The 72,089-nt window shown below is 38.0% G+C and overlaps 1 protein-coding gene and 1 pseudogene across 1 annotated transcript; one reads left to right on the top strand and one right to left on the bottom strand.

Moving 5' to 3' along the window:
• Window positions 1-13,413: 13,413 nt before the first annotated feature.
• On the bottom strand, window positions 13,414-14,271 carry LOC147509991 (uncharacterized). Its single transcript, XM_086597975.1, has one exon. The coding sequence runs from the start codon at window positions 14,269-14,271 to the stop codon at window positions 13,414-13,416; it is 858 nt and encodes a 285-aa protein (XP_086454101.1).
• A 33,907-nt stretch (window positions 14,272-48,178) lies between these two features.
• LOC147509990 (small nucleolar RNA R71) lies at window positions 48,179-48,273 on the top strand (annotated as a pseudogene).
• Window positions 48,274-72,089: the final 23,816 nt, after the last annotated feature.

Raw genomic sequence — 72,089 nt, 5'->3', positions numbered from 1 at the left:
CCCAAAAATAATATTTTACAGTGGATAAGAACTTTTTATGATTAGGACTTGACCAAGAGGAAGGAACTTCCTCAGTAACTTGGTAGTTAACGATATCCGCGTACCATGGAGATGAGAAAATAGAGTACAAATATTCGTCTGGGAAGGAATCACAGATGGCTTCAGAATCACTATCAATGTCACCAACCAGCCTTGATAAATGGTCGGCCACGACATTTTCGGTTCCTTTCTTGTCCTTGATTTCCAGGGTGAATTCTTGCAAGAGAAGGATCCAGCGGAACAATCGTTGTTTTGCGTCCTTTTTCGCGAGGAAGTATCGAAGTGCGGCATGGTCAGTATATACGATGGTGGGTGTTCCAACTAGGTAAGGGCGAAACTTATCCATAGCATAGACAACAGCTAGGAACTCTTTCTCAGTTGTTGTGTAATTACGTTGAGCGTCATTAAGAGTTTTACTAGCATAGTAAATGACAACGGGTTTGTCATCACGTCGCTATGGCCTAAATCACGGCGCCAATAGCAAAGTCGCTAAGCGTCACACATTAGTTTGAATGGTTGAGACCAATCAGGGGGTTGAATGATAGGAGCGGTAGTCAGAGCGGTTTTTAGAGTATCAAAAGCTTGTTTACAATTGAAATTAAAGTCGAATACTGCATCCTTAAGCAGGAGATTGGTTAAAGATTGAGCAACTTTAGAAAAATCTTGAATGAATCTTCTCAGAAAAACCAGCGTGGCCTAAAAAGGCACGGATATCACTGAACTCAGCATGCGGGGAAAGGTAGCGAAGAAATTTTAACAATTTTAGCTTTATCAACCTCTATCCCGTCTTTCAAAACAATATGACCTAGAACAAGTCCTTTGGTAACCATGAAATGACACTTCTCCCCAATTGAGTACCAGATTTTTCTTTCGCAACGCGTTAATACTTTAGAAAGGTTGGATAGGCAGTCGTCAAAGGAATTTCCGTAGATGGAAAAATCGTCCATAAAGACTTCCATATAACGTTCCACTATATCACTGAAAATGTGAAAGCATGCAGCGTTGGAAGGTGCCTGGGGCATTACAAAGACCAAAAGGCATTCGTCTGTATGGAAAGGTTCCAAAGGGACATGTGAAAGTTGTCTTTTCTTGATCGGCGGGATCGATGACAATTTGGAAGTATCCGGAATAGCCATCAAGAAAACAGTAGTAAGCATGACCGGCTAAACGTTCTAGCATCTAGTCAATGAATGGGAGAGGGAAGTGATCTTTACGTGTTCTGGCATTAAGTTTACAATAGTCAATACAAATTCTCCATTTTAATGGAATGCGAGTGGAGATGCACTCACCATTTTCATTTTGTACAACTTGAATGCCAGACTTTTTGGGAATAATGTGAACAGGACTAACCCAATCACTATCAGAAATAGGGTATATGATACCCGCATCAAGTAAACGTAAAACTTCCTCTCTCACCACTTCCTTCATAGCGGGATTAAGGCGGCATTGTGGTTCTTGCGATGTCTTTGTGCCATCATTGAGATGTATGCTATGTGTGCATATGCTAGGGTCTATTCCCTTGATATCATCCAAGGACCATCCGATAGCGGAGCGGTGTTCACGAATGACATGAATCAAACGTGCCTCTTTGTCGGTAGTCAAGTGAGCAGAAATTATTATAGGGTGACTACCATCAAGATCGAGATGCACGTATTTCAAATCAGAGGGTAGAGGTTTTAAATCCGGAGTTGGAGGATTGGGGATCAAGGATTCGTGAGGGATCATCTCTTCAATAGAAAAGAGCGAATCTGGTTCTTCTGAATCAGTCTGCAACTCAGCAATAGGATTGAATAGTGGTACCGACTCTAATAATGTGTGGACATCCTTTATGTACGAGTCATCATCAAACTCAGGATTATCAAAAGAAAGAAATTGGTATATCTCGTCTAGGGGAAAAGAGTTTGTGAAATAATCATGTTCCGTTATCAACCAAACTAATCTAAGCCCTCCATTATAGGATCGGAAATTGTTTCATTAATTTGAATACGTTGAGTTCGACAGAAAGGTTCCCGAAAGACAATGTCATTGAACCATCCCGACAATTGATGAGAGCATTAGCAGTTGCAAGAAATGGACGTCCCAAGATGATAGGAATGGAGTCACAGGCCACTTCAGTATCTAAAATTACAAAATTAAGCGGGTAGTAAAAATCTTGGACCTTGACTATGACATTCTCTACTATGCCCTTTGGGTACTTGATGGAAGCGATCTGCGAGTTCGCGAGTCATATTGGTAGGTTTTAATTCATGAAGACCTAACTTCTTAAATAAGTAGTAGGGAAGTAGGTTAACACCGCACCTAGGTCTAAAAGTCGTAGTAATTGATATACTTGTCGCCCAATGTGCATGGTATAGTTGGTCGACCTGGGTCCTTATACTTTACCACACCATTGGTAGTGGTAATCGAGGGAAACTGCTCAGTGAGGAATGCTTGTTGAGGAACATTTGTACGTTGTTTGGTGGTGCACATGTCCTTTAAAAACTTGGCATGCTTGGGTAAATGCTTAAGCGCATCTAGGAAAGGTAAGTTTATGGTCAAATTTTTGAAGGTTTCACGGATCTCATCGAAATGTTTGTCACGTTTGTTCTTTACCAAACGGGCATGGAACAGAGCTTTTGGGTGGAATCACACATAAGGATCAGTGGCGTCTTTCCCTAGGCACGTGGGTGTAGAATTGGGAGGTACAACTTTGTCTGTTATAGGTTGCGAAGTAGGAGTTGGAAGGACGTCAGCCGTGGTTTCCGTCGATTCCTCGTCTGGCATACGTATTTTATTGTCGATGGTTTGGCCAGAACGAATAGTGGTAATGGCATTTACCTCACCCTGGCTTGGATTACTAGATCCTGGTGCATTGTTGAGTTCAAAGGCAGTGTTTGTAGGCTTAGGGTTTGGAACTGCTTGCCGAGGGAACACGCCCTTTTGACTTTTATCCCGAGCTAATAGTGAATAGATCATTGGATAGAAGCTACGATTTGATTCTCGCTTGATTCATATGCGTCAAAAAGTTTCAAATTTGTTTTATCACCGGTATTGATTAATAAAGAAAAGCGGCCAGGAACTAGTTCCACGGTTATTATTTACGGGTTGATTTTGGTAGCCATATCCTTGATTAGCAGGAACAAGGTTGCGGTTGTTTTGGTACCTTATATTTGCATTGTTGGGAAAATTACTTTGCCCTTGCTGGAATTGCGGAGGATTTCCTTGACGATAGGAATTGTAGTTCGCGGGTGGTCGTAGAGGAATGTTGTTGACACCCGAAGGAGCTTGTTGTTGCGCAGGGGGTGCCCAAGCTAAATTCGGATGTTGTCGCCAAGGTGCATTAGGGATGTTGAAAGCACAAGCCTCTTTAGAAGGTTGGGGAGGGCACTCGTATACCAAAGGACAATAAGAATCGGCGTGCTCAGGACTTAAGCAAAGTGGACATTGGGAAGCATTAGCAGCCATGACCTGTTTGGGTTTTTGATCATTTACTTGTACCGAAAGTGCATCGACCTTTTTGTTTAGGGACTCAATTAGAGTTTTTAATTCCGGATTGGGTTTGACCTCGAACATAGACGTAACTTTGGTAGGAGTGTCTTTAGAATATCTAGAAGAATCAGTGTTTCCCCAATGGGTGCTTCGTGAAGCCTGTTTCTCAAGAAACGTGTATGCTTCAGTAGCGCCCTTGTCCATGAAACAACGGCGATTCATGATATCTAAGGTTTCCTTTTGATGGTCAGAGAGACCATTAAAGAATGAACGGACTAATACAGCGGTGTCGAGTTGATGATGGGGACATTCGAAAGCAGTCGATAAAATCGCTCCATGCTTACGAAAAGGATTCTTGGGGGTGCTGGCGAAAGAATTGAATCTTTTGAAGCATTTCTGTAGTTTTCTTCTGACATTATAGAACTTTATCATGAATGCTTGTACGAGTTTGGCCAATGTGTCAATGGATTAAGGGCGCTTACGTGAGCCAAAACCGAAGCTTTATCGCCTAAGGTGAAGGGAAACAACCTAAGCAAGACTAGTTCATTGGTAACGGTCGGATGGCGGAAAGTGGTGACTACTTGTTGCATCCGGCGAAGGTGATTATCGGTTTTTCATGGTCTAGACCATGGTAAACAGTAACAAACCGAAAATGTTAGGCTTAAATTCGAAAATCACTTACAATAGCATCGAGTTTAATGCAAGAAGGTGTCCTTGTAAAGGCGCAGATAGAAATCGAAGGGGTTTCGACCGTGGGATTTTCCCCGGGCCATAATTACGGAAGATGACGACAACGAAGATGTTTGACGAGGTTGGTTTACGGAGGAGGAACTATGTCTAGGAGATAGCATAAGCAGTTGTTTATTATATTTCCGACGCCGATATATAAGTTCTAATTCCTTATGTTTACCAGACCGTAGTCTCATACAAATATAAATTTTAATTTAAGGTTCATAAGGAACGAGTTATGACTGGAGGTTTTAGAATTAAGAAAATAGGGGTGGTGAAGCACGCCATCCCTGAAATATTTGCTAACTTGGAGCGGGTAAGCTAGGATAGCGTGTGAATATTCCAGCAGCCAGGTCACCTGAGAGAATTGAGGGAGGTTGTTCGTGCTAGCACGTTCCTTAATTAGGCAACCTCAATTTTTTTCAAGTTTCCTAGGCACTGATGGAATAAGATGATGATTTATGTATTATGTAGGGTGTTATTAAGATGATTTAGATGAAATTTTTAATTACTATGATATTTTTTTAATTTTTTAATTTTTTAATTTTTATTTTATTATTATTTTATTTTTATTTTTTTAATTTACGTAATTAATGTATTATGGAGACGTGATTACGAAATATGCAATTAAAAACGATAGATGCCCAAATAGAAACTAACTAACATATACTAGTTTACGCAGAAACTCTATACATGCATTCTATATTACTTATACATGCAACTATATGTAAGTTATATGTGAGCTAGGGGAATGTCGAGAATGAACTCATATAAATGAATACCGCGTACGTGAATTGATATAACATACACATACAAAAATATTCTAAGTAGGTGGTTTGAAACTACACATACATCCAAATATATTCGAATCATATTGATCATGTTAACGTCAATATGTAATGACGAACCACATTTCTATGCAAAGAGTTCTTATGCCACACACAGCATGCAAGGTAAAACAGGTTATAGTAACAACCAAATAATATCCTCGACAAATTTTGAGGAGTTTAAGGATTTGAAACCTGGTGTCCCGTGATTCCTCGTACACGATCGAACTAACTCCTGAGCTCATGAACTTACTGGAAAAACTAGACAAGAGAGTCCAAAAGAGTACTGAAAAGGAAAGTGGCCTGTACCTGAAAACCGGAGTGTTGATACTCTAGGTTAGTCTCTCGCGCTACTAATTTGGTCTCGTCCGAGACTCTTTTGTCAGTTTAGTACTTCAAGTTCCTACGGAATACTTAAACTGTGCTAATAAAAATAAATAAAACTTGGTTCACAGATATTTGTTAGTAGAAAAAGTTAAGGCAAACAGTTACGTAACACGTTAGTATCGTAAAATAAATGGAAATTTAAAAAATGAAGAGGTAGGGGAGGGGGTTTATGTTTGATGCATTCCAGTTATTACGTTAAGTCCAGAGTCCTTCGGTGTGCAGCGGCGCCATTTGATTAAACACATGCTTTTATTCGATCGTTTATTATTTTCAGTTACTTATTTTCTTAAGTCCGAGGTCCACAGTCCAAAGTCCGAAGTCCAAAGACCCAAGTCCAAAGTCCAACGTCCGTATAGTCGTACGTTTTAGTCAAGTTACCTTACTCACGTGGGTTTGGTAGGATAGGTCGAGTAAGGGATCGTCCAAACCTTAGGGCTCGAAAAAGGTTCACAACTGGAATTACAACTTTTAGTGAGTAGGATTTTAGGTTTTTTAGTTAGTTTTAATTAAATTAACGGTAATGCAAATAATGTAAATTACTACGGTGATTATATGTGGGTAAACAAAGATAGAGAAACAGGGAGAGAGTTAATCATACTCATGCAAGAATCATTTTTTAACAGTTTATATTACCACATCACTACATCTCTAATTCGTCTCGTGTTCGGAGACGACGTCGAGTATTGATCCCTAGCGCATGGCCACATCTCTGAGCCGCATCACACTAGCATAAGGAGTTGAACTAATATTTCATCTCTGGAATATCATTTTAGCTCCTGGCTCGATTCCACATCAGCTGGACAAATTGGAGAGTCATGTCGACACTATATAGAGTCGCCGCGCGAGACATTTTAGGTCGCGCCGAGACTGCTACGAGCATCGGACTCCAAATTTATGCGTATCCTCATCATTTTGGGACCGGATGTCTAATCTATGCCTAATTCCTAAGTAGTGATTCTAGAATATTAACGAGTCAATCCGGATTCTCACACGAGTAGTATAACCCTCCCCCTGAAGGGGGGGGGGATTAGCTCATGGTCATTGAAGGAATAATAAAACTTGCTGTATACATTAAATAAATAAATGGACAGGAATTACACTAGAAAAGAAATGACTGTTATTAAGGGTAAAATGACTTACAGTATTTAAGCTGCTGGAATGTAAATGACGGAATGTAAGTGCTGAATTAAAACTAACTACTGCTAAGCGGAAGCTAGAGCATAAAATGCTGAAGGAAAATATATGATGGCTACCCCCTCATATATATAGGCTGATGTCCCGTGAAGGATTTAATTGAGTTTTGGCCTTATGCTAATTGAAACGTTCAAAACTTTGAGAATCAAAGTTTTGTTTTTATCCGTTTTAATTTTGTCTTTTACCTTATTAAGGTTTTGTCCTTTAGCTAATTTCGATTCAAACCACCTGGTTTGAATTGGTATGTGTCTTCTATATTGCAAGGTGACACCAAATTAAAACCATCACTTGCCACCTGCCTATGCTGACTCGTCATGCCTTCTGGGCCCGCAGAGTAGGTCCACTTAGTATGTCCAGTGGCGGCGCCGATTTTGGCGTTTTTACAACTTTCTGTCTTTGCGTAGAGTTTGTCACCCTGGTCGCTCTGGCAGTTCACTAGCTAACGTCGGCACCCAGATTTATCCGATTTGAGCTTTGGAAGTTTGTTGCTTCTTTATATGTGGACCCATTCTGCATTGGTTTTGTTTTTTGGAAACTTCGGCTCTAGTTAGGCTCTGTTGGGCTTCACTGGGGTTGAGTGGGAAACTTCAAATATTCAAGTATTCCCGTACTTTGATGCACGTTTCATCATTATATTTATTTTAAATGCAGAAACCTACAAAAGTACGAAAATATAATTATTACATGATTATTAAACACATAATCGACCAAAATGCTATGTCTCTCGGGGTTTAATATTACAGTTTTGGGTGCTTATCAGGCGTCTTTAGGAATCTTTGTCTTACACCTAGTAGTGCACAACTCTTTGAGAAACTTTGCATGGTGAGGTAACTTTTTAATTGCTTCAAGAAAAGGTAAGTTTATAGTTTGATTTTTAAAAACTTCCCTAATCTCGTCAAAATTTGTATCCTCATTTAACATAGCTAATTTCTGAGGAAATGGTGGTTTCTCTTTATATTTAGCATATGGATCAACAGGATGTTTAACCTTGGCTTTCTGTTTCTTAGGTTGTGGTTTAACTGGTACCTCTACAGGGGTAGGATCTTCAGTTTTTGTTTCTGTATCTAGTGTAATATCTGGTGTAGGGACTACTGGTGGGGTAACTATAGACATAGTTACATTTTTATCAAACACTCTGCCTAAACGGAGAGTGGTGATGGAATTTATCTCACCTGCATTTGTATTTTTGTTACTAGTATTATCGTTTCTCTCAAAACTTGTGTTTGGTGTTTTAAGATTAGGTCGCTTGTCCTGGAAACACACCTTTGGGTTGTACTTTCTCTTGTGCTAACTACTGTAAGGAAAGTTCGATGGCTTGTAAAATATGTTGTTAGATTTGCATAAAGGCATCAAAACGATCCGGTTATGGAGGAGTGTTAGCTATAGGTTGTGTGACAAGAACTATGTCACGTTGATTATTAATGGGTGGATTTTGATAGTTATTATTTACCAGAATGATACCTCTATTAGTATTATAATTATTATAATTACCCTGACCTTGTCCTTGACGTGGTGGAGCTTGGTTGTTATAATTGTTTGCTGCCCTAACATTTTGATTATTAAACCCTGGAGGTGTTACTTGTTGATTATTTCTCCAACTGAAGTTGGGGTGTTATCTCCAAGGGGCGTTAGGAATAGGATAACTATTAATTGAACAAACGTTATCTTGTTGTTATGTTTGTTGTTTGTAAGCGAGAGGACAATAGGAGTCGGGATGCTCTGGACTCAAACAGAAATTACATGGATTGGAGTTGACATTCATGACGGGAATAAACTTTTGTTGAACAGAAATAGGCTCTACCTTTTTAGTGAGAGATTCGATTAAATTTTGAAGTTCAAGATCGGGTTTCATCTCAAACATACCGGTGGCCTTAACTGTTATAGAAGAACTAGCGGAACGGGAGAAATCGTCACTACCCCCCCAGTTATTATTACGCTTAGTTTGATCTTCTAAAAATTTATAAGCCTCTAAGGCTTTTTTTACTTAGGAAACTACCCCCATTCATTATGTCAAGGACTTCTTTATGGTGGTGTAGAAGTCCTTTGAAAAAGGCATGAACTAACGTGTCTTTCGTGAGGTTATGGTGTGGACACTCTATAAGAAGATCAGTGAAATGATTCTAAGCCTCTGAAAATGATTCATGAGGATTCTAGCGAAAGAAATGAATCTTGGAAAGCATTTCATCGGTCTTCAGTGGTGGGTAAAAATGTTCCATAAATAGTTGAACAAGTTTAGCCCACGAGTCCACAAAATTAGGCACTTGGGCAGTTAACCAAAACGCCGCCTTGTCGGCTAGGGTGAAAGGAAACACCCTCAATTTAATTTGTTCAGCACCAACCGTAGGATGGTGGAATGTAGTGAGGACTTGGTCAATCCAACGCATGTGTTGATATGGCTTTACATGGACTAACCCATGAAAAACGGGTAACAAATTAAATATATTTGGGGGAATTCATAAACCCCCCACTGGGTCTGATAGAATGATGCAAGATTTAGGGCTCTCGTTCAAGGCTTTATAAAAGTCAAAGAGAGGAGACTCTCTTTCTTCATCCATTATTTCAGGTGGTGTGTGCGGTATGCTAGCTAGAGGTGTAGTGAGTGGTATACTAGAAAGACGTGTTTGTTGACATTGCTGATTGATTACGTTAGGCATTTTTCTTCCGCCTGACCTTAATCTCAAGGAAGGCTAAGACCAATCTTAACGAAACACAACAACACTCCAAACAATCTGGATATGCTAGTATAAACCTTTAATAGGAGATGCGCGGTGTGCAAGAAAAGAGTACCTGAATACTTCCTTGCTTCGCTTATGAATAACGTCTTGTATATACGTGCACAGTGTATATAACAAATTAGAACACTGAAAACCTTGAAGAAATGGAAGCTTGAAACAAACATGTGGAAATCGGCCAGTTTCAACAGAGGGCGCGGGTCGCGCTCAGGTCAAACTGGAGCTCCAGGCGCTTCAGCGCGGGGGGCACTCGAACTAAGCCTTGGAAGGGCGCGGGTTGTGCTCAGGGAAAAACTCAAGGTCCAGGCGCTTTAGCGCGGGGGGTGCTCGAGTTTTGCCTTGGCATGGCGCAGGTCGCGCTCAGCTAAAAATTGGAGTTCCAGGCATTTGGGCGAGGGTGGCGCTCCAATTTAGCCTGCCTAGGGCACGGGTCGTGCTCTGTGTAATTCTGCGAGCAAAATTTCAATGCTGAAATGGACAACCACAATTAGAATCAAACAAGGGTAGGTGGGTTATGGGACTTTGGAAGACTAACAATTCTAAAGACAACAAAACTAAAGGTAACTAAGATAGCAACGACGCCATTGATAAACGTAAAAATTGATAAGATCTACCCACGAATAAATGATGAAGTTAAACGCATGTAAAATTAAAACTATACTAAGATGTGTTTATCAATGATTTCCACTCTCGAATCTATCAAAATAGAGTGGAGTAAAAGATTCGTTCTACTCCTAGTTCTTTAGCATTCAATGTTTTCTACGACTATCAGTCTATCCAAAGTTAGTGAGAGTAATGGTGGGAATTTTATACTACAATGTGAATTATACTAACAAGATATGAATTTATACGACTACGGAATACTAAATTGATACTATGATAAGGAATTAGGGGGGATTGATTCCACCTTACCTCGGCTTAATTTACTAACAAAGAATCGTCGTAATCCAAATTGAACTGCTTTCGCATAACAATTGGTTCTTCCTAATCTCTAGTTGTTCATCGTAATATCTACCAACTAACATCTAGCATGTGAAAGAATCAAACCCATTCTCATGGTGAACTAATCGTTTTCTAGAATGGAATGAAAATCACGACTATTCTATGCTAACACAAATCAAGCTTCATCAAGGCTTCTTTGACCCCCTCTAATGGAGGTTTAGCCTAGAATCATTATGCTATCATTTCCAATTGAATTTAAACAAGACAACCTAAAAAGATTGTAAATTTACTTATTTCAATTCAAATGGAAATCTAATTATGTAAGAATTGAGTGAAACTAACAATGATAATAACTAAATCTAGGAATTGAACTAGAAAGAATTAATGAAAATGAAACTAGGTTATCATGAACTAACTAACTTTATTAATCTAATGAATAATAAAACAATGATTCAATTAACTTAGTTCAAACAAGATAATAAAAACTAATTAATTTAATGTAATCTAAAATCTAGATCTAGAACTCTCTCTCCAATGGCTATTTTCTACCCTAACCTAACTATATCTTAAGAGCTAAGTCTTGTGTCTTGAAATGGAGGAGACCAGATCCACATTTTAGTGCATGGGCTGAGGAGCCATGTTTTGGGCCGGAAAATCGAGCCCAAAACCCAATCTTTTCAGTCCACAGGGCCCTTTTCAGCTAGATTTGACTTCAGCAGGATTTTTGTCCGCTTTTGCTCCTTTGATTGGGCCAAGGTTTAGAACATTGGAAAGCTCTTTCTGAGCCAGTCGTTTTGACATAAGGTACGCCCAATTCCAAGGCCTGAGTCCAAAGATACGGTCTTCGAAAGTTCTACTGACTTTTGTGTGCTGTTTTTGCCCGCGTTGACTTTGACTTTTCAGCTTTTGACCAAGCTTTACAAAGGCTTTTTCTCCTTGAATCTTGGCCTTTAATCACAAAACTTTTTATCAACCAACCCTTGCTTCTTTATCTCGCCAAAGTGGCACATTTTTTGCACATAATTGACTTTAATGCCTGAAATACATAAAAGCACGTAATCAGCATTAACTCTTATTTATTACTCTCATAATTGGTCTAAAAGTATTATTGTTAAGGGGTTAAAACTACAGTTTTGGGCTCTTATAAGAGGTCAGGCAAGAAAGTTGATAACAAGATTATCTATGAACCAGAAAAAGATTATGCGGAACCTAAGGAAACTTATGTCCCTACCATCCCACCCATTTCTAACATTCTAGATATATCTAGTGTTGTGCCACCTGCTGAAGAAACTGTTGCAAAAGAAGTTGAAGGAACTACTATGGAAGTAAGTAAGAAGAAGCTATCACGAGTGACTCCACCTGTCACTCCACTATCTGTTACCAAGCAAACCGAAGCCGGAAGAAGAGAACCGATATTGAAAAATCCGCCAACACCATTTCCTTTGAAACTAGTGAATACCAGAAAGGATGACCAATACAAGGAGATTTGCGATGTATTTTAGAATTTGCATATTAATATCTCATTTCTGACCTCCAAAGAAGCTTTTATCGCTTAAAGATGTTCATCGTACCTATAAAATCTAGCAGTTATGAAACTAAAAGATCTTGGAAGTCCAACTGTTACATGCAGAATTGGAGATTCTTTGGAGGAGCAAGCTTTATTAGATTTGGGTGCCAGTGTGAATCTTCTACCATATTTCGTCTACGAGAAGTAGGGCTTGAAGGATCTAAAACCGACTGATGTTACTTTACAGTTGGCACATAGATCAGTGAAGATACCTAGAGGAATCATTGAAGACGTCATAGTTAAGATCGAAAATTTCTATTATCCGGTTGATTTCATAGTACTCGACACATAACCTACATCTGCTAGGCAGATACCAATCATTCTAGGCAGTCCATTCTTGGCCATTGCAAATGCACTCATCAACTTTTGAAACGGTAATATGACGTTATCCTTTGGAAATATAAGATTCGAGACCAATGTTTTCCATATGTTACAACAACCACAGGAGGTGTGTGCTGTGAATGAGGTATGCATGATTAAAGCGTTAGCACAGGATTATCTGACTCATTCATATCCTGCTGATGAGTTGTTGAAAGCTCTGATAGACTCAGAATGTCAGGAACTTAGTGTCGAGGCAATCAATGCGATTTTGGATTCATCACCTGTCATGGATGACAGCAAGTTCAAAGAAAAGTTTGAATCGCCTATGCCTGATGAACCATCTAAAGAGCTTAAGAAGGAGCCACCTAAGCTAGAATTGAAGCCTTTGTCGTCTACACACAAGTATGTTTTCTTGAGAGATTTGGGAACCTACCCAGTAATCATTGCATCAGATATGACTGAGGAGCATGAATCCAGGTTAGTAGCATTTTTAAAGGAATACAAGTCAGCTATAGGTTGGACAATTGATGATATCAAGGGGATCAGCCCTATGATAGTTCAACATAGGATTCATTTGGAAGAGGATTCCAAGACTTCTACGTAACCACAGAGGAGGCTTAATCCGAAGATGAAGGAAGTAGTTAGAGAAGAGGTCATCAAACTCCTTGACGCTGACATTATCTACCCTAATTTTGATAGTCAATGGGTTAGTCCAGTTCAAGTTATGTCAAAGAAGTCCAGAACCATAGTGATTGAGAATGAGAACAATGAGTTGATTCCAACCAGGATTCAGACTAGATGGAGAGTTTGCATTGATTATAGGAAGCTAAATAGCGCATCGAGGAAAGATCATCTTCCATTGCCATTCATCGATCAGATGTTAGAAAGATTAGCTGGACAAGCGTACTACTGCTTTCTTGATGGTTACTCAGGATATTTTTAGATCCATATTCACCTAGAGGACCAAGAGAAGACCACATTCACATGTTCGTTTGAGGATTGCCTGCACCATCTCTCCTTAGTCCTTAAACGTTGTTGTGATACCAACTTAGTTCTGAACTGGGAAAAGTGTCACTTCATGGTAAAGGAAGGGATAGTGATGGGTCACCAAGTTTCAAAGGAAGGAGTTCTATTAGATCGAGCGGAAATGTTTTTTTTTTTTTTTTCCAAATAAGCTAGGGTTAGGCAGACCCCCACTTGCATTAAATTAACTTTTCCTTACATAGATGTTACCACTCGCATCCTCTTTTACAATTTCCTGCACAGGAAAATCTAATGGATGTGCAAAGTGAACCGTAGAAAATTCACCATTTCCATGCAAACTAGCAAAATAATCCGCTACCCTATTCACTTCACGAAACACATGAGTAAAGGTTATGAATCTGAATCCATCTTTCTTCCTTTCAATCGCTGCCATCACATCTCGACAGTACCAAGGTGGTTTCTCTTCTTTATTTATCGCTTTGATGGCTCTCAAGGAGTCTGATTCAATTTCAACTTCTAAAAAGCCTTCTGCCAAACATCTCTCTATACATACCTCTATCGCTTTTAGTTCTTGGAATAAAACTGACGCAAGTCCTCCACTTCCACAGAACGTAGCCAATACCCTTCCTTCATTATTTCTAATGACACCTCCATGACCTGGACCATTGTCATCTAAAGCACCATCTGTGTTAGCTTTCAACCTATTACCCGCGGGGGGAATCCATGAACAGTTTGTATGTCTCTGCTGTTTGAAAAGAGTAGTAATACCTAGTCTGACAAACAGACGTCTTCCACATGCACTGTCACTGATTTCCGGTCTAGTAACTTGAAGATAGTTTCTCAAATCACGCACCAGTTTATTAAATACCACCTCAACTGGTTTCGCATTGTGTTGAAATCTTCTTGCATTGCGTTCTTTCCAAATACTATCCACCGAAGCACAAATGAATACCTTCAAAATCTCTCCCACATCTGAGTTTTTACAGCTTCGGATAATCGAGACCCGTTCTTTGTTCGCATTGCTCACATCAGTAAAGATACCAAGGATAATCGAGCGGAAATGTTTACAGGAAGTAAGCATGTTGTCGAGAGATCAGTTTTGAGATGGAAACCTAAGTGTTCACCACCTGTTAGTTTGGGGGATTTACTCCCCATTGACGTTCAAAGGAAGATTATTCCTATGGCTCATGTAGGGTTTGGTAAAAGTTCATTTGTTCGTAAGAGGAGAGTGCATAAGCTAGGTTGGTATAAGAATTGCCATTCTGAAACTTGTCCTGGGTTACAGCCATTAAGAGAAAATTGTTGGTACAAGGTATACTTTTGTCAATCACCTACTGAGAGAGATCGAAAGAATTCCTACAAAGTGAAACCTAGTGGGTGGGAATACTACTCTTGAGGATCTGACTATAAAAAACTCAAAAGTTTTGAGAATCTGACTTTAAAAGACTCACATTATGTCTTGGGGATATGACATAAAAAGACTTAAAAATTTGTTTCTTGAACTAATTCTATTTGATTTTCTCTATTTTGTGAGCTTAACCTTTATATGACAGAGAAAGATCAAAATATTGATATTCGACATCAATGGTAATATCATACCTTTTTCTCATCCATTTCATTTACTTCTTTATACATTAAGGTCAATGCATGCATAAGTAGGGGGAGGGTGTACTTGAGAAATGAATTTCGAAAAGTAGTTTTCAAAAACTAAAGTATTTTTGTTTCTATATCAGTAGCATGAGAAAAATGAATTTTAATGATGAGTCTGGGATATAGATTCTATATTGCTTAGTGTTGAGTTTGATAGATAATTGATATTATTGATTTCATTACCGCTTAGACTATTTATTATGCTCAGACATAGTTCTTGTTGATAGAATTCTTTATCAAGGCACCACCATAGTACTTGGTCAGTTTTGTGTACTTTTGCTAGAAGAGAGATATAAACCCCTAGTAAACTGGAAGTAGAATTTTTAGACTTAGCCCGTGAGACTTGAGCTTTATACCCATTCTTTGGAGAGTTCTTAAGAAAAATTCGAGTCTTAGTGACTCAACATCTTTCAGTTCTTTATGTCATTGTAATATAGTCTCATTATTTATGTCAACTGGGGAGATAGCCATTAGGTCTTGTAGTCTTTTCGAAACAGAGTATCATACTAATAAGTCAAGTAGTGAACCCATTCAGCCTTTATCCCACCTAGTAGGACCGTCATGTTAAACCCTTTTGAGCCTTACAATAAGTCATTTTCTTTCATTAAACCCTTTACCCTTTACCCAACTCCAGACAAGGAGTATAGCAAAAAACCTTTATCAGCCATACCCATATGTTTCTGAGAATACGAGGGGAACAAGGAGAAAGAAAGTGCACAAAAGGAAGATTACAAACAAATATCAGAGAGATACAATGAAAACCATCATTCTGTTCTAAATGAAAGAAGCTAGTAGAAAACAAGCATATCCAATACTAATCAAGGATATACCATTGAGTTAAAGAAAAAAAAAAAAAAAAAAAAAAAGTTGAACAGAATGGATGGAAAAGCTAAGACAAAGGAAGAATTTTCTCTGCAATACAGAATTTGAAGAAATCTTCCATAGAATGAAGCAAAACCCTTGCTGTTTTACAAAAACAACATTTGAATCCTTTTTACCTTTCCTTCATAAACCAATACCCAAGCCAAGTTACAATCCATGACTTATCACTACAGTATGGTACAAAGTCTAGAATAGGTGAGAGGGTGCTAAAGTGAAGGACCCGACACTTCATATGTGATTGACATTCTTTCCATGAGACTACTGTCATCTAGAAGTCTGTTTTTCAAGGTAGTATATGGGATGTTCGTATTCATTATTCTTTTCCCCACATACATGAGGTAAAATAGTATACCATCTTCTGAGAGATTATTTTATGAGAGTATGACCGGTGTGGATTGAAAGTCGAGATTATCTGTCTAAAGGTAAACTAGGGATTCCGCTTCTTGGATAGGAGAGTATAGGAGATTGATTGAGTACACACATAAGCCTTGATTGAGAATTTTGTCAATTTTTACTATCTCCCATCATAATCAATGAGTCTTTGTAGCAATGTAGTTAGAAATGGAGACCGTCTGTTGGAGTAAGCACTAATTGGGTAAGGAATTTCTCTCTATAAAAAATACTATCATTCTTGAACATGCTATTGATTTATTTTGTGGGTATATCACTTGAAAACCATCATGAAACTATAACTCGTCCTTTTTGGGGAACTTAATGGTTTAAAGCCTTGTTGCATATGGTAAATGCAATCGCGATGCCTGTGAAAGGGAGTTAGGATTTTATTTTTGTTATTAGGATGTGATTTTGATCACTTATCTATTTTTTTATCTTATTTGCTAAGAGACTAGCAAAATGCTAGTTGGGAGTTGTGATAAGTGCTCAAAAAATGTAATTTAACCCTCGATTATACCTCTTGTTTAGCTATCTTAGTGGACTAATAGTGTTTGTAAGTTATGGTTTATGATTCTACAGGTGAAAAAGAGAGTTTTGTGGAATACTAAAGAAAAAGGGGTAAAACGGAGCAATTCGGAGTATTAAAGATCACATGGGAAGCCCGTGGACAATCATGGAGAAGGCCAAGGAATTGAAGCTATTAAAGATGTGACTTGGACCTATTTTAAAGCCTATTTGGAAGCCCAAGGCCAAAGGATTCGTTGCTTGGACCAAAGCCCGCAAAAGAGGATAGAATGATAGAGCAAAAGAGGGAAAATAGACTTTCGCGTCTGGGATGCAAGGATCGTGTGTCCAGATGCAATGCTCGTGACTGAGATGCAAGGATATTGCGTCCAGACTCATGAAATGACACAGTAGCCACTTCCTTCTCAGTTTTGGAGACGAAGTTGGACTTTGAAAGAAGTTGATTTGTATTAGGAAACAAATGGCGGTTTGGAATGCTTCTAGAACGCATTGTAACCACTATAAATAGAGGACCTAAATGACTCATGTAATTAGCCAATTCACTTATATTCTTGTCTCCAGAACTTGAGGCAGAGAGAGATTAATAATAAAAGATTTGGTTTTAACTAGTCGAGTCTTAATAAGTTAGTCTTTCTAGTCTTATGTTCTTCGACTCTTCTTCTTCACGTTCTTCATGTTCTTCCTTCTTTATGGAAGGCTAATCTTCTCCTTTAAGGGAGGAGATGAAGCTAATGCTTAAGGTTTATTGATTCTTTTGGTTCATGGTGTTCTTTAATCAGGTTAGTTCTTTATGTTTTTAGTTATTAGTTCCATTGCCCACACCAGGGGATGGAAGTATAAAATAGGGTTTATGTTTTGCAATATTAATATCATGCTAATGTTCTTTACTTTTCTTCTAGTAGTATCGTTCTTTAGAGTTAGGGAAGTATTCTTTATGTTGCCTTAGAAGGGGTAGCTCAGGGAGTGGCTGCCTAGGGGAAGTATTCTTTGTGTTTGCCTTAAGTTGTGATTCATTAAATGGCTGCCCTATTAGGAAGTACTCCTTGATGTTGCTCTCGGTAATACATTGAATTTATGCCCGAGCTTACGTAAAAGGAAAGAAGATATTAATAGCATAAACATAAGAACAACCTTAAGTAGAGTTAATTGTTAATGATGTTTCGTCCAAGAGGGCATCTGCACTTTCATTCGATTACTAATTGTTGTCTACTTGTAAGAACAACCATGAAGCAGAAGGTCATAGATCAAAAGTATTGGTGGATTCTAATCTCTTGAATTCCCTCTCCTATAAATTCTCAATAGTTTAGTTAGTTTAGTTTAGTTTAGTATTAGAATCTAAAATCTCTACAATCATAATTTTTAATCCATCAAACCCCCTTTCCAGTCCTGTCCTGTCCTTCATATAACATACACTTAAAAGTGGAATGATACCCTACTCATCCTTTACTTATTGAGGGATAATTAAGTTTTGATACTCTTTTATTTTGTTTAACGACCATTATCCATCTACATCATCCACATCTCATCTACATAAAAAGAGCGCGTGTCAAATGTTTGACACTGGCTTCTTTTGTGTGTAGATGGTATATGGATGATGTAGATGGATGATAGTCATTGAACAAAATAGAAGCGTATCAAAATATAATTATCCCTCAATAAGTAAAGGATGAGTAGGGCATCGTTCCACTTTTAAGTGTATGTTATGTGAAAGACAGGACTAGAAAGGGGGTTTGAGGGATTAAAAACTATGATTATAGATATTTTAGATTATAATGATAAACTAAACTAAATTAACTAAACTATTGAGAATTTATAAGAGAGGGAATTTAAGAGATTAGAATCCACCAATACTTTTGATCTATGATCTTCTGCTTCATGGTTGTTCTTACAAGTAGACTACAATTAGGAAATCGAGCGAGTGTCGATGCCCTCTTGGATGAAACATCGTTAACAATTAACTCTACTTAAGGTTGTTACTATATTTATGCTATTAATATCTTCTTTCCTTTTATGTAAGCTCGGGTAGCCATTCAATGTATTACCAAGAGCAACATCAATGTGTACTTCATAATAGGGCAACCATTCAATGAATCACCACTTAAGGCAAACACAAAGAATACTTCCCCTAGGCAGCCACTCCCTGAGCTACCCCTTCTAAGGCAACACAAAGAATACTTCCCTAACTTTAAAGAACTATACTACTAGAAGAAAAGTAAAGAACACTATCATCATATTAATATTGCAAAACATAAACCCTATTCTATACTTATATCCCCTGGTGTAGGCAATGAAACTAATAACTAAGAACATAAAGAACTAACCTGATTGAAGAACACCATGAACCAGAAGAATCATTAAACCTTAAGCATCGGTTTCATCTCCTCCCTTGAAAGAGAAGATTAGCCTTCCATGAAGAAGGAAGAACACGATGAACGAGATGAAGAAGAGTCGAAGAACATAAGACTAGAAAGACTAATTTATTAAGACTCGACTAGTTAAAACCGAATCTTTTATTATTAATCTCTCTCTGCCTCAAGTTCTGGAGACAAGAGTATAAGTGAATTGGCCAATTACATGAAGCACTTAGGTCCTCTATTTATAGAGATTACAATGAGTTCTAGAAGCATTCCAAACCATGGTTTGTTTCCTAGTACAAATCAACTTCTTTTAGAGTCTAACTTCGTCTCCAAATCTGTGAAGGAATTGGCTACAGTGTTGGTTCTTGCGTCTAGACGCATGAACCTCGCGTCTCAGACGCGAGCATTGCGTCTAGACACACGATCCTCGCGTCTCAGACGCGAGAGTCTATTTTTCCTCTTTTGCTCCATCATTCTTTCCCCTTTTGCGGGCTTTGGTCCAAGCAACGAATCTTTTTGCCTTGGGCTTCCAAATAGGCTTTAAAATAAGTCCAAGTCGCGTCTTTCATAGCTTTAATTCCTTGGCCTTCTCCATAATTGTCCACGGGCATCCCATGTGATCCTTAATGCTCCGAATTGCTCCATTTTACCCCCTTTTCTCTAATATTCTACAAAACTATCTTTTTCACCTTTAGAATCATAAAACATAACTTACAAACACTATTAGTCCACTAAGATGGCTAAACAAGAGGTATAATCAATGGTTAAAATGTACTTTTTGAGCACTTATCAGGTGGGTGTAAGTGGTGTGTGTGTGGTGGTTGGTGAATTTCTAGATACGCATTGATTTTTGCATTTGTGATAAACTAATAAGGCAGGTTTATGCATACCAGATCTTAGTCTCATGTAAGTTTTAAGTCTAATATGCAATTCCTAATGCGCATGCAAAAATAAGCCTGATTATTACTAGAAATATAATCCTTTTACAGTAGATTCAAGGATGTTAAGAGGTGTTACCTGGAGCTTCCTTGTTACGCGTATGAATAGCGCATTAAACAACCTTGAAGCATGTCTACTAAAAACTTATCAAACCAACGGCCAGGCCACTTAAGAATTGAGGGAGGTTGTCCGTGCGTGCACGTTCCTTAATTAGATAACTCCAATTCTTGAAGTTTTCTAGACACCGTAAAGTATGAAAAAAAAATTATGCAATTACTAGGGAGATCGCGCGCTAAAAAATAGGCTAAATTGGGCGTGGGTTGCGTTTTGGTACTTTTTTTTTTTTTTTTGTAATAGGGGAAATTGGGCACAGGTCGCGCCTAGGGTATTATGCGTGGGGTGCGCTGTGTAAAGACAATTCTAGGCCGAGCGCATAAGTAAAAACAGTAGGTTGAAATTTTTAGGGTCAGGTCACGGGAGGGTAGTGAGTTGGTTGAGCAACTTGTATGCACTCAAACAGTAGTAGAAAAATTTGAAGAAATTGCGAACAGTGTTTTCGAGTTGGTTTTGTAAATAGTAAAAACAGCTTTGAATATTCTAAACATGCAATACGTAGCAAAGCAAGATGGCAGTGGCACCATTTGACAAGAGAATTAAACTAAGATGTGAAAACAGTTTGTTTTAACATGCTAAAATCATTCTATCAATCAATATATTATACTCTCTAACATGTTGGTAAGAGGAGAGTAATCGTTTTCGATCCACTCTTGCTTGCACGTACTTGTAATGAATTTAGACTAATCAAACTATTAACTAATGAGAGAGTAATAATGATATGAAAATAGTAAATAATAGATATGAAACAGTAGAATTAAATGAGTGAAAGATATTAGAGAAGACTTAATCCACCTACATGATTCAAACAACCATTTAACCTAATCATTGATTTAGTTTTATTGATCCCTATTAAACACCAAGTTATCTCTAACCTTGGCTTCACTAGCATGAGATATTAGCACCTCCACAAATATCTTTGATGGGGTTTCTAATCTCTAATTCAATTCTCATGACTTTTATCTCTAAAATTCATAAGAACCAAACTTGAAGAACTTGATAAAAAACAACAACTAAGATTAAACAATCATAATCCTCACATAGGCTGAAACAATAAAGAGAAAGCATAATAAAAGAACCTAAAAATATTTTTATTGAAGGTTTAATGGAGGCTACAAACTAAACTATTATAACCTTAAACTAAACTACAACTACACTAAACTAATTAGAGACTAAGGGGAGGAAGGAGAAATAAGTTTAGCCTTAACCTTCTTTATATAGGAGAGGGTTAGGGTTACATTTTTGTGCAAGGGCCAAAAAGGGGGACATTGAGCCTCTAATGTGAGCCCAAAGTCCATTAGGTTAAGTTTAAAGAGGCCATTACTGCTAGAAATTAATTCAGTACTCTTTTCCTCTACTTTTACAGCTCTAGTTGGGACAATTCTAGGTCCATTGGAAAGCTTATTCTAAGTCGGTCATTTTGATATAAAGTAGGCCCAATTCTGAAGCCCGAGTCTAAAAATATGCCCATTTGAATTTATGTTAATTTTTCTGTTCTTTTTCTACCCGAATAGACTTTGACTTCCCAGCTTTGACTAGGCTTTAAAAAGGCTTTTCTTCTTGATTCTTGGGCTTTAAAGGTAGAGCTTCCTCAACAATCATCTTGACTTGTTTTCCATGCAAAATGGCATCTTTAAGCACATAATTAGCTTCAAGACCTTAAATACACAAAAACACGTAAACATTACTAACTCTTATTTATTATAAACATAATTTGCCTAAATGTAATACTATTAAGGGGTTTAAACTACACTTTTGGGTGCTTATCACGTACTAATAAATGTTACCTTCTACTACTGTTCTAGTTCCACCCCCCGTCTCGAGGTACTAAAGAATAGACTCTACCATATGGCTGTGGAACAACTTGTTGCAATCGTATAGCTACTAGAACTAAAAGCCATGTCTCTACTTGAACGACCATATTCACAAGTACTAGATGGTACTTGTTTGTATGGTTCCTCTCTAAATTTTTCACAAGTACTCGCAATATGCCTCTTTTGGCCATAACGATAACACTGCCGCTCCTCAATAGGTACAAATCTTTCCTCCTGCTGTTTGGCTGTGAGTTTGCTCTCCTGTCCTCTGCTTTTTCCATAGTTGAGAATCTTTACCCTTACTTTCCTTATTTGACTCTATCCTTTCAATGTCTTTTGATTTTCCATCATGAAGTATGTGGTCTATTTCCATAGTGCGAGTCTACTCAACAACTTCGTTGTAAGTCTTGAATTGACGACCTTTCACTGCTTTCCTAAGCGGACAAATTAGACCATCCTCAAACTTCCTAGCCCTCATTTCCTCTGAAAAATAATCTATCATAAATCAAAGAAGCTTGATAAGAGCTCAAAACTATAGTTTTAACCCCTTAATAATATTGCATTTAGACCAATTATGTTTATAATAAATAAGAGTTAGTACTGTTTACGTACTTTTGCATATTTCAAGTCTTGGAGTTAAATATGTCAAAAAATATGTCACTTTTGCAAGAGAAAGGAGCAAAGGCTGGTTGCTAAGAAGTTCTATGGTTAAAACCCAAGTTTCAAGGAAAAAATGTCTTTTTAAAGCCCAGTCAAAGCTGAAAAGCCAAAGTTAATGCAAGCCGTATTGTTGGACTCAGATTTTAGAATTGGGCCTACTATATGTCAAAATGACCGGCTCGGAAAGAGCTTTCTAATGGTCTAGGCCTTGATCCAATGTGTTTAGTAAATGTAGACAAAAAGGCTATTGCAGTAACTTCTAGCAGAGAAACACTTTTTGGACTTAAGTAATTAGGTTTTGGGCTTGATTTAATTGCCCAAAACATAGCTCCAAAGCCCATGAACGAAATTGTAAACCTAGCCCTCTCCTATATAAAGAGGACTAAAGCACAACTCTTACTCTCTCTCTCTCCTTAGATAATAAATTAGTTTTCATCTTAGTTTTAAACCATAGTTATTGTTTTATTAGCTTAGCCACCATTAATTCAATCTAAGCTATTTCCAATACAAGTGTTCTTTAATTATGTCTTCTTCTCCTTATTATTATGTCCATGATGGTCTAATGAATCACAGCTAAACCTCCATTAGAGGGGTTTGATTAAAGCTTTGATGAAGACTTAATGTGTTAGTATAGAATAGTTGTAGTAAGATATTCCACTCTAGAGGGTAGTTAATTCACCATGAGAATGAGTTTCAATTGCCTAACATGTTAATTATTAGTTGGTAGAGATGCCATGAATAATTAGGGATAAAAATACCTAATCTTTATGTGAAAACCTAAATATTAGGGTTGCAACAACTCCATACTAGCATATTAAGAATTAATCAAGGTGGAATCAATTCCCCCCAATCTCTTCTCATCATTCAGATCTTCTCATTAAATTGCCATAGTATAATTTAGAATATTTTAATTAGTTATTTTCACCATATTAATATAATTAAACTATTGCTCTCATTTATATTGTAGAATTGTTTAAGTTAGTGAATCTGTTACGTTCTAAACAACGAACTAGGACTGGAACGAAATCTTTACTCTAAGTATTACATGATAATTGAGAGTAGAAACTTTGATCTAAACCTAGAATAATATAGTTTACTTATTCCTAGCATAATTAGTTAAGATTAGGATATAGAAACATCTTATTTTACATTTTATCAAAGTTGCCTAAGCTTTATGTCGTACTCAGTTACATTCAAGCTACCCTGCTCCAAAGTTATAAATTTTGTCACCTTTGCACCTCTTACATTCTCTGGAAAATATTGTGCATCAAACCTCCTACAAAACTCATTCTAAGTAATAATATTTGGGCCTTCCGCTCTTGAAACAAATTCCCACCACTTAGTAGGACCATCATGTTAAACCTTTTTGAGCCTTACAATAAGTTTTTTCCTTCATAAACCTTTTACCCAACTCCAGACAAAGAGTACAACCAAAACAAAAACCTTATCAACCATACCCATATGTTTATGAGAATACAAAGGACACGAGGAAGAAAGAGCCCAAAAGGAAGATTTACAAGAAAAATACCAGAAAGGTACAATGAAGACCATTATTTTGTTCTAAGTAAAAGAAGCTAGTGGAAAACAAGCATATCCAGTACTAATCAAGGATATACCATTGAGTTATATGGGGAAAAAAACCCTGAGCAGAATTGATGGAGAATCCAACACAAAGGATGAATTTTCTCTACAATACAGAATTTGAAGACATTTTCCAAGGAAAAAGCAAAGCCCTTAGTATTCTCCAAAAACCCTTTGAATCCTTTTTACATTTCCTTCATAAACCAATCCCAAGCCAAGTTACAACCCATGACTTATCACTACAATATGATATAAAGTCTAGAATAGGTGAGAGGATGCTAAAACGAAGGACCTGACACTTCATATGTGATTAACATTCTTTCCATGGGACTACTTTCATCCAGAAGTCCATTTTTCAAAGTAGTATGTGGGATGTTCATATTTCTTATTATTTTCCCCACATACATGAGGTAAAATAGTATACCATCTTTTGAGAGATTCTTTTTTGAGATTATGACCGATGAGGATTGAAAGTCGATATTATTTGTCTAAAGGTGAACTAGGGATTTTGTTTCTTGGATAGGAGAGTATATGTGATTAACTAAGTACATGCATAAGCCTTGGTTGAGAATTTTGTCAATTTTTACTATCTCCCAGCATAATCAATGAGTCTTTGTGGCAATAAAGTTAGCAATAGAGACCCGTCCATTGAATTAAGCACTAAGTTGGTAAGGAATTTTCACTCTTTGAAAAATACTATCATTCTTGAACATGCTATTGATTAATTTTGTGGGTATATCACCTGAAAACCCTAATGAGACTATAACTCGTCCTTTTTGGGGAGCTTAAAGGTTTAAAGCCTCGTTGCATATGGTAAATACAATCGCGATGTTTGCGAAAGTGAGTTAGTATTTTCTTTTTGATTATTAGGTAGTGATTTTGATCACTTATCTCTTTTTATCTTATTTCCTAAGAGACTAGCAAAAGTCTAGTTGGGGGTTATGATAAATGCTTAAAAGATGTCTTTTAACCCTCAATTATACCTCTTCTTTGGCTCTCTTAGTAGATTAATCATGCTTGTAAGTTATGTTTTATGACTTTATAGCTGGAAAAGAGAGTTTTACAAAATATTAGAGTAAAAGGGGTAAAAATGAGTAATTTGGACCATTAAGGATCACATGGGAACTCATAGATAATTATAAAGAAAGCCCAAGGCTTTAAAGCTATAAAAAGATAAGACTTAGACTAATTTTAAAGCTTATTTAGAAGCCCAAGGCAAAAAGACCCGTTACTTGGACAAAAGCCTACAAAAGAAAGAGCAAAGGATGAAGCAAAAAGGAAAACATACCTATGCGTCTGGGACGCATGGCATGGAACCGACTTACAACCTCACCTCTTTGTTGCTTTTAGAAACGGAACTTAGAATTGGAAGGAGATCAATATGTAATAGGAAATTAGGTCTAAAAGCCCATGTTTGAGATATTTCTTGAGCTCATTGTAACCCCCTATATAAGGAGCACCTCAGTGCCAGTTGTAATAGCCAATTCACATTCCTTCTTCTTATCTCTATAACTTGAGGCAAAGAGAGGATAATAATAAAATATTCGGTCTTCACTAGCCAAATTTTAATAAATTAATCTCCTTAGTCTTATATTCGTATTTTCTTCTTCTTTTTCTTCTTGTTCTTCCTTCTTCAAGGAAGGCTAATCTTCTTATACAAGGAGCAGATGAAGTCAATGCTTAGGGTTCATTGATTCTTTTGGTTCATGGTATTTTCCAATAAGGTTAGTTCTTTATGTTTTTAGTTATTAGTCTCATTGCCCACACCAGGGGATGGAAGTATAAAATAAGGTTTATATTTTGTAACTTAATATCATACTAATGTTTTTTACTTTTCTTCTAGTAGTATAATTCTTTATAGTTAGGGAAGTATTCTTTGTGTTGCCCTAGAAGGGGTAGCTCAGGGAGTGGCTATCCAGGGGAAGTATTCTTTGTGTTTGCCTGAAGTGGTGATTCACTTAATGGCTGCCTAATTGGGAAGTACTCTTTGATGTTGCTCTCGGTAATACATTGAATATGGTTGCCCGAGCTTTCATAAAAAGAAAAAAGATATTAGTAGCATAAACATAGGAACAACCTTAAGTAGAAATAATTGTTAACAATGTTTCATCCAAGAAGACATCAACACTCGCTTGATTTCCTAATTGTTGTCTACTTATGAGAACAACCATGAGGCAAAAGGTCATGGATCAAACGTATTGGTAGATTCGATTCTCTTGAATTCCCTCTCATATATTCTTTTATTCTCAATAGTTTAGTCTAGTTTAGCTTAATAGTAGTTTAATTTACAATCCCTACAACTATTATTTTTAATCCCTCAAACTCCCTTTCCAGTCTAGTCTTTCACGACTTACTACAACTTAGAAGTGGAACGATATCCTACTCATCCTTTACTCGTTGAGGGATAATTAGGTTATGATTCTTGCATAATTTAGACCAATGGCATCCATCATCTATATACTTATTCCATTTTCCCATTCTCATTACATCAAAATCAAACACATATCAGTGGTTCTGAATGCATCGTACTACTCTTAAAGTGATTGTAATTGAGTTGCAAGTTCGGTAGTGGTGGGTGGGGGAGGTTGATCAACATCTATTGTAGAAGTTTGGGTGGAAGGGGACGTTGACCACCAGATAAGATAGTTGTGTGAGTTATTAGATTTTCAAGAAATCTACCACAAACGATGCCAAATGTAAATGTCTATTTTTATCGTATCTTAGGGGATTAACATGACATTACACCAAAATTTTGTGACTTAGCTCTAATCTAGTTCTAGTACTCTACTCTTCATGAGTAAGAAGATGCCTACCTATCTAGCACCTTGGGGTGAGACTGGAATCAAGCCAACGTAGTTCTGCGGTTAGTTTTTATAGGCATTGGGAGTGTGTAGTTGGTAGGACACATATGGTGGTATGGACATGTGTGCTGCTTGGATGTGCGACACGTCCTCACAAGTTGCACATGTGGTGGTTCCAGGTATTATGTTGTTTGAGCTGGAGTAGAAAGAGTGTGATTAAGGATAAGATGATCGTAATGATTTGAGTGTTGCAGTGGGTAAAGGCATGATGCTAATGATAGCAATGATGAGAGTGGCAGGTGATGACATCACGAGATAAAGTCGAGTGACGAGTCATTCTGAACTGATATTGACGAGTGGGCGAATGTTTGTATGTATGGAGTTGAGTTGAGTTGGCAGAGTCATTGTATGTGGATCGTGTGCATGTCACGTGCTTGAGAGGTAGGATGTCCCTTACAGATATGATCCAAGTTCCTAGAATCATAAGACACAAAGTTTTGAGGGTTAAAAGACACTTCTTTGAATGCATCAAAGCATTTTGTGGTTGTTGCATTACTTTTTCCTTCAAACTTAATCTCATTTCTAGTTTCCCATCCAAGACTTTTGCCTAATCTTTACTGGTATAGTAACTCATTGCTTGTTTAAGCCATTCTTTCATGGTTGTACCTTGTTCTGGGATTCTAATACCATTAGGTGAAGAAAACCACATAAATCATCTGATTTGGAACAAGTGTTAATCATATTCCATACATCTCTTGCAATAGGGACATGCAAAATCCCCTACCAACTTTTCGACAAAAAGAATGAATTTTTTTATAATAAGATGATTTTATTAATTCTTGGTTACGAACCATTATGCCTGATGTTAACACTTTTGCTAGATTGATTTTATGATTTCATAACCTTAAAAGTACTAATTGTCAATCTTTTCCTTACTCACATGTCTTGTGTTTAAGTTAGAGTAAGGGTGTTCGTTCCAAACCTTAAAACTAAGTTGATGTCACAACTAAAAATTTGCCCTTTAGAGAACCATGTGAGAAGGATGTTTGATCGTTTTATTTTTACTTCCTAAAGATAACTTTATATTCAAGTCAAGGTAAATGATGAAACTTTATTTAATTAAATGAGAAAGCTAGAGAGAGAAAAGAAAAGTAGAGGATTAATCCTACTCCTGCAAAGTCTAGCTATATATCTTTTAGGAAACATGATCACTACCCTCTCTAATCCGTTTTGGGTTCATAAACAAACCCGAAAATGGACTTGAGTATCGATCCCTAGCAATATGTACTTATCTCTAGATCCATCTTGCTAGCATAAATAGTTGAACTGATATTTCATCTTTGAAATATACCTTCAACTCCTGGTTTCATCCTACACCAGCCGGTCAAATATAATGGTCTGAATTCACTAGAGACTCGCGCGTGCGACTAGCCCCAGTGTCACCTGGGTTGCGCACGCGAGCTCATCTCGAGCTCCAGGCCCTAAACTTAGTCGATCATTGTCATTTTGTGATAGGATGTAAAATGATTCCTAAGTGCTTAAGTAGTTATTTTAGATTCTAAAGTCGTAGCCTGATCCTCACATGACCATCATTAACCCTTCACCTGGGAGGGTTTTAGCTCATGATCATGGGAATAAAAATGATATATGCAAGAGGTGTTATGCTAAGTTAAGAATGAAAGAAGAAGAAGAATGAAAAGAACTGAATTTTATCTTGAAGAAAACAGGTTTTATTTAGAGGAGAACAAAAGTTACTCCATTAACACTCTTAGAAGAAAACTTAAAGCTTTTGTAAAATTAAAACATGCATGAATGGAATGTGAATTCCTAATTCCAAAATCAATACATATGAGTGCATTCTCTCCTTTCCCACGTGAAATCACCTCCTACCATTTACTCACATTTATTACAATCTTATCTCCAATTCAAATCAAGCTAAAATTAGAACTATTTTCGCACCAAAGGTCTAGTCAAGGTAGTTAATAACATGCAAGGTGTCAATTTGTGCCAATAATTTGCCAATTTTGTCTTGACTTTCTCCATGATTGATGACTCATCCTATTTTATGGGCCCACAGAGTGGGTCCACGTGCTGTGTCCAGTGGCGTGTCTGCAAGTCAATTTCTGCAAAATCTAACTTGAGATAGAGCTTGTCACACTGATTGTTCTGATGGTTCACTTGCCAAATTTGAAGTTTAATTTTTTCTGACATGTTGATCCTGTTTTGTCTTGGAATCATCCTGTTTGAGTTCCTGGGCTTTAGGTGGGCTTCATTGATCTTTGCATGGGCTAAATCGGAAAGCTTCACGTAAACACATTAGTTTGTGCTTAAATACTAACTTTGTCCTCATTTTTACGTTGATTGCTCAAACCTGCAAAAGCACCAAAATACGATTATTTCATGATTATTAAACACATAATTAGCCAAAATGTTATGTCTCTACGGGATTTTATATTACAATTTTGGGTGCTTATCACACCACCCCTAAACAACACTTTGCTTGTCCTCAAGCAAAGAAGTGACATTTAACATATAAGTGGCCAAAAATATGTAATCCTAAGCTAATTTTCATTTCACAGAGTGCGGTTGCATTAACCGTATGCAACAAGGCCTTAAACCACTAGGGATTCCCTAGTGGACGAGTTATAGCCTCATGAGAGTTTTCCAGAGAAGATACTCACAAACTTCATCTATACCACAATGACTCTGTAACAAAGGCTTGTTCTCTTAATTAATCTAAGATATTTATATATCTCCCTAGCGGGGAACTAGGATTAATTCCTTTGAAACTCAAGTTAATATACATACAATAATCAAAACATCTACATATAAACATGCATACAATGAGCTTTACATTGAAATGTACAAGCAAGGTCGTTTCTGGATTCTTTGGAGAGCGTCCCTAAATAGGTTCTAATAGGTATGTGTCGAAACACAAATTCACTAATAATTTTTCCACTCAAGTTTTGTTAACTCCAGTGTGCGGTGGCACATATTTCCTCACATCTCAATGACAATCAGAGGAGTCGAGGTCGATCAATCACGTCTACTACTTATTATTACACCATCCTACTCCTAATTGAGTTAGAGAGATCTTTATTAAGTATTATGGGGCTTAGGTTGGTGGTGTAGAAGAAAATGAGAATGGAAAATAAAAAATGACAAGTATGAGAGAATAAGGTATTCAAAATATTTGCACTAGAGAAATCCTTGTTTTCGTTTCTTGCTTTTACATGAGTTTCCATACTTTACACTTTTAAGCTTTTGGACTTCTTTTGATTTTGATTTGATTTTGGGGAGTTCTAACTGATTTTTATTTGGGACAGGCCTTTCTCTTTATTTTTCCACATTTCATCCTACTTCTCATACTCATCATTTATGAAGGTTTATTTTATTTGGGGTTAATAGATGGGTAAGGAATTGTTAGTGAAAGTGAAAGGTTTAATGAAAGGTTCAGTGGGGCGACTAGCGGTAAAATTTGTAATAGGTATGAATTTTTGGCTATGTCGATCCAAATTAAGAATGCCTAAATTCTCGCCTAAGGTTCGGATGGTGATCAAGTAAGTAGATGCGTGATTTTCTCTATTCAGAAAAACTACCCCTCTGTGTCATTAGTCATAATTTACCCATATCGAGGCTTTTTGGTTAGATTCTCATAGGGTTGATAATTTAAGTAGACTAACCATAGATTCCAGAAACTTACTACTATGTACAATTAATGGTACGCAGTGCATGAATGCTCATGAAAAGATGTAAAAACTATTGTGTATGTATTATCTTAAGTTTCTAAGAGCGAATCCTAATTCGAATGCTAATATGAGATTTCTAGACAATTTTCATCATAGAAAAGAAAACAATACTTTGTCACAAAGTACATTCATTAAAAAAAAAGAAAATAAAAACTATATACAACCTACAAGTTGCCTAATTTTTGTTATAGGTTTAAAACACCCCGAACAAAATGATGTTTAGTCCTCAAAATATCAAGAGTTAAAGAAAGAAATTACCTGAGAACCGTGAGCAAAATTAGGGTTGGACAGTTGCAATAAAAAGTTATTCTAACATAATATAATATACAAAAAGAAAAAAATAGCACACCAAACACAACTATATACAGCTAAATATATATATATATACACAGTGGCCTACTCAAATTTACCAACCACTAGATACCGACATTCTCTAGTCATCTCGAGTGAAATGCATTTCCTTAGCATCACACCAATAGATAATGGTTTGCCAAATGGTGCTCAATTGTGGTGCTCCTGATTCGTTCAAATGTGCCAACATGTCATCGTCGTCAAGGAAGCAAAAGATGTTCTACAAGTACCGTGAAGACCATCCACGCCATGCCCTAAACCTCAATGAACGAATGATTTTGTTCATAAGGCACATAGAATCGACCTTAACCCAGTAGTTAAAAATGGCCAAAACTATGGGAAATGTGTCCTCATAATTCGGCATGCGGTTACAGGTAAAAGTAAATAATTATGCCGAAAATTGCGAGCTCTTTTCAAATTTGAGATAACACAGTGTGTGATATCAAAGAATGTATGACCTTGAGCAAGAGCATTGAAGACTACACATGCAGTGTCATTGGCAATAGAAAAATACCAATCTCCCATGATGTTTAGAAGTACAAACAACATCGCATTTCCCACGTTCATGGTCATACTTGCTAAGGGAATGGTGGTATGTGGCCATCTGCCAGGTGTAGCTCCTTCATCTATCTGTGCTAGACCATCGCCATATGTCCAGCAAAAATGAGACCACGAAAATGAACAGTATGAATTCTGGCTGATGTATGACCATGTTGTCGCTGGCTCGTGATAAGGAAGATCCAAAGTTAGGGCAATAGTTGGCTCAGAGAAAATATGTTGTGCCCCCAACTGTGATCGTGAACCCATCTAGGAAGAAACCTTGTGCATGGTTGATAGCTTGTGTGTTTTCCATATTGGCATAAAAGTATGTAGCCAAACTTGGAGAATAAGTTTGGTCCGGTTGAAGAACTAGGGAAGACCACCCAATGTCAATAGTGTAGTCACGGAAGTAAAGGCCATAAGCAGTGGATTCCATCATAGCCTGGAATGATTACCCAGGGATGATATTTTGAGTTGCCATGCTTGATGAAGATGATCTTGGATAGAGTAGAAAGAGGCGTGACTTATAGCAGTGAATCCTGACAGACTATCAATCACCATGATGAGAAGTCCCAAAATAATTAGTCACGTTGTGTGAAGCAACAAGAAGGTCCCACCATAAGGGAATCAAATATGTTCTCCACGCCTGATGATAAAGTGGAACAAAAAGAATATTCCAAGAATGTCTGACAAGATGGATGGAAGAGTATGGAAGAAGATATGGCCCTCCTGCAAACAAATTGAAAACAATAGTTTAAAATTTGTTTTGACATGACGATTTATTAATAACAACGAGAATTATTACAACCTAATGGGCATACTATCATTAACCACTACTTAACAAGAGAAAACACAAAAAGGCAAAAGAGTTTGACTAAAAAATTCTTAAAAAAAACAAATTATTTAAAAACATGAAAATGATCATGGGTGAGGATGATGATTATTGGGTGGAAACAGATCGTGCAGAAGACTGTTGAGTTGAACAAATTGCTGGGCAGCCTGTTACTGAAATTCCCCTTGATTTGTGGAAATCATGGTTTCATTCTCCAGGAGGAGAGCATGATTTTCCAAGTTTTTCGAGTGATTTTCCAAGATGTCCTCATGTTCCACATCATGCATCGATTGGCTTTCCTGAAAGTCCAAAATATCTGTGGTGATGCTTTCCTGACGTGCATGTAGTTCCCGCAGGCTTTTGTGAATGAACTGAAGTCCTGCCATTAGATTAAAAATATTGTGCAGGGCATCCTCATCAAAGTAGTTTTCAGAGAAGGGTACTTGTTCTTGGGTGTCTTGGTCGTCTGTCAAGTGCATTTGAGCATTTATAGTCCAAAAACCTGTAACGCACTCTGCATTGATTGTAATAAGGCACGCCACTTTTAGGGGAATTGTTTGATGAACAAGATGAAAACCCTAACGCAACATGATTTGCATTACAATGGTGGGTAGAGGGGCTAATGTTGGGCGTGCCTTGACAATCGATTTCCAGAGAAATTAGATTATGCAAAAATCCTCCCTTTTATTCTGCTTCACCCAGAGTAAGTGGAGGAGAGGCTTGGTAATATAAGATGTTTTTGAAGTTCCAACCACATTGTGTGCCGACCAATTGAGCACAACTCATTGATTTTGTTGCAAAGATCGCTGGAGAACAGCGTGGTTCCTTTGGCCTAGCTCGCCATGAGATACAGTTGCAAGCATTAGTTGTATGACGGAGTCAAATATTGGTATCTGAAGATGTAGCTCAGGGTATTTCATTGGAATTTGAACGATCTCGGAGATGATTTCCGAAACCAATTCAAACTACTGGTCATTGGTGCGGAAGAAAAATCGACCTCTTTCAACCTTTCTATGCTTGTAAAACTTCATAACCAATCCCCTGAATAAACCGCTTCAGAATTATGTAATAGAGGCAACCATCCTTGCTATATGATTTCAGTGTCAAAATATGGATGAAACAAGCCTTCATGAAAATTCGTTAAAAAATTATGCTCGGCTACAATACCTCTTGGTGGACTCATTTTAATTCGAAGTAAGGGAAAAATGGAGAAGGTTGAGTGAAATGAAGAGGTCAAAATATTTCAATTTTATAATGATTCACTGATCAGGATGGAATGAGTGGTTAGATTCGGAATTAATGTGCGGCATGTAGCAAGTATAGGTATCCAAGGTGGGTCATTTAACGTCAGATTCCTAAGATGATAAATGAGTTGTTCACAATATTAGACACTATGGTGGAAGGTTTCACAGGGCAGTTAGACCAACATGTATATTCTGAAATGATGTAGTTTACCTCAATATTTGAAGCTAGTTAGAGCATACATAGTAGCGCACGCAACCTTGATTAGGCATACCCAAATAGCGAGCACGACTTGTTTTGAACAACATGATTCGAGTTTGTTTCTTTTTGTGAGTTTTTAAATTTTTTGGGTTTTTTTAATTTCTTTGGTTTATGATAAAAGAAAAATACAAATAATACACACAAATAGAACATAGTGAATTTCTCCATTTAATACGTAAATCGTACAAATGTGTGAGAATTATTTAACACACTACGCTAATTAACAAAAAACATTAAAGAAAAGGAAAGATGTATGTTACATAGATCTAGATATTCTGGAGGACTAGATGCATAACCAACAGTATGACAACGATAAACATTATTAGCATGAAGACCTTGAATGCATCATCAAGTTGCTGTTTTTCAAAATTTTCGATCGTATCCATTATGCGATAAAATAGTAGATTGTGGAAGAAGTAATTTGTGGAGAGGTAGAGAATAGGATGAGTGAAGTAGTGTGAGGGGGGTCAATATTTACAGGGAATAAACATGACCGTTTGGGGGAAAGCGTGCTAGATAGAGCTGTTGGACCTGTCCATTGTGCATAGTGTGGATCAGTTTGTTGGACTTAGTTTTGGATCAGTCTGTTTGGCTTAATCATTAGGGCCAATGCATAATTCAACAGTTTGATTTATATAGACAGTAATCTTCCAACATACATAATTTCTCATTTAATTCTTCTTAAGATACAAATTTTTGAGAAATTAATAAACACGCAGCATACATTAATAGAAAAAGGAAATGCAATTACTTAAGAAAAACAAATGAAAGAAGTCATTATTAAACTAGAAGTATTAAAGCTGCTACTGCAAATCTTCAGGGTTAGCGAAAGATGAGCCCGGTTATGACGATGACATGGATGACGAGCTCCTAAACTGTCTAGCTGATCCTAAAGATCCTCTAGAGACTGCAGTATACCTGACCTTTAAAGTGGTGTTGGTTGGCCATGGGCATGCACTGGAACTCATTCTACCTAGCTCGTATCTGGTTCTGAAATTCGCCCATGGAGTGCTCCATATTCACTTGGGGAGTGAACATGTTACGCATACCAGTGTTAATCGAGCACAGGGCGTCCATTGGGTGATGCATATCTCTCATGGCAGTCTCCTAAAAGAAATGTGGAGGGGATGGAGGAGGAGCAGGCATGTGATCGTGCTCTGCTGCCACTTTCTCTGTAGGGTCCCAGTGATTCATTACATAGGTTTCGAAAATCCCAAAATTTTCAAAAGGCCTCGAGGGAATCATGGAGTAGTAGACTGGAAGCCTAAATGTAGCATAATTTGTGTAACAAGAATAGCAAGAGGGGTTGACCTATTTGTGGCATGTGTAATGATATTGCCGAGGAAGTGCACCATACAAAAATTTTCCTTCCTCTCCTGTAGGATCCACAACAAGTGAAGAAACGTCTTGTTAACATCAGATGTCTTTGAGGTGCTGATCACATTATAGGCCACCCATTGTGTGGCCGCCAACTGGTTACGAAGCAAAGAGTGTTGATATGCGCATCTCGAGGTGTCATTGTATTCCCCCTCAATTAGCATGTCGATCATCAAATCCAAAATGCTCGGGTACTCTGATAGCTTTAATGTCAGAGTATAGTAGTTTACCAGGATGCCAGTGATATCCGATATCAACTCCAACATTAGCTCACCTCAACCGTAATCCAGAACTCATTCCCCTGAAAACCTCCATTGTTGTAAAACTTAAACACAAAATCTTCAGAGTAGTGCTCCGTATTTTGGTGCAATAGATACTCCCACCCTCTACTTTCAATCTCCTCATAAAAAAAGGGATGAAACATGCTGCCATTATAGAGGTTGTGGAAATTCCTCTCGACTGTGATTCGCCTTTGTTGGGTCATAAAGAGGTTGTTTGAACTGAATCAGGATGGATTTGAGATTAGAAGGAGATTTGGGACTTGATGTATGAAAATTATTGGATTTGGGCATGGATGGGTCACGCGTGCGAGTCGAGTTTAGGCTGGCATAGTCGCATGCGCGAGTCGGGTTGGTTGGAATCGAGATCCGAATTTAAGGGAAGAAGAAGATAAGGGGAATGACGTGTGTGATGGCTCGCATGGGTGTTTTAGGACGTGGGCACGTGGCTTGGATCGGTCTGGATATTTGGCACAAGACCAAAACAATTTCAGAAATCCCAATTATGTCCTGGATTCTTCTGAAAACTTCAAACGCGGATTCCCAATTCGTTTCAATTCTAAATTTGACAAATGAGCTACGAAAATGATCATCATGAAAAATTTCATCCAATGGCATATGACATTTTTTTACATACATATATATATACAAATGTACAAGGGAAGATTAACGTGTTAGCAACATTGGACGGCCCATAGACTATGCACATAAAATCCCTGGCAACTGTCATATCGGCTATGGAGCAAACCCAATCTAGCTAGACTGTGGCTTAATCTTTATGTTTTGGGGGCCTAAGGTGCAAGATGATACAATCCTATATTGTGCGAAGGGTGCAACAGTCTAATAATGTTACCCTTATTACATATGGTATAGCCTCAAACTGCCCTGAAACAAAATCAAATAACAAACAGTTAGGGGTTGGCTGATCGGCTCCCAAATGTGCGTTTTATTACCAATATATTGCTGCATTACAGTCCCTCTTACGCTTAACGAAAAGACAACTCATAGCTTTTATTGCCTTTTTAAGGTTAAGGAGTATTTCAGACCACTTATCATAAAAGCTGCATCTTAGCACCAAAATGGAATCTTAATCATGCTTATTATGAAGACTAGTAGCTGCTATATAAAAGTACTGAAAAAGCCAAAGTCAACAGTCAAAGGACTAAAATTAGAGGACCAAAGATGGAGGCCCTTATCTCAAATTATGAAGACTTATCCATAAACCTATCTTGGTCAAGAAGGCACCCATAAAGCAAAAGTAAAAGCAAAAGTGAAAGGGGTGAGGTGTCTTGTTTAGAATGGATGAGGGCAAATCTGTAAATGGCAAAAGTAGGGGTATATAAACAAAAAGCAAAAGAAAGAGAACTCATCCATTGTCTTAGGATCCAAACCATTTGGTTTGTTTATTTTCTTGTCTTGTTTTTCAATTTATGTTTTTAATTTCTTGTTATTTCATTTTCTTTATTTCAATCAACTTGTTATTGTTCTTTGTTTCAATCTTCATGTTGTTCTTGTTTGCTTGTTTCATTTCAATATTTTAATCAATCTTCATTTCATATTCTTAAGTCATTTTAATCTACAATCAAAGCTTTCAAGTTCATTAGCTTAAGACCATTCTAAGATTCAAGAGTGTACCTTTCTTCTTCTATCTCCTTCACTCAAACTCTAAACAATTTAGGATGAACCTCAACTTCTAAACTCTTTTGAAGTATACTTCCACCAACTAAAGCTTCAAATGGCGCCGCCGTCATGGATTGAAGGAGTGAGAGTGATTGGTTGAGAATCTAAAAAGGGAACATCATTCTCACCTCTCCATTTCTATTTTTTTTTTTATTTTTCGTCATTTTATTTTTATTGTTTCTCTATACTGAGATACTTTTTTGCAAATCAGGTTGCGGGACAACAAAGGTGGAGAGGAGTTGATCCAACAGCGAAGATGATTTGGCCGCCCACCCATACCGACCGACGACCGCACGCCGGGCGTAAGTTTGACTTGACCGGGTTCACCTCCACAGAAGTGCATGAGATTGTTTTGAGGTCCAGTTCATTTGTAACACACAATTGTACTCCGGGACCAAATTTTGTAATAGAGTAAGAGAAAATAGTTGAACTTGTTTGTAATAGTTAGTGCTAAAAAGAAAAAGAAAAAGGAAAAAGAAAAAAAAAATAAAATTAGTTTTGGATTGATTTCTTATGGTGAACTTGAGTTAAACTTGGTTTAAGTTTAATACTTACCAAAGGATTAAAGTTTTAATTACCTTGGGAAGTTTGAGTGTGTGAGACAAGTTTTGTATCATAGCTCACACACTTTGAATTAACTTGGTAATCAATACTATAAGTCCAATTGACTCTAGTTAATCTAGGTGATTAATCTAAAACTAGTTAAGTATACTAGTATAATCTTAGTTAAGTTTAAGTTTGAGCCCTTGAAGGCAAAGTTTTATAAATTGTCAAAAACCCAACTTGTAGGCCTTTTAAGTTGGCCTTTATTTGTAACTTAAAACAGGGTAAAGCTCGAAAGGTTGGGCGTGATTCTCAGATCAAGCGCTAACCGACGTCGTCTTCTCCTCAAGCAGCATGTAATCACGGCTTGAGAGGTAAATTTTAAACATCCTTGATAAAACATAAAATGAATAGTTTACCTACGAAATGAACGATAAAACTCAAAACGTAAGTAAACTAAAACTAATTTACGTGCCTATATTTATCAAAGATTCTACTCTCAATCCTATGAGATATAGTGGAGTAGAGTGATTCGTTCCACTCCTAGTCCTTCCGTATGCTATGTTCTCAAGTGTAAGTACTCTAAACTTAAAGTCTAATGAGAGATTTACGAATGAGGCAACTAGACTACGATGCAACTACCCACGAAATGCAACTAGTCGACTATGGGAATAACTAAGGGAATGCTACGTTGATTCTATGATAAGGAGTTAGAGGGGGATTGATTCCACCTTAACTCGACTTAAATTCCTTTTAACGATGAATCGTCGTAATCCGAATTGAACTGCTTCGCAGAACAATTGGTTCTTCCTAATCCCTAATTACACATGGCATTCCTACCAATTCATAACTAGCATATGAACGATTAAACTCATTCTCATGGTGAACTAATCGTTTCTAGAGTGGAAATGAAATTACGACGATTTAACGATATTCGGAATCAAGCTTTCATCAAGGCTTCTCAACCCCCTCTAATGGAGGTTTAGCCGAGAATCATTACGCAATCATTTCCGATTACATTTAAACTAAACATGATATAAAGAATTGAAATTTACTTAATTAAACAATAATGAAATCTAATTTAATGACTCAATTGAAATAAAGACAGGAATTGAAATTAGATCTAGGAATGGAAATGACAAAATCGAAATTGATAAAAAATACTACTTTATTGATCTAATAAAAATGAAAAACAAGATTCAAAGGTTTAATCTAATACAATAATTGAAATGGAACTAAACTTAATTAATCTACATGAAAAACTAGATCTAGAATTCATTAATGGAGGCTAACTAAGCTAAATCTAATCTAGGTCTAACTATCTACCATTAACAAAGAGCTAAGCTTTTGTTTTTATACATTCAGATCCAAAAATCGTGCATGGGCTTGGAGCCATGTTTTGGGCCGAGAATCGGGGCCCAAAACCCAATTCTTTCAAATTCAAAAGGCCTCTTCAGCTGCAGTTAGCTTCAACAGACTTTCCGTCCACTTCTGCTCCTCTGATTGGGTCAAGTCTTAGACCATTGGAAAGCTCTTTCCGAGCCGGTAGTTTTGACATAAGGTAGGCCCCATTCCAAGGTCTGAGTCCAAAGATATGTCCTTCGGAAGTTCTGCTGACTTTGTGTACTATTTCTGCCCGCGTCGACTTTTCAGCTTTTGACCGGGCTTTTAGAAAGGCTTTGTCTTCTTGAAACTTGGCCTTTAATCACGGAATTCCTTAGTAACCGACCTTTGCTCCTTTATCTCGCTAAAGTGGCACATTTCTGCACATAATGGACTTTGAAGCCTGAAATGCATAAAAACACGTAATCAGTGTTAACTCTTAATTATTACTCACATAATTGGTTTAAAAGTATGACTGTTAAAGGGTTAAAAATACAGTTTTGGGCTCTTATCAAACCACCCCCAAACAGAATTTTGCTTGTCCTCAAGCAAAGATGAGAAATTTGAATAAGTGACCAAAAATGGAGTTCTAACTACTCTCGCTTTTATTTGAGTCGCGATTGCATTGACCATATGCAACAAGGCCTTAAACCACTAGGAATTCCCTAGTGGACGAGTTATAGCCTCGTGAGAGTTTTCCAGTGAAGGTACTCACAAACTTCATCTATACTACAACGACTAAGAAATAAAACTATTGTTTCCTTATTCATGCTCCAAACTATCTATACATCTCACTAGCTATGAACAAGAATAACCAAGTCACAAACCTAAGCTAATATATGCATAATACTCAATCATCTATAATAAACATATATACAATGAGTAATACTATGAAATGTCTAGCAGATCCATTTTTGAAACTCGGAATAGCGTCCTTAAGTAGGTTCTCACAATAATAGTCAAGATACAACACTCTGATTTTTCCACTCAAGTTTTGCTACTCTAGTGCGCAGTGGGCACACTTTACCTTACAATCTCAATGACACACAAGGAAGTCGGAGTCGATCAAACACATTTGCCACTTACTATCACAATAATATATTCCTAATTGAGCTAGAGGTCTTTATTAGGTGTTTCGGGGATTAGGAGATGGTTTAAGAAGGAAGGAAATGGATATTCAAAAAGGACAAGTCTGAGATAATAGTCTTTATATTATGTAACTAGAGAAAACCTTGTTATTTACTTTTGCTTCTACACTTTGTTTCCATCCTTAGCCATATTTTTCTTTTTCTTTTCTCTTTTTTTTTTTTTTTTTCTTTGGCTTTTGACTCCCTTTTATTCTATTTTTGGAGTTTTTATTTTATTTCTATTTTTATTTTTCTTTTCCTTGGATGGAAACTTCTTTCCTTTATTTTCTGAAGCAATTAACTAACTTTTGTTTACACAGGTTTTTCTCTTCTTCTTTCTTCCTCATTCTATTCTCAGACTTATTCTAAATTGGGTAGGTTGATTTATTTATTTATTTTTATTTTGTTTTTGTTTTTGTAACAGGGTAAAGGGATTGTAGTTTATGAAAGGCTAAAGAAAGGCTTAGAGGGGCGACTAGCGGGAAATAATTCCTAGGTTTGAATTTTTGGCTATATCGATCCAAAAAGGGCCTAAATTCTCGCTTTTAGGATATGGCATAGTGATCAAGCAAGTGGACGGTGATTTCTCTATCCGGATTTTACTTCTCCCTTTGTGTCATTTTTCAAATGTTTCGCCTATATATAAGGCTTTAGGCTATATTCTCACAGGATTTGTAGAATAAGTACTCTAGCCTAGATTTCGAAACTTATCGCTAACAATCATAGATACTCATGTAATATATTTATAGATAGATGCAAAGATTATTACCTACATATTAACCTAAGTTTCTAACAATTATTCTGATGCAACAGCTTACGGAGACTTCTAGATTGTTAAGAGCATGGAGAAAGAAACAATACCAATATTCCTAAGTGTATAGCATAACTTATTTATTTATATTTTTGAATTTTTGAAATTTTAACTAGAAACAAATTCATATTATACATATCTATATCCTAACAGATGCCTTAATTACACGTGTTTCTATGCCCCCAAACAAAAAGCATGCTTTGTCCTCAAAGCATTTAAATAAAGAGGGTAGGAAAAATACCATTGAAACGCGCGGAAATTCGTGAACATCTATAAAAACAAGGTTAGAACGCACTAATATAGGAAATAAAACTCATTACACAACTCTATACGAAGTTCTACCCATTATGGGGTTAACAAAAATGAAATTGCTTGGGACATAAGCGCACACTAACTAGAATGAACACTTACCTTATTCCCCGCGATTACTTGTCATCTTCCTCATTCTCTTCTTTCATAAAGAAGTGAGGTTCCTTCATTCCCCCCATTCAATGATAATTTGTCGCTTCCCGCCATTTATCATCTATGATTGCTAACCTATTAAGAGCCACTTGTGGTCCGACGGGGTGTAGGGTGCAACCAGATAAGGTTGTATCCTCCACCCTTGCCAAGTCATTGCACGGAAAGATCGAATAATACTATTGGTGGGTCGCATGATTCGAATCGTAATCCAATCCGCGGAAGCGTGTACAAAAATAGAAAAGAAACATAGCATAATACGAAAACTAGAACGGGCATAAGAAGGTACTTATGCCTCATGCTATAGGATCGAGCTAAACTAGACATCAAGGTTCGGGAAGGTCATGACACATACGCCCCGTGGGCTAAAGCAAGGAAGACGCCGCAAGTGGCATCATTCACGTAAGAAAAACGCCATTCCCCTAAAATGTTTAGCATGATCCAAAACATAACAGTTCCTATGTTCATGGATAGGCTACCAAAGGCGACGTTATATTCCCTTTGGTCCTCAATACGAAAATGCCCGCGCCATACCACTCATGCAAAACTCATAAGTGTAGACATACATATTATCGACCAATAGCACCATGGGTCTTGTATTTCAAATGGGCATAGCCAGTCCAAGAACAAATGCTAGCAAGAACCCGGTAATTTCCATTGGTTCATTATCAATGTTGATGGAGAACACTTGTTCTCCATCCGGTCTTTCAAAGAAAATGCAGTTATCGTGAAAATAAGATGCTAGAGTCGGAGAATAAAGTGCATCCGGTCTTACCATAAGCGGCTCCCACCAACGAATGTGATCGCCACAAAACCAAGCACCATAAGTAGTGCTTTGGAACAAATCTTCGAAAGACTGTTCCGTATCAATGTTGGAGATGTCATCTCAAAATTACGCTTTGGAATAGCTGCGAATGATCCGATACTACGCTAAAAGCTGGAAATTTTCTGGTCCACGAAGTCGGTACGCCGAAAGCTCGATAGAGCGCTGTCGCTCGAAGAAATTGAAATTTCCAGTGTTTGGCTGGTCGCTTCAGCTTAAGCAGAGCCGAGCCTCGACAAAACTCAAAAATATACAGAGTGCGCTCTGTAGAAGCGCTGAAAAGCGCCGGAGTTGCGTAAACTTCGGAAAATGAGCCAAACGAGGGAATCGCGGGAGTGAAAGGTGAGTGATGGAGTTTAGGTGTAGTGTGAGTTGTGAGGATAGATTGTATCAAGTTTATATAGGTTTAAAGTTGCTAAAATGGATCGGGGAAGTTGCCAAAACTAATTACGGCAGTTCGAAATCCTAAAATTTCCAAACCCAAAACGGAAACAACTCATATCCTTGATTCTAATTCAAACCCAGTTATCTTTTAGGTTGATTTTATGATAGAATGTACCTATTTAATCTAGATTTCATCCTACAATGATACTCAATCATAGATATGCCTAAACGGCCATATTTTCACCTTGACTCATAATAAATTCTAACACGAGGGTTATAAAAATAATGCTTGAATTGATAAAACCACCCCCAAACAAGTTGGGAAGGTGGGATCAATATGAAACAACCACGCATACTGAAAATAACCCCTTATATTAAAATTTTCATTCGGAGTACATTACACTACAAAATTCAAATTACGGAAATAAAACTTACATAAAAATAAATGACAGTAATGAAACTACAAATAAAACATAAAACGTCAAACTATACTATCCCTAGCTACTCCGGAACTGGTGGCGGAGGGAACATGCTCCGGAGAGTGCTCCTGAGCTCCTGAAGAGCTAGCACCATTCGTCCTTCGGCGACGACGCTCGTGCCTGGATGGTGTGTCCTCAGAAGGAGAGTCCCCGTGAGGTGGGAATCGAATCGACAAACTTCGTCCGAACGGGCTTAAGCTTCTAGCTCGGTGCTCATCTGTTCCCACCTCTCGTCCTCTCTCTGGGTACGGAGCTCGTAGTTGTGATGCATCGTTGCCTGTCGAGTCCGGAGGTCTTCACAGATAGTGTTAAGCGAACGCATGCCTCGATGGATCACAGCCATGCATTCTGCATCTGTCCAGCACCTTTCCAAGGCATCCGCGTCAAAACAGGTCAAGTCCTCCTCGTCCTCGGAGGCATCCTGATGTCCCCCAGCCTCCTCGGCATTCTCAGCTCCTCCATCCTCTTCTTCTTCTTCTCTATCCTCAGCCAATCTCCAAACCAGTTGGACACACTCCTTATAGATCACGAGGGTTACGGTGGAGAGTGATGTATGTCCGATCGATGCGCTGAAAGCCTTCTCTCAACTTGAGCATGATCTTTGTTATCAACACGGGAGAGGGGCAATAGTCCTCCCTACTCCCCTAATCATGCTCAAGATAAAAACTCTAAGATGCGAAGTCATACTTCCGCTCACGAGAGTATCCATAAGATATGGAGGCGGTTCGGGCCGATATCGGCCGACCTTCCCTTCCCCGATGTTCCGACCAATCGAGCGAGTAGCCGGTTGGTTGGTCCTAAGGAAGCTTGTCGGACACAATCGCGATCTTGCATTGTAGTCCCCTCAATAACCGTCTCGTGCATCAATGGCTCTACCCCATTATCTTTGGGACTCCTAGCGAGGTGACATCGGATGGATTCTAGGCGGAATGCCTAGAATCTCAGCCAACAACCCAGTCGTCACTTCCTTCCGCCTCTTATTTACAACTACAAAATCCTAGTCCCTTCCAACTCCCTCATTATCATAGAACCGCCGGATTAAGTCCTCGTGGTAATAGGCTTCGTCGAGTACCACAAGCTATTCCATTCTCGATGATCATCTCACACCGTAAAGCGGCGAAAATGGTCGGCGTAAAAGCTTGTTCCGCAAAATTCGGCGTTGTTGAGCCATTGGAAGTTTGGAATGTAGTGGGGGTTTAAATGTGATGTAGTGGTGTGATTTTAATAGACCCGGTTGAAACAACCAAAGGTGGTGGTGGTGGTGGAGGGTGGTCGGCAGCACCAAAATTTTGAATTTTCGGTGGTTTTAGTGATGGAAATCGGTAGTGGTAGTGGTCGATGGTGTTTGGAATCGATTTGGGTTGGGATTTGATTTGGGGCGTGGGTAAATTTTTGTTTTCTTTTTATTTTGATATATATATATATTTTTTTTTTTTTTTTTTTTTTTTTTTTTTTGGTTTTATTTTAAGCTTGGCGTTAATGGCGGAATGGAGGAAGAAGAAACGCGACTGTTGGTGGAGGTAGGGGCGTGTGCGCGCTATCCGTGGGCGCGGGTTGGGCCCAAGCCCAAAATCGAAATTTTGTGGATTTTTTTCCGATTTTTCGCGAACTTCAAATCAAAATTGGCGCTTCGTTACCGGTCCGATTTTTGTGAATGAGATATGGAAATGATCAGGAGAGAATTTCCAATCCACTGATCCATAAAACACTCTATTCCGACCGTGGATGGTATATAAGATAGTGGATAACGCCTGGAAGTGCGTGCATGACGTACGTTATGCGAACAATTAAACTCTAAATTTATGGATTATGTCAACCCGAATCGTAAGACAATAAAACGGCCTAAGCAACTCTAATGGGACATAAATATTTAGTACAGAAACACGAACACCCCACCCCCAAACAAATTTTTACAACGAAGCTTAGAAAATTTGTTTTTAGCAGTGGGTCTTTTAAAGTCAGATTCCCGAGACTTCCTAGGTTACTATGCTTATTCTTTAATATATATATCTATATTTTTTTTTTTAATTTTAAAAGTAAAAACAATAAACAATAAAGACATAATTTTCCCCATAGAGAAACATGACTCAAAAAATCCGAGAAAACATGCAAGAGTGGAAAACGTGAATTATGTTAAAACGTGGACTTAGGATCTGGTACTTACAGTCACACACTCCATAGGGAGGGCCCTGTTACCTTAATGGTGCACTCACCAATATATGGAAATGAAAGGAAATGCACCAAACACAAAAGTTAAGTCGTTTATAGTCAGATACTCGAGACTTTATCTAGACGTATGTATGAACATGCAGTTTATCATATATCAACAACCGAAATAGTTGTGGATCATTCCATAAATAAATATCCTAGAAAACATATCCAAACACAATTAAGCACCAAGATTTCCTATGACTCAACCTAGTGAAATGAAAGCGAAGTCGGATAACCTTATTACGTAACCTAGCATGCCCCTTCTTTTTCATTTTTGAATGAGTGGGTGTTCTAGTAAATAAGTGTGGAAAAGTGAATGGTTGTGGAGAATATGGTGGATATGGATAAGTTGTAGAAAGACAGCCTGTAAACAATGAGGATGTGGTTTTAGCACAAAACTCATTCATTGTGTGTGTAGGGACTGTCTCAATTCTGAAAATGAAGGTGTCAAATGGTTTGTCCTTCTGTAGTATTTGTTTATTAGGTGAATTTAAAAAATTATAAAGCACAGAAGAAACAACAGGGTCGAGTGCAAAATCGAGATTCCTTTGAAAGGGTGGAATGAGGGGAATCGAGGTGGATGTTGTGTAAGGTAGTTCTTGATAGGGTGAATCGTCACCTGCTCTAAGAAACTCATCGAATTGCTCATCTAGATTGGTCATATCCTCGTTACTATTGTAGTTCTCTACATCTTTGAGAAAGTCATCTATCTCATCCTCATCCGTAATATGTGTATCGACTAGTGTAGGGATGGAAATGTTGGAGTCTGAACTTCCAAAGGAAAGAAATTTGGGCATATGATTATCAAGGAACGTGTTGTTGAAATAATCTCGAGCAAAGCTCTCGATCATGCTAACGTCTCCATCCATAGACGAATCGGGTAACCGTGGTTTTTGTTTTAAAACATTGACTTCAATAGCAAGATGGCCAAAAGACATGGACATTGAACCATCGCGGCAATTAATGAGCGCATTGGCAGTTGCCAGAAAAGGATGCCCTAAGATGATCGGGACAGAGTCGTTAATCCACGTCGTGGTCGAGGATGACAAAATCAGCCGGATAGTAAAAATCCTGAATTTTTACGAGAACATTTTCGGCGACACCCTTAGGATACTTAATAGATCGATCGACTAATTGCAACGCGTCATTCTAGTGGGTTGCATCTTGTCTAGACCTATTTGTCTATACAAATAAAACGGGGAGTAAGTTGACACTAGCCCCCAAGTCTAATAACGCCGGTCGTCGTATAAGAATCTCCTAAGGTGCATTGTATGCAAGATGGGGCGACCAGGGTCCTTGTACTTAACAATTCCATTATGTTCAGATAGAGTTGGGAATTGTTCTGTTAAAAAGGCCTCTTTTGGTATATTGGTCTTACGCCTAGTAGTACACAATTCCTTATGAAACTTAGCATGGTGTGGTAGCTTTTTTATAGCTTCGAGGAAGGGAAGGTTTATAGTTAGATTCTTGAAAACATCCCTAATCTCCTCGTAATTTGTGTCCCTAGTTAACATGGCTAATTTTTGTGGAAACGGTGGTTTCTGTCTATATTTAGCAATGGTTTTACCTGGATGTTTAACCGTGACCTCCTGTTTCTTAGGTTGTGTTGTAACTAGTACCTCTACAGTGGTAGGCTCTTCAGTTTCTATTTCGGTATCTAGTAATATAGCAGGTGTAGGGACTACTGGTGTGGTAACTATAGGCATAGTTACTTTGTTATCAACCACTCTACCGTAAGCGGAGGGTGGTGATGGCCTTTAGCTCCCCTACATTTCCATATACTCATTACTAGTATTATCGGTTTACCTCAAAGGCTGTATTTTGTTGTTTTAGGATTAGGTATTTCGTTACCTGGAAACACACCTTTGGGTTAGGCTTTATCTTGAGCCAACTGTTTGGTTAAATTATTAACGGATTGTAGAAGCTGTTGGTTAGATTGAGCCATGGTTTGGAAAAGTTTTTGGCTCACTTGTATGAAGGTGTCAAGACGATCCGGTTGTGTGGGTGTAGTAGTCACGGGTGGTGTGACTGGAATTATTTCACGTGAATTATTTATGGGTGGATTTTGATAGTTATTATTTACTGGAACGATACCTCTATTAGCATTATAATTATTATAACTACTTTGACCTTGTGCTTGGCCTTGTCGAGGTTGCACTTGGTTGTTATAATTATTAAAATTCCCACGACCACGCCCTTGTCGTAGTGGGGCTTGGTTAAAGCCGTCGCGTGAGGCCTAACATATTGATTATTGTACCCTTGAAGTGTGACGTTTTGGTTATTTCTCCAACCGAAGTTGGGATTTTGTCTCCAAGGGGCGTTAGGTTCACTATTAATGGAACAAGCTTATTCATAGGCAATAGGATAGTGTGAGTCGGGATGCTCGGGGCTCCAAATGAAACTACATGGATTTGTATTTACATTCATGGCCGAGGGGATTGGCTTTTGTTGTACGAAATGGCGTCTACCTTTTTGTGAGGGATTCAATTAGAGTTTTAAGCTCGGGGATCTGATTTAACCTCAAACATACTAGTAGCCTTAACTGTTGAAGAAGAACTAGCGGAGCGGGAGTAATCGTCACTACCCCTCCAGCTGTTATTTCGCTTAGTTTGGTCCTCTAAAAATTTATAAGCCTCCGAGGCTCCTTTGCTTAAGAAACTACCCCCATTCATTATGTCAAAGACTTTTTTATGGTGGTGTAGAAGTCCTTTGAAAAAGGCACGAACTAACGTGTCTTTCGCTAAGTTATGATGTGGACACTCTATAAGGAGATCGGTGAAACGATTCCAAGCCTCTGAAAATGATTCATAAGGATTTTGTCGAAAAGAAATGAATCTTGGAAAGCATCTCATCCGTCTTTAGGGGTGGGTAAAAATGTTCCATAAACAATTGAACAAGTTTAGCCCACGAGTCCACGTAATTAGGCGTTTGGGCGCTAACCAAGACGCCTTTATCGGCTAAGGTGAAAGGGAATACCCTTAATTTAATTTGTTCCGCACTTACCAACCGTAGGGATGGTGGAATGTTGTTAAGACTTGTTCAATCCTACGATGTAATGCCGATAGGGTTTTCATGGTCTAATCCATGAAAAACGGGTAACAAATTAAAAATATTTGGAGGGATTCGAAATCCCCACCCGGTCCGCTAGAACGATGCAAGATTTGGGGCTATCGCTCAAGGCTTTGTAGAAGTCGAGAGAGGCCTCTCTTTCGTCGTCGGGCATTGTGTCGTGATGTGTGTGAAATAGTAGCTAGAGGTGTAGTGGGTGGTATACTAGATAGACTTGTTTGTTGACGTTGTTGTGTAATTACGTTCGGTGTTTTGTTCGCCGCACCTTAATCTCATACAAGGCTAAAACCAAACTTAGCTAAACACATCAACACTCCAAACAATTCTCGATATACTAGTATAAACCTCTAACAGAGAGCGAGGTGTGGAAGAAAGGAATACCTGATTGCATCCTTGCTTTCGCTTATGAATAGCGTCTTGTTTACGCTTTTCAATTATATAGCGGTTAGAACACTGAAAAATATGAAAGAAAGAGCAAAGTTCGAGTCAAAACTGGCCGAAATCCGAAAAATTTGACAGATTTCGCGCCATAGTGGTGCGGTCGCTCGAGTAATTTTCAAATTACAGTGTTTTTAGCGCGGGTCGCGCTCCACATGGGGGCGGTTCGCGCTCTATGTCCAGTGAGTTAGGGCGGTCGTCGCTCAGGAGGATAGCTCCGTGTAATTTTTACCAGGAATTTTTCAACTCTGAAATGGACAACCACAGTATGAATCAAACAAGGGTGGGTGGGTGAAATGGGACTTTAAGAACAGTACTAATACTACGAAAACAATACGAAAGTGAAACTAAGATGGCAGCGGCACCATTTGATAAAACATAAAATGAATAATTTACCTACGAAATGAACGATAAAACTCAAAACGTAAGTAAACTAAAACTAATTTACGTGCCTATATTTATCAAAGATTCTACTCTCAATCCTATGCGATATAGTGGAGTAGAGTGATTCGTTCCACTCCTAGTCCTTCCGTATGCTATGTTCTCAAGTGTAAGTACTCTAAACTTAAAGTCTAATGAGAGATTTACAAATGAGGCAACTAGACTACGATGCAACTACCCACGAAATGCAACTAGTCGACTATGGGAATAACTAAGGGAATGCTACGTTGATTCTATGATAAGGAGTTAGAAGGGGATTGATTCCACCTTAACTCGACTTAAGTTCCTTTTAACTACTTAATCGTCAAGAATCCGAATTGAATCGCTGCTTCAAGAACAATTGGTTCTTCCTAATCCCTAATTACACATGGCATTCCTACCAATTCATAACTAGCATATGAACGATTAAACCCATTCTCATGGTGAACTAATCGTTTCTAGAGTGAAAAGGAAATTACGACGATTCTACGATATTCGGAATCAAGCTTTCATTAAGGCTTCTCAACCCCCTCTAATGGAGGTTTAGCCGAGAATCATTATGCAATCATTTCCGATTACATTTAAACTAAACATGATATAAAGAATTGAAATTTACTTAATTAAACAATAATGAAATCTAATTTAATGACTCAATTGAAATAAAGATAGGAATTGAAATTAGATCTAGGAATGGAAATGACAAAATCGAAATTGATAAAAAAATACTACTTTATTGATCTAATCAAAATGAAGAACAAGATTCAAAGGTTTAATCTAATACAATAATTGAAATGGAACTAAACTTAATTAATCTACATGAAAAACTAGATCTAGAATTCATTAATGGAGGCTAACTAAGCTAAATCTAATCTAGGCCTAACTATCTACCATTAACAAAGAGCTAAGCTTTTGTTTTTATACATTCAGATCCAAAAATCGTGCATGGGCTTGGAGCCATGTTTTGGGCCAGAGAATCAGGCCCAAAACCCAATTCTTTCAGTCCAAAAAGGCCTCTTCAGCTGCAGTTGGCTTCAACAGACTTTCCATCCAGTTCTGCTCCTCTGATTGGGTCAAGGCTTAGACCATTGGAAAGCTCTTTCCGAGCCGGTAGTTTTGACATAAGGTAGGCCCCATTCCGAGGTCTGAATCCAAAGATATGTCCTTCGAAGTTCTCACGACTTTGTGTCTTTGTTTTACGCCCGGCGACTTTTCAAATTTTGACCGGGCTTTTAGAAAGGCTTTGTCTTCTCGAAACTTGGCCTTTAATCACGGAATTCCTTAGTAACCGACCTTTGCTCCTTTATCTCGCTAAAGTGGCACATTTCTGCACATAATGGACTTTGAAGCCTGAAATGCATAAAAACACGTAATCAGTGTTAACTCTTAATTATTACTCACATAATTGGTCTAAAAGTATGACTGTTAAAGGGTTAAAACTACAGTTTTGGGCTCTTATCAATCCTCGAAGCCCAAGTAAAAGGATACTTGTGTGTTTAAGCATACTTACGTGATTATTTGAAATTTATTTTCCACACTACAATTTACATTCGCGAATAAGGTTGAACCCGAGCCATAACAACCATTGGGAAGTCATTAGCCAATGTAGGTAAATTGGACGTTGTTTGATTCTTGAAAGTCCAAGACCAAAAAAGATTAATTAAAATCAATCAACTAGAGCCCAAGTAGTCATGTTCCTCCATAAAAGGACAAAAATATAGCCACGAGGATTTAGGGTAATCAGTTACCAGATTTCAGTGGACCAACTACATTCCTCACTCCTCCCCCCCCAAATTCATCGTGAGTGAGATTCTTGGTGAAGTGACTGCCTAGAGCCATCCTTTTTTTTTGAAAGGCCAGTAGTACTAGAGTCATCCTAATCTCGCACCCAATTGTTCCCCTGAACATAGTAAAATATAGGCAAAAGCAAATATTTTCAAAAATCCAAAAAAATGAATTTCTACTGTTTGTGCATCATCATTGATTGAGCATTCATGTCTTATCAATATGCATCACAACCGTCATGGAATTACAATGCAAACCCAGAACATTGTTCTTTTTGCGGTAGTCTTTATCACTGGTTATCCCATTGTCCATCATATGCCGAATTCGAGTCTATTATGGGAAATCTTTACGATTATAAACCTCAATTTTCAAACTTCCCTAGTACCCCATACACTCAAGAGTTTTCTAACCATGTCGACAATTCATGGAGTTCCACCACAAATAGTCAACCACCATTCATATATCCACCTGGTCAGTGATAATCCTATAAAATTGAATATAATTCTACTCCGAATAAATAATGAATATCAAACTAAAGTAAAACTAAAACTTTATTGTATACTATTTATCAAAGATTTATACTCTCGATACTATTGAAGTAGAGTTGGAATAGAAGATTCGTTCCACTCCTAGTTCTTTTGCATTCAAGTTTTCTACGCTAGTTCCGGATCGGGTTTCATCTCAATCATATTGGCGGCCTTTACTGTTGTAGAAGAACTAGCATTGCAGGAGATATCGTCACTACCCCCCTAGTTATTATTATGCTTAGTTTGATCTTCTAAAAATTTATAAGCCTCTGAGGCTCCCTTACTTAGGAAACTACCCCCATTCATTATGTCAAGCACCTCCTTGTGGTGGTGTAACAGTCCCTTGAAAAGGCACGAACTAGCGTGTCTTTTGCGAGGTTATGGTGTGGACACTCTATAAGTAGATCGGTGAAACAATTCCAAGCCTCTGAAAATGATTCATGAGGATTCTATCGAAAGAAATGAATCTTGGAATGCATTTCATCAGTCTTCAGTGGTGGGTAAAAATGTTCCATAAACAGTTGAACAAGTTTAGCCCATGAGTCCACAGAATTATGTGCTTGGGCAGTTAACCAAGACGCCGCCTTATCGGCTAAAGTGAAAGAAAATACCCTTAGTTTAATTTGTTCAGCACCAACCATAGGATGGTGGAATGTAGTAAGGACTTGGTCAATCCTATGCATGTGCTGATAAGGCTTTTCATTGTCTAACCCATGAAAAATGGGTAACAAATTAAATATATTTGGGGGGATTTGGAAATCCCCCACTAGGTCTGATAGAACGATGTAAGATTTAGGGCTATCGTTGAAGGCTTTGTAAAAGTCAGAGAGAGGAGACTCTCTTTCTTCAGCCATTACTTCAGGTGGTATGTGTGGTATATTAGCTAGAGGTGTAGTTAATGGTATACTAGAAAGGCGTGTTTGTTGACATTGCTAGTTGATTACGTTAGGCGTTTTTCTTCGGCCTGACCTTAATCTCATGCAAGGCTAAGCCAATCTTAACGAAACACAACAACACTCCAAACAATCCTGATATGCTAGTACGAATAGGAGATGCGAGGTGTGGAAGAAAAGAGTACCTGAATGCCTCCTTGCTTTGCTTATGAATATCGTCTTGTTTACGCGTGCCCAGTGTGTATAACAAGTTAGAACACTGAAAACAATGAAAGAAATGGAAGTTTGAAACAAACTTGTGGAAATCGGGCAGTTTCAACAGAGGGCGCAGGTCGCGCTCAGAATAGGCCTAAGATAGGCGCAGGTCACGCTCAGAATAGGCCTAAGTAGGGCACAGGTCACGCTCAAGTCAAGCTGGAGTTCCAGGCGTTTAGGCGCGGGTCGCGCTTGAAGTTAGCCTTGGTAGGGCGCTGGTCGCGCTTAGGGAAAACCTCAAGGTCCAGGCGCTTCAGCGCGGGGGGCGCTCGTGTTTTGCCTTGGCAAGGCGCCGGTCGCGCTCAACCAAAAAGTGAGTCCCATGCGCTTGGGCGCGGGTGCCGCTCTAATTTAGCTTGCCCAGGGCGCGGGTCGCGCTCTATGTAATTCTTCGAGGAAAATTTTCAGTGCTGAAATGGACAACTATAATGAGAATCAAACAAGGGTGGGTGGGTTATGGGACTTTGGAAAACTAACAATTCTAAGGAAAACAATACGAAAGGGAACTAAGACGGCAGCAACGCCATTTGATAATCATATAAAATTGAATATAATTCTACTCCGAATAAATAACGAATATCAAACGGAAGTAAAACTAAAACTTTATCGTATACTATTTATCAAAGATTTCTACTCTCGATACTATTGAAGTAGAGTTGGAATAGAAGATTCGTTCCACTCCTAGTTTTTTAGCATTCAAGTTTTCTACGACTATCAATCCTACCAAAGTCAATGAGAGTTTTACGAATTATACTACGATGCAATTTATATTAACAAGATAATGGGATTCAACTACGAAATACTACGGAATACTAAAGTTTGAATCTAGAATAAGAATTATGGGGGAATTGAATCCACCTTGAATCCAACTTAATAAACTAGCATAGATTGTTGTAATCCAATTCTTACGTTCTTACGGTAAGAATTGGTTGTTCTATTCCCTAATTATACATGACATTTCTACCAATTCATAACTAGCATGTGAGGAAGTCCAACCCATTCTCATGGCGAATCAACGACCTTCTAAAGTAGAATAGACTCTTACAACGATTCTATATTACACAATCAAGTTTTCATCAAGGTTTCATTAAACCCCTCTAATGGAGGTTTAGCCTTGATTCATCAAACTATCATTTCCATATGATTTAAAACTAGACATCATATAAAGATTCTAACTTACTAATTTAACTAATCAATAGATTCAAATCTAAATTAACAACTAAGAAATGAAATTAATAACTAAATAATTAAAACTAGATTCTGATTAACTAATTAGCAATTGAAGACAACTAATATATGAATTTAACAATACTAAAACTAAACAAGTATTGAATCAATAAACTAAATCGGAATTAAAGATGAATGCTTTATTATAAAACTAAATGTGATTCTAAATTAATCATTTACCTGTTCTAACTAATCTATTGCAAAGTAAAAACTAGATCTAAAACAATAATTGAAAACTAATTAATTAAATAATAAAAAACTCAAAACTAGATCTAGAACTAAGCTTTAATCGCTACTTTCTATCCTAACCTAATTGATACCTAAGAGATAAGTCTTGTGTGTGGAAATAGAGGAGACCAAATCCACATTTTCGTGCATGGGCTGAGGTTCCATGTTTTGGGCCGGAAAATCGAGCCCAAAGCCCAATTTCTTCAATTTACAGGGCCCTTTTCAGCTAGCTTTGATTTAAATAGGCTTTTCGTCCACTTATGCTCTTCTGATCGGGTCAAGGTTTAGACCATTGGAAAGCTCTTTCTGAGGCGGTCGTTTTGACATAAGGTACGCCCAATTCTGAGGCTTGAGTCCAAAGATAAGGTCTTTGGAAGTTCTACTGACTTTTGTATGCTATTTCTGCCCGCGTTGACTCTAATTTTTCAGCTTCTGACCGGGCTTTACAAAGGCTTTTTCTCCTTGAATCTTGGCCTTTAATCACAAAACTTCTTAGCAACCAACCCTTACTCCTTTATATCGCCAAAGTGGCACATTTATGCACATAATTGACTTCAATGCCTGGAATACATAAAAGCACGTAATTAGCATTAACTCTTATTTATTACTCGCATAATTGGTCTAAAAATATTATTGTTAATCAGTTAAAACTACAGTTTTGGGCTCTTATCAGTCAGTCAGAGTATGGCTTCACCCAAAGCCCATTATCATTAACACATCACCATCCATATCAAATTCATATTCCACTACACCATCCATCACAAACCAACTCTACCAGGAAATGGCCAAACAAACTATACTAACTCAGCAAATAGCAACTACCTTATGCTTTCTCCAATTTGATTCACAAGAGGCCACATCTGAGACTAATATTCTTCTTACCAGTCCAGAACTCATCCAACAAGAGAAACAAGGTGTTACTATAACAAAGCCCATTGCTAAAGCCCATCCTGATATTAATAACCAATTAAAATCCCATCACCATCCACCTGACTATCGTATGAATTCCAGATTTTATGACTATGACTATTTGCTTGAAGTCACAGTTTCTCTCACATGCTTTAATACATCATCACCCATAAATGAGAAAACTCTGGTAGAAGAAACTCAAGAGCATATATTGGACTCAACACATTTGGAAAATAACATTGAGAAAATTTATGAATAGTTAGGTAGAGAGGACAAAGAAAATGAAGTGCTTGGAAAAGATGGAGTAAAATCTATGGTGGAAAGTGGGTTTCAATTTAGTTTGGTCATTCAAGACTTATCGATGGAACAAATTTGTAACATCCTTACTATTACAGATATGAACCACAATCTTGTGGAAACGCCAAACCTAGATGAAGAATTCTCCGAGTCCTCGAGATCATGTGAAGAACCACCACCCAACCATCACCACCTCAATTTAACACCTTTTGAAATCCATCCTCCATTTATCTAAAATCCACCAATTTCTGAGGACAGCACCATGAAACCATTTCAAAGAAACCTCAAATTCACACTTAAGCCAATTGCCTTTGATATCATTCATAATTTTCTAAACCTTCCCACTAAAGAGACTTCACCCAATTTACAAACATGAGAGTTCATCATTTCAGTAGTTAAGAAACCTAGTATGTCATATCCCCTATCATCTGAGCCTCATGAAGGATATATATTACCAACTTCTCACTCTTCCGAAGAATTCAACTATGACAGGTTATTGTATAAATTCCATGATGGGTTACACAAACATCATCTTATCATTCTACATCTTACTTTCAACATACATCATTTCATTCTGTTTGGGGGTGTATGCTTTTACATATTTTTCTATAAAGATCCCCAACTGTTTAGATTATTAGTATATAGTTAACATCATATCATCCATCTCATGCACAATCTTAGGGAATCTGAGTTAAAACGACCCCACATATAGTCTTAAATATCTGACTATAAAAGATTAATATTATGTTTTCTCGATACATTCCATGGGAGTGCATCATTAAGGTAATCGGGGGCCCCTCTTGGAGTATGTGGCTATAAGTGTCAGAATCTTAGTCCACGTATATCTCGCATTTTATTTGTAAAACACTTTTTACTCGTCGTTTGAGTAAGTGTGAACCTGTGGAGCAACTATACAAATTTCTTTTCTTTATTTTACATTTCTTTTTCAAAATAGTTGTTTTTCTCCATTCTCATTATGAAATATTCTCGATACATCAATAGCCATGTGATTTTTCAAAACGGGCAATGGATTCTATATAGACCCACCCTTAGAAGTACGCAATCTCTATTCTTTTAAGGGCGTTTTAATGATCAATTATGTGTTACTAAGGGTCTCCCATATCTCCATGCACTTTCTGTCCTAACTTAAACCGCATAGATACCAATTTTCCCTTGCTCAACAACATATCATCACTTCAACCACAAAATACATTTAGAAAAGGACAAGGTACCTACAATAATCAGAACAGAGTATTGGTTCCCATCCTATTTTAACCAGAGCTACCAAAATCCACCAACACTACTAAAAAAGGGCTTTTAGTGACACAAGAAGTCACTTGTGTCACTTTTGAAACTAATTATGAAGTGACCTAACAGCCATTGACACATGAAGTTCTACCAAAAGTGACACAAAAGCCTTACTAAATGTGTCACTTTTTATTAATAAAATGACATTTAAGAATAGCCTCCTGTGTCACTTTTAAGATAAAGTGTCCCAGTGCTTGTCAAAAGTGATACTAGTTGTATCCCTTTTGGACCAGAGTGGGACATAATTTCATGAAAAGTGACACATTAAGTATACTAGTTGTTTTACTTTTGAACCAGAGTAAGGCATAAGTACGTCAAAAGTGACACATTAAGTACACTAGTTGTGTCACTTTTGGACCTGAGGGAGACATAAGTACATCAAAAGTGACATATTAAGTACACTAGTTGTGTCACTTTTGGACCAGAGCGAGACATAAGTACGTCAAAAGTGACACACTAAGTACACTAGTTGTGTGACTTTTTACCAGAGCAAGACATAAGTACGTCAAAAGTGACACATTAAGTACACTAGTTGTGTCACTTTTGGACCAGAGCGAGACATAAATACGTCAAAAGTGACACATTAAGTATACTAGTTGTGTCACTTTTAGACCAGAGCGAAATATAAATATGTCAAAAGTGACACATTAAGTATATTAGTTGTGTCACTTTTGGACCAGAGCGAGACATAAGTACATCAAAAGTGACACATTAAGTAAACTAATTGTGTCACTTTTGGAAGTGACACATTAAGTATACTACTTGTGTCACTTTTGGACTAGAGCGTGACACAAGTACGTCAAAAGCGACACATAAGAGTGGTCAGTTGTGTCACTTTTAATAGATATTATGTGGCTTTTTCGAAAAGTGAGACAAATGAAAATAATTTTTTTTTAAAATATTTTCTCATTTTTGTATTCGATCGTATTCATTTCTCAACCTGCATCATATACGTCATAACCAAAATCCCATTAACCTGCTTTATGACAGAAACAACATCCACATACATTTATCAAAACATCACAACCAAAATCACTTTAACCTACTTTTTGATATGGAAACAACATCCACTCGGGAAAAAAGAAACAACATTCAAAACAATTAACTTCTATTGATTTCATGGATCAAACCTAGTATCTATTATCCAGTTTGACTCCCAACAAAATAAGTCATTCTAATACCAAAATAATCACAATAAATTAAAGCAAAAAAAAAACTACATGACGCCAACACTATCCTAGCAATATCTTAGTTTGTTGTATGCACTTCTAACACCAAGAACCCTAGCTGCCATCTATTCATCTATTAATCGATCCATGCACCTGCATCATATCATGAAGTCGTCATTCTACTATGACTAGTTGATAAGAGCCCAAAACTGTAGTTTTAACCCCTTAACAATAATACCTTTAGGCCAATTATGCGAGTAATAAATAAGAGTTAATGGTGATTACGTGCTTTTATGTATTTCATGCATTGGAGTCAATTATGTGCAGAAATGTATCACTTTGGCAAGATAAAAGAGCAAGAGTTGGTTGCTAAGGAGTTCTGTGATTAAAGGCCAAGATTAAAGGAGAAAAAGCTTTTAAAAAGCCCAGCCAAAGCTGAAAAGTCAAAGTCAACTCGAGCAGAAATAGTGCACAAAAGTTAGGAGAACTTCTGAAGACTGTATCTTTTGACTCAGACCTCGGAATTGGGCCTACCTTATGTTAAAATGATCGGCTCAGAAAGAGCTTTTTAATGTTCTAAACCTTGACCGAATCAGAGGAGCAGAATTGGATGAAAAGCTTGCTGAAGTCAGATCTAGCTGAAAAGCCCAGTAGACTGAAGAGATTGGGTTTTGGGCTCGATTTTTCGGCCCAAAACATGGCTCCTCAGCCCATGCACGAAAATGTGGATTTGATCTCCTCTATTTGAAGACACAAGAGAAACTCTTAGGAAACAATTAGGTTAGGTAGCAAGTAGCCATTAAAGCATATTTTTCTAGATAAAGATTTTACATTATATTCCATTAATTTGTTTTCAATTATTGTTTTAGATCTAGTTTTACTTTGCAATAAATTAGTTAGAACAAGTAGATTGTTATTTTAGAATCAAATAATAGTTTCATAATAAAGTATTCATTTTCATCTTTATTTAGTTTATCAATTAAATTCTTATTTAGTTTTAGTATTGTTAAATTTGATTGAAATCATTACTATTATAGTTTATATTAGTAAAGTTAGAATCTTTATATGATGTCTAGTTTAAATTCATATGGAAATGATAGTTTGATAAATCAAGGCTAAACCTCCATTAGAGGGGTTTGAGAAAGCCTTGATGAAAACTTGATTGTGTAGTATAGAAATAGTTGTAAGAGTTTATTCCACTCTAAAAGGTAGTTGATTCGCCATGAGAATGGGTTGAACTTCCTCACATGCTAGTCATTAGTTGGTAGAGATTTCCATGAATGATTAGGGATTAAAACGACCAATTCTTATCGTAAGAACGTAAGAATTGGATTACAACAATCTATGCTAGTTTATTAAGTTGGATTCAAGGTGGAATCAAATTCTCCTAATTCTTTATCTAGATTCAACCCTTAGTATTTCCGTCATTTTGTTATTCGTATCTTGTTAGCATAGTTTGCATCGTAGTATAATTCTCACCATTACTCTCACTAACTTTGGATAGATTGATAATTTTAGAAAGCATTGAGTACTAAAGAACTAGGAGTGGAACAAATCTTTTACTCCAACTCTATTTCAACATATTTGAGAGTAGAATAATTTTTTATAAATAAACGCACGAAGTTCAGTCATAGTTTTACTTGCGTTTGAGTCCCGTATATTATTTGTAGGTAAAACTATATTTTTATATTTATCAAATGGCGTCACTGCCATCTTAGTTCCCTTTAGTATTGTTTTTTTTAGTATTGTTAGTCTTCCAAAGTCCCATAACCCACCCACCCTTGTTTGATTCTAACTGTGGTTGTTTGTTTCAGAACTAAATTTTTCCTCGCAGGAATACACGAAGCGTGACCGGCGCCCTACTAAGGCAAAACTCGAGCGACCCCCACGCTGAAGTGCCTGGAACTTGAGTTTTACCTGAGCGCGACCCGCGCCTTGCCAAGGCAAAGTTTGAGCACCCCCCGCGCTGAAGCGCTTGGAGCTCGAGTTGGACCTGAGCGCTGCCCGCGCCCTACCTAGGCTGATTCTGAGCGCGACTTGTGCCCTCTACTCTAAACCGCCCGATTTCCACAGGTTAGTTCAAACTTCCATTACTTCAAGTTAGTCAGTGTTTCTAACTCGTTATACACACTGAGCATGTGTATACAAGACGCCATTCATAAGCGAAGCAATGAGGCATTTAGGTACTTCTTTCTTCCACACCTCGCATCGCCTGTTAGAGGTTCATACTAGCATATTAGGATTGTTTGGAGTGTTGTCGTGTTTCGTTAAGATTGGTCTTAGCATTGGATGAGATTAAAGTCAGGGCGAAGAAAAATGCCTAACGTAATCAACCAGCAACGTCAACAAACATGCCTTTCTAGTATACCACTCACTACATCTCTAGCTAATATACCACACACCACACCTGAAATAATGGCTGAAGAAAAGAGTCTCCTCTCTCTGACTTTTACAAAGCCTTGAATGATAGCCCAAAATCTTACATCGTTCTATCAGACCCAGTGGGGGATTTCTGAATCCCCTCAAATATATTTAATTCGTTACCCGTTTTTCATGGGTTAGACCATGAAAAGCCTTATCAGAACATGCGTAGGATTGACCAAGTCCTTACTACATTCCACCATCCTACGGTTGGTGCTGAACAAATTAAACTGAGGGTGTTTTCTTTCACCTTAGCCGATAAGGCGGCGTCTTGGTTAACTGCCCAAGCGCCTAATTCTGTGGACTCGTGGGCCAAACTTGTTCAACTATTTATGGAACATTTTTTCCTACCACTGAAGACCGATGAAATGCTTTCCAATATTCATTTCTTTTGACATAATACTAATGAATTATTTTTAGAGGCTTGGAATTGTTTCACTAATGTTCTTGTAGAGTGTCCACACCATAATCTCGCGAAAGACACGTTAGTTCGTGCCTTTTTCAAGGGACTGTTACACCACTAGAAAGAGGTGCTTAACATAATGAATGAAGGTAGTTTCCTCAGTAAGGGCGCATCAGAGGCTTATAAATTTTTAGAAGATCAAACAAAGCGTAATAATAATTGGGGGGTAGTGACGATATCTCCCGTTCCGCTAGTTCTTCTACAACAGTTAAGGCCGCCAGTATGTTTGAGAAGAAACCTGATCCTGAACTTAAAAATTTAATCGAATCTGTCACTAAAAAGGTAGAGGCTATTTCTGTTCAACAAAAGCCTATTCCCATCATGAATTCAACACTAATCCATGTAATTTCTGTTTGAGTCCAGAGCATCCCGACTCCTATTGTCCTCTCGCCTATGAACAACAACAATCATAACAAGATAATGTTTGTTCCATTAATAGCGAACCTAACGCAACTTGGCGACAAAGCCCCAGCTTCGGTTGGAGAAATAATCAACAACCTCCATGGTTTAATAACCAAAATGTTAGGCAAGCAAACAATTATAACCAAGCTCCACCACGACAAGGTCAAGGACAAGGTCATGGTAATTATAATAGAAGATAAGTGACATCAGTCTGAACTCCTTTCACGTTCTTTGGATACTCCAGGAGCAGAAGTATGAATTCTGTATTCTCGAGTTTTTGATTAATATGATTAGGGGAGTTGGGAAAAGTATTGCACCTCTCCTCGTATTGATAACAAGGATTATGATGAATTTGAGAGCAACTCCAAAAACTGAGCGTACTATGATTTAGATGCATACGAATGTCGTAGCATATATGGACTATGTTCAGAAGGTTTGGAGGTTGCTTGAAGAAAGGGTAGTGGAAGAGACTGACTCGGAGGAAGAGGAGGACACGACATGTTTTGATGCCGATGCCTTGGAGAGGTGTAGGTTGGATGCAGAATGAATGTCGGTGCTTCATCGTGGCATGCGTTCCCTCAATACTATTTGTGAAGACCTCCGGACTTGCCAGGCTACCATGCATCATAACTTCGAGACTCGTGTCCAGTGCGAGGATGAGCGTTGGGAGGAGATAAAGGCCGAGATGGAAGCTCAGCGAAAGTTCCATGAAGATATGCTTGAACGCTTCCCACCCATGGGGGTTCTTCTGAGGAGGAGGCGTCTGTGAGGCACGAGCGTCGTCGCCGAAGGACGGATGGCTCAGGCCCATCGGAAGCTCAGGGCCCATCTCTATCTCATGCTCCATCCTCTACCAGCAGCTCGTGGTTTAGGGATATTATAAGTTGATGTTGTTTGTTTTATTTGCTTTTATTAGTTCGAATGTTAAGTTTTTTTGAATTCAGTAGTTGGATTTGTATTCGGTAGTTAATTGTATTTGAATTTGAATTAGAATATAATTTGGTTCGATTCAAATTGCGTGTTGATTTTATTGTAATCCCACCTTCCCGAGTTGTTTGGGGGTGGTATTATTTATTCTAGCATGATTTTTATATGATCCTCAATATTAGAAGTTATTTTGGAATGATTGTTGGGAATATTACTGATATTGGCAGGCTATGAGTAGATATGGTGGTAGTTTTGAAATCTAATAGAGTTTAGAAGTTACTATTCTAAATTCAATCTAAAAGATATTAGGTTTGTTTTAGAATCAAGAATATGGGTTGTTTCCGTTTTCGATTTCGGAAATAGTTTGTTTCTGGCAATTGCCTTGAAACTTTTTGACAACTTGCCGATTCATTTTGGAAGCTCACAACCTATATAAACTTCCTTCATTCTACACTCACAACCCACACTACATCCCACTTTCATCTCTCACCTTTCACTCCCAAGTTTCCCCTTTTTCTTCTTTACTTTAGGACTTCAGCTGCACGGAGCGCGCCTGCGCCTTAGTTGAGTGCCACCTGCGCTTGAACCACCTGGAACTCGAAAATCACTAGAGAGCGACCCGCGCCCATCCCAGGCAAACAGTGAGCGCGCTCTGCGCCTAAGTGCCTGGAACTTGAAATTCACCAAGGTGCGACCAGCAACCCAACCAGAAATAGTGAAATAGTGAGCGCTAAGTGCGCTTGAAATTCACCAAGTGCATCACCAGGCAAATAGTGAGCGCGACTCGCACCTGTCACTTTCACTTAGACTAGAGCACATCTCGTACCCTACCTTATAGCTTCTCGTGCCCCTGACATTCGACATTCAAGGAGGCCGCGAAAAATTCCAATTTTTTATGTGGTGTTCCAGGATCGTTTGCAGCTGTTCTAAAGAGTAGTTTTGTGATAACATCACCTATAGTGATGCCAGAGCAGTCGTTCGAACACTTGTTGGGAAGCGAAACTTATGGACATTGGTTCCACGACAGGATCTTGCAGTTAGGATGGAGGCATCTACTGGTAAGAGAAGACGATTCGTATTCACCTAAGCTTACTAAATATTTTTACAATAATGTTAGTTTCTATTGTAACCAAGATGGAGAACAAGAATTCTCCATCATGGTTGATGAAATGCCACTAGAATTCAATAAGTATTTGGTAGCATTAGTTTTGGAAATACCAATACCTGATCCTATTCACACATGGGGATATATGACCGATAATGCATACCCTATGACTATACATATTTCCATGAGTATTATGGGGGAGGGGTGTTTCGTATAATGGACCAAGGGCATTATAACATAGCCCTTGGTAGCCTGTCCCTCAATGTAGGCACCACCATGTTATTCATCTTGATGAATATTTTAGGGGATTGGCAATTTACTTCTACAGATAGTACTGCTGGCGACATTTTCCTTGTTTTAGCTGAGGGACATTGCCGATATGACATTCCCCGAGTATTAGTGGCTAGTGTAAAGAGAGCCCAAAGCATGAGGCATAAGTATCTTCTTATGCCTTTTTTGGTTTGCCGCATCATGCTAAGTTGTCTACTTGAATTTTGTACCTGGTTCACGGATTGGAAAAGGGTTGAAGTCATGAGACCCACCAATTGGGTGGTTCGCTCATTTCGAGTAATGACTTAGCCGGGATGGCAGGTGAAACCTCATTTGGTTGCTCCTTACACCCCATTAGACATAATAACACTCGACAGGTTAGCACAAGTTGATGACACACGGCGGCGGGCTTGGCAAGTTATCATGGCATGGCAGGATGTGAAGGAACCTCATCTCTTTGGAGAGGAAGATGAGGAGGACAATGTTTAAATGCAGGAGATAAGGTAAGCTTTTAGTTTCAGTTAGTGTCTGCTTATGTCACAAGCAATTTGATTCTTGTTAACCCCATAACAGGTGGAACTCATATAGAGTTGCGTCTATTTTTTTTTTTCTATATTAGTATGTTTTAACCTTGTGTTTGCAGATGTTCGAGAATTTCACGATTTTTCCATGGTTGATAAGAGCCCAAAACTATAGTTTTAACACATTAATAATAATACTTTTAGACCAATTATACGAGTAATAAATAAGAGTTAATGCTGATTACGTGCTTTTATATATTTTAGGCATTGAAGTTAATTATGTGTAGAAATGTGCCACTTTGGCGAGATAAAGGAGCAAAAGTTGGTTGCTTGTTAAGGTCTAGGATTTCTATTATCCTACTGATTTTGTTATCCTCGATACAGAAGTCACTAACGACTCTATTCCGATCATTTTAGGGCGTCCTTTCTTGGCAATTGCCAACGCACTCATAAAATGCCGCAATGGTTCTATGTCCTTATCTTTTGGCCATCTTTTTGTTGAGGTAAATGTTTTTAAAATGATGAAACAGTTACCAGATTAGTCTGTAGATGAGGAGGCTAGCATGATCGAGATCTTAGCTCAAGATTACTTTAGTAACACGTTTCCAGAAAACCATATGCATAAATTCCTTTCTTTTCGAAGTTCAGATTTTGTCGATGACTCCTACTTAGAGGAAGTCAACACCAACTTCGAGTCTACACAAATCATAGACCCTTCTATTGCTCCATCTACAGAGTTTGAAGACCTGCTGCCTAAGCAAGTATTCATTACTCAAGATGAGGACCCTCTAGAAGCATTTATCGATATTCCTTCCACCCCGGTGCTTAAACCTCTTCCTCCTAAGTTAAAGTATATTCAACTTGATCCGGATGGTAGTCATCCGGTAATAATATCTTCTCTGTTATCTAAGGAGGAAGAGACATGTTTGATCAGAGTGATTAGGGAACATCATTCTGCGATTGGTTGGTCCCTAGCCGACATTAAGGGAATTGACCCTAATGTGTGCACTCATCGTATCCATTTAGAGGGTAATGCAAAGACTTCTTGCGAACCTTAATGTCATTTGAACCCTTCCATGAAAGAAGTGGTCAGGGAAGAAGTCTTACGGTTACTCGTTGTGGGTATCATATACCCAATCTCTGATAGCGAATGGGTAAGTCCCATTCATGTAGTTCCTAAGAAATCAAGGATTACTATGGTATGTAATGCCAAGGGTGAATATGTTGCCACACATGGTCCTATGAAATGGAGGATCTGTATTGATTACAGACGTTTAAATGCCATGACACGAAAGGATCATTTTCCTTTACCCTTTATAGATCAGATACTTGAACGTCTAGCTGGTCATGCTTTTTATTGTATTTTGGGTGGCTACTCTGGCTATTTCAAAATTATTATTGATATTGAGGACCAAGAAAAGACTACTTTCACATGTCCTTTTGGAACATACGCCTATAAACGAATGTCTTTTGGCCTTTGTAATGCTCCTGGTACCTTACAACGGTGTATGGTTCATATATTTAGTGACGTGGTTGAGCGTTTCATGGAAATATTCATGGATGATTTTTCTATCTATGGAGACTCTTTCACTGACTGCCTATCTAACCTGCCTAAAGTTTTGACACGATGTGAAGAGAAGAGTCTTGTTTTAAATTGGGAAAAATGTCATTTCATGGTGAAAAAAGGCATAGTACTTGGTCACATCGTATCTAGTAATGGCATCGAAGTAGATAAGGCCAAACTAGATAAGGTAGCGACTCTACCTATACAATAGACTGTTCGTGATATTAAAGCCTTTCTAGGCCATGCAGGTTTTTATAGACGCTTTATAAAAGATTTTTCAAAAATAGCTAGGCCGTTAACTAATCTGCTTTTAAAGGATGCCATTTTTTATTTTAATTTTAACTGTAAACAGGCTTTTGAAACTTTAAAAGTCTCCTTAACTTCTGCACCCATTATACAACCTCCCGATTAGTCTAAACCTTTCGAACTTATTTGCTGCTAGTGATTATGCAGTTGGTGCTGTCTTGAGACAAAAACTAGATAATAAGTCCACTGTTATTTATTATGCTAGTAAAACTCTAACCGATGCTCAAAGGAATTAAACAACTACTGAAAAAGAATTCTTAGCTGTCGTTTATACTGTAGATAAGTTTCGTCCTTATTTGGTTGGTTCTAAGACTCTAGTTTACACGGACCAAGCAGCCCTTAGTTACCTTCTCGCAAAGAAGGATGCTAAGCAAAGATTAATCTGATGGATTCTTCTCCTGCAAGAGTTCACATTAGAAATAAAGGTCGAAAATGTAGTTGTCGACCACTTATCTAGACTTACAAACGACAATGATAGTGATTCTGAGTCCATAACAGACTCTTTTCCTGATTAGCATCTGTATGCTATTTTTTCTGCACCATGGTATGCTGACATTGTGAATTATTTAGTGTCTGATGTTATTCCTTATGATTAGTCAAGAAATGAACATAAGAAGTTCTTGGCCAGAGTTAAGCTATACTACTGGGATGAGCCATACCTTTTCAATTATTGTGTGGATCAGATTATTCGTCGTTGTATTCCCCAATGGGAATATAATGAGATTTTCTCATTCTACCATGACAAAGAGTGTGGTGGCCATTTTAGTGGTATGAAAACAGCTACTAAAATTCTTTAATGTGGGTTTTATTGGCCTACTCTCTTTAAAGATGCCCTAGTGCATTGCAAGATGTGTGTTCGTTGCCAACAACTTGGGCGAATCACAAAGCGTAATATGATGCCATTACCCACGAAAACTTAAAGGCAACTAGACTAAGGTGGAATCAAGTGTAAGTACTCTAAACTTAAAGTCTAATGAGAGATTTACGAAAAAGGCAACTAGACTACGATGCAACTACCCACGAAATGCAACTAGTCGACGATGGGAATAACTAAGGGAATGCTACGTTGATTCTATAATAAGGAGTTAGAGGGGGATTGATTCCACCTTAACTCGACTTAAGTTCCTTTTAACGACGAATCGTCGTAATCCGAATTGAACTGCTTCGCAGAACAATTGGTTCTTCCTAATCCCTAATTACACATGGCATTCCTACCAATTCATAACTAGCATATGAACGATTAAACCCATTCTCATGGTGAACTAATCGTTTCTAGAGTGGAAAGGAAATTACGACGATTCTACGATATTCGGAATCAAGCTTTCATCAAGGCTTCTCAACCCCCTCTAATGGAGGTTTAGCCGAGAATCATTACGCAATCATTTCCGATTACATTTAAACTAAACATGATATAAAGAATTGAAATTTACTTAATTAAACAATAATGAAATCTAATTTAATGACTCAATTGAAATAAAGACAGGAATTGAAATTAGATCTAGGAATGGAAATGACAAAATCAAAATTGATAAAAAATACTACTTTATTGATCTAATCAAAATGAAGAACAAGATTCAAAGGTTTAATCTAATACAATAATTGAAATGGAACTAAACTTATTTAATCTACATGAAAAACTAGATCTAGAATTCATTAATGGAGGCTAACTAATCTAAATCTAATCTATGTCTAACTATCTACCATTAACAAAGAGCTAAGCTTTTGTTTTTATACATTCAGATCTAAAAATCGTGCATGGGCTTGGAGCCATGTTTTGGGCCAGAGAATCAGGCCCAAAACCCAATTCTTTCAGTCCAAAAAGGCCTCTTCAGCTGCAGTTGGCTTCAACAGATTTTCTGTCCAGTTTTGCTCTTCTGATTAGGTCAAGGCTTAGACCATTGGAAAGCTCTTTCCGAGCCGGTCGTTTTGACATAAGGTAGGCCCCATTCCGAGGTCTGAGTCCAAAGATATGTCCTTCGGAAGTTATGCTAATTTTGTGTGCTGTTTCTGCCCGCGTCGACTTTTCAGCTTTTGACCGGGCTTTTAGAAAGGCTTTGTCTTCTCGAAACTTGGCCTTTAATCACTGAATTCCTTAGTAACCGACCTTTGCTCCTTTATCTCGCTAAAGTGGCACATTTCTGCACATAATGGACTTTGAAGCCTGAAATGCATAAAAACACGTAATCAGTGTTAACTCTTAATTATTACTCACATAATTGGTCTAAAAGTATGACTGTTAAAGGGTTAAAACTATAGTTTTGGGCTCTTATCACCGCGCAGCCACCGCGCCACCAAAACATTTGAAAATTTCACATTATTTCCTACACCTTCTATAAACCCTCAAATCAGTTCAAACTTCCAATGGCTCAAAGACAGAGAATTTTGCTGAAGCAAGCGTTTACGGCCGACCACTTTGCGTTGTTTTACAATGATGAGATGGTTAGGATAGATTGGAGTGGTTTGTGGTACTCGACAAACGATTTTTACCACGAAGATTTGGTCCGACAGTTTTATAGGACGAGGGAGTTGGATGGGATTATAATTTTTGTTAAGGTGGCCAGGAGGAGGAGAGAAGTATCTACTGGGTTGTTGGTTGAGATTTTAGGCATTCTGCCTAGATGCCATCTCGATGCCACATTACATGAATCCCAATTTACTGGGATCGAGCCTTTGATGAATGCGACTGTTTTGGAAGGGAACTACAATACAAGCTCGCATTGTGTTCGCCAGTCGTCTCTGCGAACCAACCAACTGGCTGTAGCTCAGTGGATTGGTAAGAATGTCATCGGGAAGGAGAAGGTTAGTGACATCAGTCTGAACTGCCTTCACGTTCTATGGATACTCCAAGAGGAAAAGTATGAATTCTATATTCTTGAGTTTTTGAGTAATATGATTAGGGGAGTTGGGAAGAGTATTGCACCTCTCCTTGTTTTGATAACAAAGATCATGATGACCTTGAGAGCGACTCCGACGTCTAATAGGATTTGGCTGAAAGAGCACAAAAATCCTTCTATTTATACGGAGTGTATCCAAAAGACGTGGAGGTTGTCTGAAGAGAGGGTAGTTGAGGAGGATGAGGAGGACACGTCATGTCTTGATGTCGATGCCTTGGAGAGGTGTAGGTCGGATGCAGAACGCATGTCGGTGCTTCATCGTGGCATGTGTTCCCTCAATACTATTTGCAAAGATCTTTGGACTCGGCAGCCTACGATGCATCATAACTTTGAGACTCGTGCCCAGCGCGAGGATAAGCATTGGGAGGAGATGAAGGCCGAGATGGATGCACAGTCCAAGTTCCGAGAAGATATGTTTGCATGCTTCCCACCCCATGGGGGTTCTTTTTCTGAGGAGGCTTCTGTGAGGCATGAGCGTCGTCGCTGCAAGACGGATGGCTCTGGCCCATCGGGAGCTCAGGGCCCATCCTCATCTCATGCTCCATCCTCTACCAGTAGCGCGTGGTTTAGGGATATTATGAATTGACATTATTTTCTATTTGTTTTTTTTTCGTTCGGATGTTAAGTTTTTTTTTAATTCAGTTATTAGATTTGTATTCGGTAGTTAATTGTTGTTTGAATTTCAATTTTAATATAATATGGTTCTTTTCAAATTGTGCATTGTTTTTATTGTTAATCTCACATTCCCGAATTGTTTGGGGGTGGTATTATTTACTCTAGCATGATTTGTTATAGGATGCTCCATTTTAGAAGTTGTTTTGGAGTGATGGTTGAGAATATTGCCAATATGGGCATACCTATGATTAGATGTTGTGGTATGATGAAATCTAAAAGAGTTTAGAAGTTACTATTCTAAATTCAATCTAAAACATATTAGGTTTGTTTTAGAATTAAGAATATGGGTTGTTTCCGTTTTCGATTTTGGAAATTTTTTGTTTCCGGCAATTGTGTTAAAGCATTTTCGCAACTTCCTGATTCGTTTTGGAAAATTAAAACCTATATAAACTTCCTTCATTCTACACTCACAACCCACACTACACCTCACATTCATCTCTCACCTTTCACTCCCAACTTTTCCTTCTTTTTCCTTCTCACTTCCACATTTTAGCACCTTGGAGAACACCTGCGCCCTAGGCACTGTCAGTAAAAATTTCATCAGAGCGCGACCCACGCCCTTCCAAGACTCCTAGTGATCGCGCCCAGCACTAAATTGCTTTGAACTCGAAATTCACCAAGGTGCATCTCGCGCCCTACCCATGCATAGGTTGAGTGCACACTGCGCCCTGACCCCCGTGGGCACGAAAAATTCTGATTTTTTGTGGGTTGTTCCAGGATCGTTTGCAGCTGTTCCAGCGAGTAGATTGGTGATGACATCCCTTCGTATCATACTAAAACAGTGTTTTGAAGACTTGTTCCAAAGTAACACCTATGGTGCGTGGTTTTGCGAAGTGATCATTCTAGCAGGCTGGGAGCCACTATTGGTAAGTCCTGATGAACTTTATTCTCCCGCACTTATATCTTATTTTTATGATAATTGTAAGTTCTTTGATAGACCAGATGGAGAACAAGTGTTCTCCATCACCATCGGGGATGAACTATTGGAAATTTCCAGGTTCTTGCTAGCCTTTGTGCTTGGACTTGCTATGCCCGCCGAAATACAAGACTCATGGGCCTATTTGGTAGAAAATATGTACATGTATAACTATGAGGATTTGCATGAGCATTACGGGGCAGGAATCTTTAGGATAGAAGACCAAGGGGATTATAACGTCGCCCTTGGTAGCCTATCTATGAATGTGGGCACTGTTATGTTTTGGATCATGCTAAACATTAGAGGGGAATGGCGTTATTCTTTTGTGAACGACGAGACTTGTGATATTTTCCTTGCTTTAGCTGGGGGACGTACACTCTATGATATTCCCTAGACACTAATGTCTAGTTTAGCCTGAACCCATAGCAAGAGGCATAACTACCTTCTTATGCCTGTTTTAATTTGCTGTATTATGCTATGTTTCTTCCCTATTTTTTGTGCCTGTTTCACGGATTGGGTTGGGGTCGACATTGTGAGACCCACTAATTGTATTATTTGATCGTTCCGTGCAATGACTTGGCAAGGGTGGAGGATACAACCTCATCAGGTTGCACCTTACACCCTATCCGACCAAGTGGCGCTTGACAGGTTAGCTATAATAGACAATAAGTGGTGTGAAGCCTGGCAAATTACCATGGCATGGGAGGATGCGAATGACCCTCATTTCTTTATTGAAGATGAGGAGGATGAGCCTTAAATGGGAGTTAAGGTTAGTTTTTATTTTAGTTAGTGTCTGTTTATGTCCCAAGCAATTTGATTCTTGTTAACCCCATAACGGGTGGAACTCATATCTAGTTGCATCAGTTTTTATTTTCTATATTCAGATGTTCAAGAATTTCATGCGTTTTCATGGTATTTCTCTACCCTTTTTATTTAAATACTTTGAGGACAAAGCATGCTTCTTGTTTGGGGGCATAGAAACACGTGTAATTAAGGCATCTGTTAGGATATGGATATGTATAATATGCACTTGCTTTCTAGTTAAAAATTCAAAATTTTAAAAATATTAATAAAAAGTTTATGCTGTACACTTAGGAATATTAGTATTGTTTTCCTTCTCTAGGCCCTTGATAATCTAGAAATCTCACGTAGCTTTTGCATTAGAATAGTTTTTAGAAACTTAGGTTAATATGTAGGTAATAATCCTTGCATCTATCTATAAATATGTTACATGAGTATCTATGATTGTTGGCAGTAAGTTTATGAAAGGCTAGAGTACTTATTCTACAAATCCTGTGAGAATATATCCTAAAGCCTTATATGAGTTAAACATTTGAGAAATGACACAAGGGAAAAGTAAAATCCGAATAGAGAAATTACACGTCCACTTGCTTGATCACTATACCATATCCTAAGCGAGAATTTAGTCCTTCGTTGGATTGATATAGCTAGAAATTCAAACCTATGAATTATTTTCCGCTAGCCGCCCCTCTGATCCTTTCTTTAGCCTTTCATAAACCGCAAATCCATTACCCTATTACAAAAACAAAACAAAAAATAAAAATAAAAATAAAATAAAAAAATCAACCTACCCATTGTAGAATGAGTCTGAGAATAGAGATAAAGAATAGAAAAGAGAAAGACCTTTGGAATTAAGAATTTGTTAG

This window comes from Coptis chinensis, chromosome 3 (genome assembly GCF_015680905.1).
Source record: "Coptis chinensis isolate HL-2020 chromosome 3, ASM1568090v1, whole genome shotgun sequence".
Classification (NCBI taxonomy): domain Eukaryota; kingdom Viridiplantae; phylum Streptophyta; class Magnoliopsida; order Ranunculales; family Ranunculaceae; genus Coptis; species Coptis chinensis.
Note: the sequence above shows the minus strand (reverse complement) of the source record. Positions and strands in the feature narration are given on the sequence as shown.

Coding starts and splice junctions, on each gene's coding strand:
- LOC147509991 (XM_086597975.1), bottom strand. CDS start 14,271: ATGCTTACTTCCTGTAAACATTTCCGCTCGATTATCCTTGGTATCTTT.